This window comes from Ailuropoda melanoleuca, chromosome 12 (assembly GCF_002007445.2).
Source record: "Ailuropoda melanoleuca isolate Jingjing chromosome 12, ASM200744v2, whole genome shotgun sequence".
Taxonomy (NCBI): domain Eukaryota; kingdom Metazoa; phylum Chordata; class Mammalia; order Carnivora; family Ursidae; genus Ailuropoda; species Ailuropoda melanoleuca.
Window position 1 is genome coordinate 47,729,069 of NC_048229.1, and position 71,590 is coordinate 47,800,658.

Sequence of the window (71,590 nt, forward strand, 5' to 3'; positions counted from 1 at the left end):
ATAATTCTTCAGGCCCATGTCTGGCACAACGTTTTTCATGAGAGAGAAAGAGTGAGGAGTATCCCACCTCAAAAACTCCCAGGCCCTTCGGGAGCTTTCCAACAAGAATAAGAAAGAAATATGTTCGATAACAATAACCGTCCCGTCAATCCAGATCTCAGCTCCAAGCTCGTGGGACCCCTGCTTGTGGTCATTAAAGTCAGAATTCTGGAGACATCAACACAGAAGGGTATGCCCCCAGGTGGGCAATCTATTTTTCAGGGGAAGGCACACTTTGCCCCGCAAAGGGCTATACAAGGCCTGTAATCCTAGACTTTTAACCAACAGGTCCCTAAAGAACTTACAGCCCCAACTACTTTTAAGATGCAACTCTGGCTTAGAAGACCTGTTTTGGTTAGTTGCCTTTGATTCCAGCACCTGGTTGCTGGCTGATGGCCGAGGGTGAACATGCAGGTGGGAGGGAACCTGTCTCCCCTAGCTCGCACCCCAGCTTCAGTCTCCCTGGGATTGCCACCAGATTTATTAGCAGAACCTAGAACGAATGGAATCAGAAGTGCAGTTAACTTCTCCTGGCAACTTTTGGGGGTTGACTGACCCCCAAAATGTTCTTTTTTATGTCCTGTTGTGTTGCACAAAGTACTTCTTGCTTAGAGTAAGGAGCCAAACCTCCGGCTTCCAACACAGTCAGAGACTCCCTTGAGTCATTCTCTGCATTTTTAATTCTTCAGCCCAGCAAGGTCTTCTCTCATTCCACCTGCTTTTTCTAGACCAGCAACTCACATGGTCTCTCTATTTCGTGCAAGCGTAGTAACCGGCAGGTGCCTTCGGCACCCCCCCACACAGGAACTTTTTCATAGGCTCAAGGACTTACAGGGATGGACAGAAGCACTTGGATGCTGTCCATGGCCAACCTCACCAGATTCTCAGCTCCTGCCTCAATATTATTTTCACGAAGCCTCCCAGTAAGTGGGCCCAAATGGGAGGACGCAGGTTCATTTTAGTTGTTGACTAAACTTTAGTTTTAGTTGCTAACTCACATCACAACGCATCCCAAGGGCATTTGCGTTGTGAGTCTGGAAGGCCTACATGAGCCAAAGGAACAATCACGGAGGAATTTCAGATGCTGTGGCTGACGGGCCGGAGGACTTCGGCTCCCACTTCACACACTGTCCCCCATCATGAGGAAGAGGGGGCAGGAGCTGGGTGGGGCGGGGCAGGATGGCTGCCAATAGGCTCACCTCAGGATAGCTTCTTAATATCCATGAAAAAGAGTTTTCTTTGTCAATAGTTCCAACGAAAGTCTCAGAGTTGAATCCCATTGTCTTGGTTGGATTCATGTGTTCATCCCCAAACCAGTCACCGTGGCCAGATGGGAGGAATCTGACTGGCCACGGCTTGGTGGCATGTCCACCCCACCTGGGATAGGTGGACTGATTGTCCCAGAGGCGGACTGCGGTTGTAGTTCTCAAAACGAGGGAAATGAGTATCAGACAGACAAAGATGGTGGCTCAGGACAGACGTTTGCATGGTAAGATTGGGTCAAAAAGAAACATGTTTGAAAAGCTCTTAATATAAATGACTGAACAGTCCCCAGGAGGGTTTCATCTATGTGTCCCACATATGGTGCTGTGAGCCCTGCTTCCCTGCCCACCTACTCGGAAAACTGTCCTCTCACAGAAAAGGCAGCTCTTCCCAAGAAGGGATTTTCAGGGGACCTCAACCTCAACTCCATCTTGGAGGCTGACAAATTGGGATGGCTGGAAAATGCGTCCCTCACACCCTTTCACCTCCTTGTGGGAGGCCCCACACCCCCTTCTGCATCCTTCTCTCTTGCTCCCCTCCTCGGTTGCTGGTTGGAGGAGTAAGGCAGGACCTGACAGGGTCATCTACATTTTATTTTATTTTATTTTATTTTATTTTATTTTATTTTATTTTTAATTTTATTTTATTATATTATGTTAATCACCATACGGTTCATCCCCAGATTCCGATGTAAAGTTTGATGCTTCATTAGTTGCGTATAACACCCAGTGCACCATGCAATACGTGCCCTCCCTACTACCCATCACCAGTCTATCCCCTTCCCCCACCCCCTCCCCTCTGAAGTCTTCAGTTTGTTTCTCTACATTTTAATGACAGGGCCTGGGAGGACTGAGTGCTGGAATTTCAGGCAGCCACCCTCCGTGGAGGAAATCCTATCATTTGATACCAGCCTGACCTGAGTTTGATTCCCAGCTTTGTCACATATTAAGTACGTGGCTTTGGGCAAAATACACAACCTTGCCAAGTCTCCAGTTATTTCGACCATTCATTTAAAAGAACAACTGTATTTCAAATATCCTTCAGAAGAATCTGGTTTAAATTAGCCACCCAGTAAACATGAGGTTACTATGATCATGAATAAATAGCATTGATTTGCAGTGGAGTGCACTGGGACCAGACATCTGCTCTGCTGGTGGACCTCTGTGCCAAGTCCCTGCCCCTCTCCGGACAATGGGGGTCGGACTAGATACTCTGTCTGCTCTGAGAGCCTGAGATTTCCAAGCAGAGGGCATGATGGAAGTCCGATGCCAGAGAGCAGATGGTGTGCGTGCACACGTGTGTGTGTGTGTGTGTGTGTGTGTGTGTGTGTGTGTGTGTGTGTGTTTGGGGGGAGAGGAGCATGAGTATATCCGTGTCCCTTCACATCAGGTGGAGATGTTATTCCAGAACGCAAACACCATGCAGGCAGAGAGCCTTCAACTTCCTGCCACCAGCCCCCGGGGTAATGGCTTGGTGTTTTGGAGAACCTGAGAGGCAGGCAGAGAGACCAGTCCGCGGGAACAAAGGTTGTGTCACCGGTGAATGCCAGGCGCTTCCTCTCCCTGCCCAGCTGCTCGGAAGGCACAAGGGGGCTGGATGAGTACAGTGAGTCCGTAGCAACTCTATCTCCGTGGAAAACCGAATGGCAGGCGCAGAGCCTCCTGAGCGGTGCTGGCTGGCGGCCAGGCCTTGCTGTCAATGCTCCGCAGCGAACTCGGATCCAGCTGTTGCTGTGGAATCTGATATTAACAAATGTGTTCCTGGGGCAGCCGTGCTTCCTACCGCGGGAAGCCTCAGACCCCCATCGCGGCCCTGATGGAGCTTTCCGAGGGGCCCTGGGCTGATGGGATCCCCGATCGCTTCTTCTGGGGGGAGGTAGGGGATGCCCTCTAGCTGGGCTAGTTTACGGCCAGGTTATCATATTCATGAATTGTCCGGTCACGCTGATGGGCTGGATCTCCTGCCAAGGTGCTTGAATTGGCCTCTCCATCCTGGGAGCCGGCTCCAGACCAGCTTGATTTTTTTGTGTATTAAATGTGTTTCCTTCACAGGAGGCTCTCTCCACCAAGCCCGGGAGGGTCAGACTGCTTAGAGCCAGGGAGCGGGAAGAGTCCAGGAGCTCGGGGACAGTGCCCCGTTGCCCTCCCTCATGTCGAGCTCTACTGGACATCATAGATATCAGTCCTTCCTCTCCCCGGCTCCCTTCCTCCTTCCAAGGAGACCGCGTGCCAGACGGTACCAAGGAGACTCTCACAGTGGCCCTGCAAGGTAGGTTGTGTTATCTGCGCACAGCAGCTGTGGAACAACCGGAGGAGCTCCCAACAGCAGAGGCCAGTGGAGCCACAGTGTAAGTCAGACCTAGCTGACCGCGGTGGAGGGTTTTCCCCACGCTTCCGCGGTGCCCTCACCACGTCCTGGGTCTGGCACAGACGATAAAGAGATGGATTCGAATCCCTTCCAGAGAAGCTGGCTGCTCAGGGAGGAGGAAATAACCACAAGGAGGCTGGAAATGGTGGTGAAGATGCAAACCCCGAGCCGTCCACAGAGAGGTGATGATGACCCGAGGGTGGGCACCCTTGGAAACGGTGGCTTTCTGATGTGGAAGATATGATGACCCCACGTGGGGCGAGATTCCAGGTCGGCTCTTGGATCAAGAAAAAAAAATGCTTCGAAGGACATTAATTAGGGCAATTGATGAAATTCGAGTATGGACTGTATTTTATGTAATAGGAATGGCAGTGTATCGATGTAAAATTTCCTTAATATTTAAACTGTAGCCACGTGAGCGAGTGCTCTGCTCTTAGGAGATCCAGCTGGAATATTTCAGGACGATGGGTCATGACAGCTCCGATGTCCTGTCCAACGGTTCAGCCGCTAATCCTACTAAGTGTCTACATATAGAGATAAAGCAAAGTGGCAAATTGTTAACAATTGGTGAATTTAGTTGAAAGATACAAGGGTATTCGTTGTCCTGTTCTTGAAATTATTCTGTAGGCTTGAAATTCTTCCCAATGGAAGTTTAAAGAAGTGGGAGCAGAGGGAGGAGGTGGCAAAGGAGAAAAGGAGGGGAGAGGGCAGGGTCCTGGCAGTCGAGAGGGGATGTGAGTCCAGGAAGGCAGCAAAGACTGTGGGAAGGTGGAGGTTGGCAAGGACATAGGGGGGCCGAAGAGCAGTTTCGGAGGCACTGGGGAAGATGCTGCTCGTGTCTGAGGTCAGGGGGTGCAGGAGAGCTGAGGGGGGCAGGGGTGGAGGGTACCCTTTCTAAGTTCTCTCCAACCACAGAGTGGAGGACAGGTGGACAGGCAGGGGGAACACAGCGAGGTTGGGCAAAGACCTTCTTCGGACAGAGGCCTGAGTCATTCTCTAGGAAGAGGGGAAAAGGCTGATGGGGACAGAGAATTGCTGAAGCGTCAAAGGAGCCCATGTCTGTTTCCATCCAAGCTCTTAGCACAGTGTAGAATTCCCCTGTCTTCAGATGTTCAGTATCTGCTGGTCTTTTCCCTCCACCAGGGTGTAAGCCCCATGAAGCTTCTGTTAATCTTCATTGCTTTATCCCTAGCACAGGTCAGGGGCTCAGTATTGTTGAAAGAATGAAAAGGGGCAGGTGGCATATTCATTTGCTAGGGCTGCGGTAACAAAGGCCCAGAGACTGGGCGGCTTGCGTGACAGAAATGTATTGTCTCAAGGTTCCGGAGGCTGGAAGTCCAAGGTCAAGCTGTCGGCAGGGTTGGTTCCTTCTGAAGTCTGGGAGGCCTCTCTCCTTGGTTCACGGATGGCCATCTTCTCCCTGTGTCTTCACATCGTCTTGCCTCTGTGCATGTCTACTTCTGTGTCCAAATTTCCCCTTTTAATAAGGACACGAGCCATACGGGATGAGGACCCACCCTCCTGTGATGACCCTGTTTCCAAACGAGGTGACCTTCTGAAGTACTGGGGGTTGGGACGTCAACATATGGATTTGGGGGGACACAATTCAACCCATCACAGGTGGAACAGGAGGGGAAAGAGGGAGATGGGAGGGCAGTTGGGGGGAGGGCGGGGGAAGGGCAGGGCCCTGGGGGAAGTGGGGCTGGACATGAGCCAGAGGCTGTTGGGGTGCCGTGGGGCCACTCCGTTGAACATTAAGAGAAGTGAAGAAAGTCCTTCTGTTCTGTGTGGCCCAGAAAGTTGAACTGCAGCCAAAGGGAGAGGTTTTTGTTCCGTCGAAGGGAAACTTGTATGTTAAGAGATAGGAGAGTCTGAAAGCAGAACAGAGGGACTCCAGGAGTGGGAAGTGAGTGTCCCAGCTCCGGGAGAAAGGCGAGATTGGTGGCACCCCAGGGCCGGTACAGACGGCGTTTCAGCCCCGGGGATGGGGCTTGCTCTGGACTGACATGTTCCTCCCTTCTCTGCCCCGTGAGCCACTGCCTTAGGCCAGGCTTGGGGCTGTGCCGAGGAACCCCCGTGGACTGGAGCCCCCGGGCTGCCTTGCATCCAGCGAGGGGCCATCCAGGAAGTCCTTTCTGGCCCCTCTACTCCTGCAGAGGTCTGGGGGCAACCCCGCACCAGACGCCAACCCCATGGGGCCCCAGAGCCCGGGCAAGACTCTGCCCACACTCACCTTCCCTGTGAAATGCCACCTGGCTGGGCTGCTTGCGAAGTGCCCCTCAGGCCGCACCCCAGGGCCCCAATACCAGCCCTGCCCCCAGGCTGGCCCTGGGTAGATCAGGACACCCGGGCTTTGGTCCAAGTTCTGCAGGGTGACGACAGGCTAGGCCTCTGAGCACCGAGGTGCCTCTCCTCTGTGAGCCTCGGTTTCTTCACCTGTATGGGCAAGAGCAGGGCTGTAAATCTGGGCAGGTGGGTGGCAGGGTAATAGGGGAAGCCTGGAACGCAGTCAGGACAGGTCTGGGTTTACCTCTCTGTTTTCTCACTTCTCAGCCTTGTGACCGGGCAGGTCACGTAACCTCAGTGAAGCTGTTTGGCATCTGTGAAATGGGCATCATATCAGTCCACTCCAGGGCTCCTAACAACAGCTTGGCCCTGGAACAGCTCGTCTAGTGATTCATTTTGTTATGAATAATAGTCTTTTGTAAACTCTGAAGGGTTGCAGATACGCTAGTCATAGTTTTTAATAATCAACTTCAGACCATGAGCTGGAGTCATTTAGGAAGGAAGCCTGGGGGTGGACATTACCTTGAGGGACCGCCCCCCCACACCCCAGTCTGGCTGCATCCTCTTTCCTCATCTTTGCTGGCCTGGGAAATCAATCTCATGCCAGGAGGGCCTGTAGGGGCCAGGCCAGCCCCTCCGCCTTTCCCCCATACACAAAAGGCCACCTCTTCCAGACGGACCCAACCCTGCCTCATAACCTCCGTCTGATCATGAGGAAAACATCAGGCAAATCCCATTTGAGGGACATTGTGTAAAATATATGACCAGTTCTCAAAACTTTCAAGGTCATCAAAAACAAGGGAAGTCTGAGGAACTGACACAACCAGGAGGAGCCTTGAGGAGCCTTGAGAAGCAATGACTAACTGTAAAGTGACGCCCGGGTGGGCTCCTGGACAGGGAACAGGACATTAGGTAAAACTAAGGAAATCAGAGGGAAGTATAGGTTTCGGTTAATAATAATGCGTCAGTATTGGTGCACTAATTGTAACAAATGTATCACACAGACCTGAGATGTTAATAATAGTAGGAGAAATTGCTTGTGGGGGTGTCAGGGACTGAATGCTCCTGCCAGCCCTCAAATTCACTTGCTGATATACTCACCCCCAGTGTGATGGTGTTGGGAGGTGGGGCCTTTGGGAGGTGAGTCGGTCATGCGGGGAGGGCCCTCAGAAATGGGATGAATGCCCTGATGAGAAGAGACACAGTGTCGTCATGCTGTCCTCTCTGCTGAGTGAGGGTACAAAGAGAGGGGGGCCATTTGCAAACCAGGAAGCAGCTTGTCACTGGTCATCGGCTCTGCTGGCCCTTGATCCGGGGCTTCCCAGCCCCCAGCACCGTGAGAAGCGACGTTTTGTTGTTTAAGCTCCCCCCGTCTGTGGTATTTTCGTTTAGAGCAACCCAACTAAGACAGAGGAGCTTATGCGGGGCTGTCTGTACTCTCTGCACATTTTCTGCAAATGCAAATCTATTCTAAAGTAAAAAGTTTGGAGGCACCTGGGGGGTCAGTCAGTTAAGCGTCCGACTCTTGGTCTCGGCTCAGGTCTTGATCTCAGGGTCGTGAGTTCAAGCCCCAAATTGGGCTCCACGCTGGGTGTGGTACCTACGTTAAATAAATAAGTAAATAAATACATAAAATAAAGAGTTTACTTTAAAACATGTCTGTTTTCAAAAGAAAAAGGTTGTCCCTAAAATGGTAATTATCTCAGGGAGTGTAGGAGTTTAGATGTCTTTATTTTCTTCCTTATTCTTTTGGGTAATTTTTTGTATTTATTTTGATAAGATTTTCAAATTTGAAGAAAAAGAAAGAAAGGGTGGGAGGGAACAAGGGAGGCAGAGCAGGGAGAGAGACAGAGAGAGAGGAAGGAGAGAAGGAAGGAGAGAAGAAAGAAAGGAAAGACAGAAAGAAAGAAAAGTCCAAAGTACATCGGGCAAGCAAACACCAACCAGGGCAGCCATCAGTTGTCTAGGGGTAGGATGGGTCCCTTCTTGCTACTGAGTCCCCAGAAGTACAGGGTGCCTCAGCCTCCTGCTGCGACCTGGGTTCTTCCCAAACCCCAGTGCAGGTTTGCCCCAGGGCCTGAAGAAGGGCCTGAGCTCCCAACTGCAGCGCCACCTTGGGCCTCTGTTTCACCTGGGAAAGCTGCACCCCTACTGGCGAGGGCGGGGGTCCGGCCAGTGGCAGGTGAATGACTCAGAAGCACTGAGACGACCAAAATATCCCGTTGCCCTGGCCCGGGGCTTTTCAAGTTTCCCCCGAGCCCTCTCCCAGCCAGTGACTCACCTCCATCCCCTGTCACCCCAGAAAGGCAGCTCAAAGCTGTGTCACTTACTGTTGGGGAGGGAGCGTCTGGTCTCTGAGGTCCAGACACGGCTTGAACCGCACTCTGTTCTTAGGAGTCCGAAGTTCTTCCCAAGGTTTGGGTGGATTCCCAGAGGCCTCATTTTCTTAAGGTTGGTTTTGGCCTTGGGTCTTTCGTCTGTGTCTGCTGCCTATTCTGCCCCTTGGGGAGCCCCGAAGAAGATCCACCCCTTGGTCAGCGTCTCGTTTCTTTAAAAAAGCCATTGTCACCCACGTTCACGAGGCGGGCTTCTCTGCTGCGTCAGGAGACAAGGTCACACTGTGGACGCACACCAAATTTTTTGCCAACCCTATAAAATAACCAAGGGCCTTCCCAGGGTGTCTTCCTGCGCCACCCCTGCACTGCCTCCTTTCCCTCCTTTCCCTGCCTTGCACCCTGCTGTTTCCGAGCTCCCCATCTTCTCCCTTGCTCTGCTGGCCAGGCCGCTCTCCTGAGGTCCTGTTCTCCCATCGCCATCCAAACCTCTCGAAACGCACAGCACACAGCCCAGCCGCTGGTTCTATGGGAAGGTTCTCCTTCCTTTCTCTCTGTCTCTCTCCCTGATCCCAAGCCGCTGGTTCTATGAGCCTCCACTCCCTGCTGGAGGCTGCTGCATTTTATTCAACCATTTGTATCAAATGTGACATAAAGAGTGAACAGGGCACATATCGTTGGCACATCATTTGATGAATTTATAATTTATAATGAATGTATAATAGGATGAATTTATGTTACTGGCACAGTGACCAAGAAATAGAGCACAGCCAGTACTCAGAAGCCCTGCTCCTGACCTCCTTCCCCAAGGAGAACCCCTGTCCTAGTTCCTAAGGGCATGGATTGACTTTGCCTCCATCCGGGGTCACACCCCCGTGCTCACCTGTGTCCAGCCTCGTCACCTCCCTGCTTTTCTTGAGGTTTGTCACGTTGCATGCCGCTGCGTAGTTTTGCCCTCCTCGCCGTGTGCCATTTCATTACCCGACGATATCCCGCTTTATCCATTTTACTCCTATGGGCATTTGGATGGTTTCCAGTTTGGGGCCATTATTTACATATCTTGCACGTGTCTTTTGGTCTTTTGGTGACCACACGCATGGATTTCTCTTGGGAGTGGAATGGCTTGGGCAGGGAGCTGGAATAGGGGACCTGTTTCCAGTCTTCCCTAGTGTTGTAGCAATTACACTCCTGCCATCAGTCTATGGTGGAGAGTTCCAGTTGCTCCACACCCTCCCCAACACCGACTGTCTCTTTTTCGTCCTAGCCCTTCTGATAGATACAGCCATGGGGTGTTTGAAAACATTTTTTTTTTCTTTTTAATGCTTTTTGACCTTCACCCATGTCACCCCTTACCCCCACCCCCTGCCTTTGGCAACCACTAATCTGTCCTCCATGTCTATGAGTTTGGCTTTTCTTTTTTTTAGATTGCACATACAAGTGAGATCTTCGGTATTTGTCCTTCTCTGTGTGATGTCTTTCCCTTAGCGGAATGTCCTCAAGATCCATCCACGTGGTTGCCAATGGCAGGATTGCCTCCTTCCTCATGGCTGAGTCACATTCTGCTGTATCTATCTACCACGTTCTCTCTGTCCATTCATCCATCAGCGGGCACTAGTTTCCATGTTGTTGCTGTTATGAACATGCTGATATCTGTAGTTTCAAACAGCAAATACGATTTTTGTTAACAACACAATGGCAAGAACCACAGAGTAAGCACCAGTCACGAGCGGGCACTGAGCCGGGCACCTTCTCTGCATATGGTCTCAGATGGACAGTAGAGGCAAGATTGAACTTGCCGTGGCCCGTTGCTCTGGCCCCCGCCTCGCCTCCCCCATGCTGTCCCGGCTCTGCCACATGCTTCCTGGCCCTCTTCTACTGTTCCTTTCTGCCACTGTCCCTTCTGCCCCAGGCCTCACCTGTCCACCTCCCGGACAACCCTCTCACCGGTCAGACCGCTGGTCACTCGTAGCTTCCTTGGGATTCTTCTGCCCCCCGATGAGGTCAAGTCCCTGGACTGTCCACCCTCCTGGCGTATTTGTAATTTTTCACTTCTGCACCTGCTTTTCTCGTTATCCCTTGCCTCCACCCGACTAGAAGCTTCAGGAGGGCAGAGGCTACCTCTGGTTTGACCCTCCGTTTTATCCCCGGGGTGGAGGCCAGGGCCCAGCCCATACATGGCTCTTGTATCAACTAGGATTTGGTGCAGCGGCAATGACTTACAGAAGTACACGTTTATTTCTGCCTCATGTCAACAAGGCCCAGAGGTAAGGAGAACACTTGCTCCCCCCGTGACTCTGGGACGGGGGCCCCGTGATGAGCAAGAACCCAGGTGTCTTTTACTTTGTTGCTCTCTGCATGGTCTACCCTCGGCTCCGATGTCATGCTGCAGGACGGCTGTTCTAGCCGTCCCCGCCAAGTTCCAGCCAGCAAGGCGAGGGATGCTGGCCCTGCTTCCTCGGTGTAAGGATGCTTCCCAAGTGTTGCATGTACCACTTTCACTTACATTCCCGAGTGCCATTACCATAGATGCAAAGGAAATGGGAGGGGCGCACTCTGTTCTAGGTGTTCTCAGCTAAAAGTTGGGATTCTTTTTCCAGGAGGGGGAGGATAACCAGCAGTGTCTGCCGTGGGCCTCAATAAATATTTATTGAGTGGAGGGATGATCTCTATCTAATCCTCATGACACCCCTCTGAGGTTGGTGTTATTATCCCCATTTCATAGATGAGTATACTGAGGCTCGGAGAGGTTAAAGCCACCTCTGAAAGATAGTGGATGGGTGACCTTGGATGCCTGGGACACCCGGCCTCAGGTTCAGATACCTACCAGTCTCCTGTGGCACCCTGGACATTGCCTTACCCACTCTGGCCCTATCTTCCCATCTGTACAGTAAGCCTATGGGTCCTTGCAGCTCTGACCTTCTGGGGTTCCCATGACAAATCTGAGGTCCCACAACTGGGAAGAGTCAGAACCTTCCAGTTCCCAGCATGGGGCTCCATCCAGGGGATGGTGGAGGCCTAAGGCTAGCTCTGTGAGGGCCTGTCCTCCATCCCCTCCACTGAGGACTCTGACCAACCCGGGAGGCCCTGCTCCTGACAGCAGCCTCTGCTGCCAGGGTCCTCACCCTCACCTCCCATACAGCCCAATGAGCGTCCTTCACCCTGCTCAGCTTCCTGCAGCCTGCTCTCTGGGATCCCAACCTTCCCCACCAGCATGGAGCCCCAGACCTTGGGCTGGAGGGGCTGTTCCCCCCGCCCCCGAGGCTGTGTATGAGTCAGGAGCTACTGGGAGTGCTGACTCGTTTCTGGCTGTCTGGTCCCAACAAGCTGGTCAAGACAAGCTGGGTGTCTGGTCCTCCCCCTGGGCCTGCCTGCTGTCTTCCTGCCTACCTTTGACATGAGCTACAGGCTGCAGCGAAATGCCTCCTTTCCCTGCCGCCCCAGTGCACCCACTAAAAAACATGCCTTTGCATAATCCACAAGGAATTTGGCCTCCAGGTGCAAGACTGTCTTGCTGACGGTCTCCCCGGAAACCCAGTGAGTTCATCGTCCTGGGTCACTGCTTTCTCAGCCCTGCTGCCCCGTGCACGACGGGGCCTCCCGCCCACGCACACATCTAAATCCTCTGCTGGCTGACAGACTCGCTCATCCCTTGTCCTTTCGGCCATTCAAGCATTTATTGAGCACCTACTGCATGCCACATTGTGCTAAGTGTAGGGAATACAGTATGAAAAAATAAGTCCTCATGTCCCGGAGGGCGCTGGTAAGATGAATGCTATACACAGCATGCCCGTGTACACCTGGTTACACTGAAGGAAGAGAACACGGGCCCATGAACTCATTTCTGCAGCAAACATTTATTGAAGACCTTCTGTGTGCCAGGCTCTGTTCCCTGACAGTTTTTCGGAAAGCCCCAAACTAGACTGGGGGCCAGGTTGCCAGAGCTATTCTGGAGGATGGGTCAGCGTTAACTAGGACGGTTAGGAGGGAGCCCGGGTGAGCTGGGGGGTCCGGGAGAGCGCGCGAGACCGCGCATGCGCATGTCCTAGAACTCAGTGCTGCCTCCAACAGGAAGGCCGTGAGGCCAAAGGACAGAGTAGAGAACAGTGGGGGCGGGTCTTGCTCCCTATGCCACCTGCTTAGTCCACTTCCCCAGGCGAATGTGATCTCCCCAGGGTAAGGCTTCACTTCCTGCCTTTGGGGCTCCAGAGAGTCACCTGCACGGGCCTGTCTGTGAATGCAGGAAACTGCTGGCAGGTGGGTCCTGGAAGGTAGTAGGGGAAGGGGCTTCCTGTCTCCGGTCCAGCCCGTGAGGAGCTTACAAGTCACCACTCCATCAACGATAAGCAAACCATGGAACAAACTAAAAATCAACAACTCTTCTTACATCTGTCAGAGAAGTAAGGTCACAAGGTACATTGCTGTCCCCAAAATGGGGGAGACAGGCGGGCTGGATACAAGGACTCACTCAACAGAGCAGAAACCCAGGGCAGGAACCATGGTCAGAGCAGGAAACCCTGCTGGACTGGAGTTGCGGCTGGAGGCCCACTGAGGACAAGCCTGAAAATTCAAAACCCTAGGGGGACGCCTTCACGGGGTTCCCAAGGCTTTTGTGAATTTTACCTCCAGAAACTCTACCAGCTTCTCACAGGGACTGTCAGAGAAAAAAAAAAAAAACAAACCCTCAAGCTTCAGGCAGAGGACGGGAAAGGAACCATGCTGAAACCCGCCCTAGCGCTCTGTTCTCCACAGGCCAGGAGAAACATCTTCACCAGAGCTTGCAGATTCGGGATTTCCTCAGGACCGAGCCAACCTGGGGGAAGAGACATCCCAACCCCAGCTCGTTCCTCCCATCCCGTCCCTCCTGAGGAGGGGACAAATGGGGTTCCCAGTTCAGTGGGGGGGATGGCAGTGAGGTAAGGGTGTGCGGTAGACAGAGGGCATGGTCTGTGGGTTCAGACAGGCCTGAGTCGAATCCTGACTGTGTGTCCGTGGGTAAAACACGCCCCCCACTGAGCCCGACTGTCCTCCTTGGTGAAATGGGGATTCCGTGAGACCTACGTGGCCCTCCTCTTATTGATTGCCACATGTAAGCAAGGAGTTGTTACTTGGTCCCAAGATGGAGTCTGAGTCTGAGTCAAAGCCTTGGCACCGGCCCCCACTCCAGACCCTGGCCCCAGGCAGCTGCACGAAGGGGAGAAGGTGACTTTTGGCTGAGGGTGGAGTGGGAGCACATATAGAGAGCAGTCCACTAGAGGGGGGTGACAGAGACAGGAGGTCAAGAGAAGAGAGACACCTTGGGCTGTAAATGTAGAGGCCGCTAGAACCTCAGAGCCCATGCAGGGCCCCATGGTTGGTCCTAGCAGCGAGGCTTGGCTGGAAGGCCAGAGCAGAGCTCTAACTGGGCAACGTCACCCAGCTTTGGTGAAGCCACTTGCTGTCCTGGCTTTCCCACCAGGTCAGAGCCAGGTGACCTAAAGCACCCAGGATCTTAAAACCCACTCCCTTCATCCACACTCAGATCAGCCCTTGGCTTCTGGCCAAATTCAGGTCCTGAAGTTCTGGGATCCATCAGGCGACTTGTAGAGGCAACCGGGTGGCTGTGATGAGCAGGTCGGGTTTTGTTCCAGAAGCACGTGTGGGGAGGCAAGAAAAGGCAGCCTTTGTTGCCTCCCTGGGCGGTGTCTGTCTGCTGTTGAGGGAGTAGCTGGCGGGACTGTCTGTCAGGCCCTGCCAGGCAGGCCTGGGGAAGGGGGCTCCCTCCATGCTGACACGGTTGCTGCTGAACCTGGCTCTCTCCACCTGGCATCTCAGGGTAGCAGGGCTGGAGGGGCCCTCAGAGGCAAGTTAGGCCTTCCCTCCACTGGCCGGGGCGGGGGGGGGGGTTGGAACCTGGGCCTCACCACACGATGACCTGTGGCAATGCGGCAGAATGATTTACTCGAACATGCCCCCGGGGTCTGCTTGCCCCAGCTGTCAACCCTGCAGAATGTCGGGGTGCCCCCTGGAATGCGGAGGTCAGGCCGCTGACTCCCCTGAAGCCCAGGGCAAGAAATGAGCGGCTTGGCTGGTTTCCAGCGGATCTCAGAGAGGCTTTGCTTGTGCACGTGGGGGCCCATTGGCAGGACTGCACTGGAGCTCAGGCTCCGACTTGAAAGAGGAAGAGGGAGGGGCCCCACCCGAGAAGCTGGACTTCGGGGAGAGTGGCAGTTTTCCACGTGGAAGAGACTCAGCACCAAGAAATGGCCGGTCTCCAGGTGGCAGGGATGTTGGGATGTCGTGTCTTTGGCACACCAACCACAGTCCTGTGTCAGATCTGGGCCCAGAGACATCTGTCTTCTGGTGGGTCTCTCCGTTCCGAACCAGATCCCCAGCATGGGGCACCCCAGCCCGCTAGATCCTGAGTAGCTGAGTCCTGGAGTCCTCAGATGACCCCAGGCAGCGGAAGAAGCCACCAAACCACGGCTGGTTTTGGATCTTTGCAACCTTGGCAATCAGGGTTTCCGAATGGATTGCATTTGATTTAGAAGGACCAAGACATGCCGTTTAGAAGTGCCGAGAAACATGGCGTTTACCTTGAGGGCCTCAGGAGGATTTGTAATTTATAAGCTTCCATCAGCACGCCAGGGGCTTCTCATGGCCAGCTCTTTGCTCGCATTGGCTCATGTTCCCCTCGGAGACAGCTCTCCCTCTCTGCCTGGCACTACCTGCCAGTCCGCCCCACCTTCTCCCCCCTTGCCTTCTTCAGACCCCCAGAGGGTATCATCCTCTCTCCTCTGTTCCCAGGCACTCGGGTTCTCAGACCCATCTCTCTTCTTTCATCCACTCCTCCCCCTTCCAACCCATTCTCCAGACAGCAGTGCATTAAGGGTTTTAGAGTATCCACTCGATTAAGTCACTTGGCTTCACAGCGCCCTTCGGCTCAAAACTTAAACCCACTGGGGGCACCTGGGTGGCTCAGTCGGTTAAGTGTCTGCCTTCAGCTCAGGTCCCTGGGATTGAGCCCCGCATCAGGCTCCTTGCTCAGTGGGGAGCCTGCTTCTCCCTCTCCTTCTGCTTCTCCCCCTGCTTCTGTTCTTTCTCTCTGTCAGATAAATAAATAAAATCTTTAAAAAAAAAAAAAAAGCAAACTTAAACCCACTCTGGCTTCCAGAGTCCCATACCTTCTGGCCCTGCCTACCTTTCCAGCCTCACTTTCTGTACCTGCCCCTTGTTCTAAGAACACAGGTCTTCTCAGGGCGCCAGGATGGCTCAGTGGTTAAGCGCCTGCCTTCGGCTCAGGGCATGATCCTGGAGTCCTGGGATTGAGTCCCACATCAGGCTCCTCCGCTGGGAGCCTGCTTCTTCCTCTCCCACTTCCCCTGCTTGTGTTCCCTCTCTCGCTGGCTGTCTCTCTGTCGAATAAATAAATCTTAAAAAAAAAAAAAAAGAACACAGGTCTTCTCTTTGGTGTTCAGATGTGCAGAACACCTCAGAGTTGTTCCTTATGCTCTTCTCTCCGCCTGGAATGCTCCTTCCTGTGACCTGGCTAACTCCAGCTCATCCTTCAAGGTGTGACTAATTTTTGCTTGCTTCTGGGAGGTGGTCACTATTTTCCAAAGATGGCTGCACGGATATTGATACGCCATTCCTCCATGCTCTTACAAGACAGCATTGGTGTTCCCTTCTAAGGGGTAGAGTCTATGTTTCCTATACGTGGCCCCACTAGATCGTTATAACCGCCCTGAGCAATAGGAAATGGCCGAAGTGACTCTGTGTGACTTGCGAAGCCTAAACAAAGCCATACGCTTCCTCTGTACTCTTTCTCTTTCGGGACGCTCGTCCTTAGAACTCAGCTACCATGTTGTGAGGAAGGCCAGGCCACATAGCGAGGCCACGTGAGACTGTCCTGGATGACAGTCCCAGCTAGACCCCATGGATGTCAGTGAGCTTCCAGGTGGCGGGGGATGCTGTGGGTGGCAGCCGAGGGCAGACAACAATAGCCACTGGAGCAGGACAAACTTCAGACTCTGGTTCTCTGTCTGACACTGGTCCACTTGGCTGCTCTCCCTGCTGGCTAGGGGATCCTTCGGTTTCCTCCCATTCCATTGGACACAGCTTGCTCATTCCTGCAGGGGCCTTGGTCCCACCACCCCTGGGAGTGCTCTGTCCTGCTGCCGTCCCACCACTGCAACCTTTCAGCCCCACTCCCACATGTCTCTCTGCTAGGAAGCCTCCCAGGATGGAGTCCCCTCTATCTTGGGTCACCCTTGTCACCTGTAGTATTAGGACTTAGGCCCTTGCTGGCCCCTGGTTGGCCCTAGGGTGAAGCAGTGTGACATCCTCAAACCACCTCAAATGAATATCAGTTGATAAAAACTTGTTGGGTACGCAACAGAACAAGCACATAGCCCCTCCCCAACTTCTTCCCCTGGAGCCATTTGCGTGGTCTGCTCAATTGGACCTTCTTTCCCCATCACCGTAGCAACCTACATCTGGTGCCAAGCCCCAGAGGTGGAACTGAGATTTACATTTCGCAATTCCTGAAACAGCTTTGGTGTCCTTTGGACATTCTAGGAGTCACGGTCCCCACCCCTCCCTGTCCCCACCCACGGTCCCTGGTGGCTCTGTCCACAGATGAAGGAACACGGGAGGGCATTGCTAGGGGCTGTGCCAGGGACAGATCTGGGTGTCAGCCAAGGCAGCAAAGAACTCAGCCCTCCTTTAATCTGGGTGCCCAGTACCCTCGCCTGAGCTCTGGTTTCAAAGGACCCCTTTGCACCTCCCTGCACGGATGTGGCTAGGGGGCCCTGCTGACACTTGCTTGGATCATGAGCCATCCTGTTCGTTTACTTGAAACTATTCCCGTCCCTGCACGGTCCCTGCACGCCTCTGGCACACATAGGTGCCTGTGAATTTACGCTACCCAGAGGCCCCTTGGCGCCGGTCGTCAGTGGTGACTCAGGGCTGTGCTGTTTCCCTGGAGGCTCTTCTTAGAAAGGGCTCTGCACTTCCCTGGCAGCCTCTGCACCCACCCCACTCCTGTCCTTGCAGAGCTGCTTTCCAGCTTCCTCAGCTGGGGCTTCCGGGCAGCTGTGGGTGCATTGGGCTTGCAGTCCCAGCAGCCTGGCAAAAGCCGGTGGTGGAAGCAGTGATGACATAGGAGGCAATGGAAGGCCGCAGGGAATGGTGAAATATGGGCATGGAAGGGACTGGACCCTTGTGGGGAGCAGAGGAGGTCGAGGCAGAGAGAGCAGACCAACTTTCCATCTCTACGCCTATACAGTCAGTGTCCCTCCCGTGGCCCCACCAGGAGGTGGCGATGGCTGACTGCACAGGGGTGGAAGTGAATTAGACCTGGGATGAGCACTGACCCAGGACTGGGCACCAAAACGCTGCTCATCCACGTACAAGAGGGCTTGGGGCAAAGGACTCTGACCCATGGGGGTGGCATTAGCTAAGCCAGTCAGGTGTGGACCAGAGTAGAGAATACAGAGCAATGGGGCTGTTGGGAGCAAGAGACCAGAGGGAACAGAGATGCCACCAGAGATCCTGGAGCCGAGGCTGTGGCTGTCTCCATGCCACTTTAGGCTGCTCTGACCTTGGGTCCTAGTGGACCACAGCTATGCTCTCTCTCCGTCACTGCTCCCACCCACCCCATGGTTCCCGTCTTAGCCACTGCCAGTCCAAATATACCTGTGTTCAGGTTTTTCCCCCCCTCTTAGGTTTATGGTTTTACATTAGACCTATGATCTATTTTGAGTTAAAATCTGTGTGTGGTGTGACATATAGGTGGTGATTCATTTTTGGCTTATGGATTTTATTACTTTTCTATGTTGCATCATAAATTGCCACAAACTTAGTGGCTTAAAGCAACACACATTTTATTATCTCATATTTTCTGTCAGGAGTCTGGGCACAGCTTAGCTGGCTCTCTTTTTAGGGTTTTACTGGGCTGCAATCTGGGTGTTGGTTGGGCTGCGTTCTCATCTGGAGGCTTGACTGGGAAAGAACCTGCTTCCAAGTTCGTTCAAGTTGCTGGCAGGATTCGATTCCTTGCAGGTGTGGCACTGAGTGCCCTGGCTTCTTGCTGGCCACTTTCAGCAACTAGAGGCCACCCAAAGATCCTTGTCACATGGACTTTCCAAACACAACTGCTCATTCCATTAAGCCAGCAAGGAGAGTCTCTGGAGCAAGTGGCTAGCAGGATAGAGTCTTATACAATGTAATGTCATGGGAGCAACATCCCATCACTTTGCCATATTCTGTTGGTTAGAAGAAGTCATATGTCCCACCCACAGGCAAGGAGAGAGAGTTACATGGCCAGGAAGTGAGGGTCATGGGGGTCTGTCACACAGGCATACAATTTCTGAAAAGAATATCTTTTCTTCATTGAATTGTCTTTGCACTTTTGCAAAAAAGAAAAAAAAATCCATGGATTATATGTGACTCTACTTCTGCACATTGTCTTCCATTTCATTGATCTGTGAATCTGTCCTTTTGCCAATAATATAATGTCCTAATTCTGATCTTTCTACTGAATCTGGATATCAGGTAGTGTGAGTCTTCTTGTTCTTTTTTCAAAATTGTTTTTGGATATTCTAGGTCCTTTGCTTTTCTGTATAAATATTATAACCTGCTTGCAAAAATTTACAAAAAATCCTGCTGGAATTTTGATTGGTATTGCTTTGAATTTATAGAAATTATTTCAAAAACAGAGTCAAGATTTAAAAATTGATTTGAGTTTACATTTTAAAAACTCCAGATTTCTAGGTTTTCTGGAAAAGCAGGATGATTTGGGGGTGGCGTGTGCCTAGGTGGCTCAGTCAGTGAAGCATTCGACGCTTGATTTCAGCTCAGGTCGTGATCTCAGGGTTGTGAGATCGAGCCCCGCGTTGGGCCCTGTGCTCAGTGTGAAGTCCGCTTGAGAGTCTCTCCCTCTCCCTCTGCCTCTTCCCACCGCTCACCCTGGCCCTGGCCTGGTTGGTTTAAACCGTGTTCCCAAATATCATGGGTAGCAGAGTGCCTTGCAGAGAGTAAACCCGGTTTTATTCCTCCCCATTTAAGACATCACAGAGACCCTCGTTAGGTGGTGTAAGACAGATGAGACTTGGGGAAAGTTAGATGGTCTCCGGTGTCTGCTGCCACGCAGACTGTGCTAGGGGAGGTGAGGGACTGCCTTCCCAGCCCGCAAGGCTTCAGCCAGCACCACTGTCCCAGGGTCAGAGATCCCTCAGCAAAGACCTCCTGCAGGCCAAGCGACTCATGGCAGCAAAGAAGGAGCAGGCGTGGGCACGTGACCGTGCTGTGGGATGGTCTCTTAACAGCACAGGTGAGGGGCCAGCTTGGTGACGTCATCCTGCCAGGCCGGGGGGGGGCTGTCCCGTAAGATGGGGTATACTCCTTAAAGCAACAGCTGCTCCCCAGCTGGAGGAGACGGGTCTGGGAGCCAAGGGATGGAAGCGTTATGGTCCCGTCCCTTCTGGTGAGCCACTTGGGGATTCAGCGCTTCCTGTCCTCGCAACTTTCAGCTCTTGAATCCGGAGGTCCTGGCTCCGATGGGGGGTGGTGCTTCCATCAGGGACACAGTAAGAGCCCTACCGACCAAGCTGTGGCCTCCGTCTGGTCACGTTGGGCCCTGTGTGCCCAGAGGCCTGCAGGCACGAAAGGCATTTGCATGGCGGCAGGGAGACTGAGCGTCAAGAGCAGAGGGCACTTCCGCCACATCACGGGGGGGAGGGAGGCACACACTTAGCGCCCAGGTCCTCCGGAGCCCCCCTTTGACCTGCCATGGCCAGTTTTAACTGTGAGCGTGCAAGTACGCCAACAGAGGGCAGGAGTCCTGCGGGGATGAGGGTCTGGGCCCCGCCCCCCGGCAGACAAGCCACCTAGGCCGGCAGGGGGATGGGAGTTCAGCATGGGTCATGCAAAAGGGCGATGATGACCAGCTGCAGGAGTTCGTCCCCCTGACTTTCCTTGGAACACCCTCCCGGACATCAGGGCCACATGGGTGCTGTGAGCTGCTGGGGCTACGTTGATGGGAATGCGGTGGTGTCACACCCCGTGACTGTGCCGGCATGTCCCCCTGTGGCTGCAAGCTGGCTGACGCCTGCAGCGGGGCTGCCTGTGTGGATGGCTACACTCGGTGACTGACCGTCACAGTGCACAGCTGTGTCAAGGAGGGACTAACACTAGTGCAGCTCATGCCCCACAGCTTCCTGTGGGGTCAGGGAAAGCCACCTCCGCTGACGCTGTGTCCTTGCTTAGCTTTGTCCCTGGCCCCTCCTGCTTCCCTCCTTCTCCTCCAGACAGCCTCCGTTGGTAAATCACTTCCCCAAATACCCCTGCAAAGCTCCGCTCTTAGGCACCTCCTCGGGTTCTCTTGGCCTCACCTGGCTCTTGGGCCACCAGCTCCTTGCTCCTGGAGCACGCCAGCTGTCACCCCGCACCATCTCCTTGTCTCACCTCCCCGGGGCCTCGTCACCGCTTGTGGTGCACCTGTCTCGCTCAGAGCAGGAACAGCCGCGCTCTTGGGCGGCCCCACCCAGGCGTGGGACTTGGCAGTTCTGGACTCGGAGCAGGGGTAACCCATGGGACATCAGAGGGTTGCTCCGTCGGTTCAGTGAGAATCCCCTAGTGTGTACCGTGTCTCCCCCAGCGCTGGGCGCATACTGGGAGATCGGTAGATGCGAGCTGTGATTGCTGTCATTTTGCAGCCTGTCCCTCCACACCTGGGCCGTGGCTCGTTGGCTGCTGGGTGTGCTGCAGAGAGGCAAACCCACTGGGGGACAGAGATGGGGGGGGCGTCTGGACCACAGTGACAGAAGTCCGCGTCCTGGTTCCAGACCGGGCTTCGCATGCATCTGCTTCTGGCTTCAGCCGGGTTGAGAGGGTGTCTCTTCTTGCAACCAAATTTCTGGGCAGAAACAGACTGGAGAAGGGCAAGATCCAGCGCCTGCTTCCTGCCCATCCCCCTCACTGCAGAAGGAATGATGGGACATGCTGGCCAGGTAAGGGACCCGGGCTGCCCACGTGACCAGGGCCACAAGCTTCCCAAGGAGGGAGACCACGCTGCCTGTGCCCACACATGGAAGCTGCCGGAAAACCCCTTCTGATGAATACATAGAGCAAGCTGCTCGGAGCTGCTGAGAAGGGGGCGGGGGATCTCCGGGAGGCTTCCTGGAGGAGGGGGCTCGGAGCCGATGCCTGGACGACCACCTCTCCTGAGTGTCGGTGCCCACATGTCCCTGGGTCTCACAGCCGGCCAATTGAGCAGCAGGGCAGGCACTGACCTCAGTTTCACATACTGGGGCCCCGAACCCCAAAGAGGGGGGCACTAGAACTGGGGTGCCCTTGACCTGAGATGAGATGAGCTTAGGGGTGGCAGGGGTGAGGACTTCAGCCCTAGTCCCCAGGGATAGCCCTCCGGCAAACAGCTGCATGAATGGAGGAGAAGCCTGAGTTTCTGCTCGGACAGCTGGAGGGAATAGCTGAGCGAGCACAGGACAAGGGCACCCTCCCTCCACAGAGGGGGCGAGGGCGGCAGGGCGCTGAGAGCCACCCTGGAGCACAGGCCACCTGGACGGCGCGTCTTTACAGGTTCCAACTTTAAAAATATTAAACAGCCTCCCTTTTGCTCCCTTTCTCTGGTCCACCAGCTGGGCCTGTGATGCTGAAAACTGCACACAATTTCTAAAGAAAAGAAAATATTTCTTCTTGGGTAGCCATGCATACTGGTTTTCTGTGGATTTGTCTTCCAGCGGTGTCTCCTGGGTCCCCTTGGCAGGGGCCGGCTGGTGAAGCCCTGGGGGACATTCTGGAAACGCAGGTGGCCATGGGCCCCTGAATCAGGTGTCCCCCACAGGGGTCCTGGCACCTGGCCTCTCTGCTCTGGTCTGCCCTGCACAGAAGGAAGGTGAGTGGAGCCTTCCTGAAGCCTGTTAGACTGCAGGGCTCTGGTTCACTTGGTGGGGGTGGGGAGGGCTCTGGAGAGCCAAAATGTTTCTTCAGCTGGGAGCTGGGATGTGATACGCTTGGTTCAGCGAGCTGCCCGTTTACGATTCGTGGATTGTTCTGTATGTCAACAAGCCCACACTGATTAACACAGGGCTTAGCAGATAGAAGCTGATGACAGGCATGATCTTATAAAACCAAGTTACGATATGAAACACCGAGGCTCAGAAGAGTTGAGGAACTCTCGTGAGTGGAAGGATATACCTGAAGTTATGATTAAGGAGACATCTTTGCTCCCCAAAACCTAACCTGCCTTTTTCCCAAAGAAAAATAAATGCATTTTCTTGATACCCAGGGGAGGGCATGGAATTTTGGTCCCAAGTGACAGGACTGATTGGCCCCGTGGTGCTGGCCCGTCAAGGAAGCTAGAAATGGAGGGCCAGAGACATTGCTGCAAAGGAGATATTCCAGCTCAGGGGTCTGGGGGAGGATTTAGTCTTGACCATTTAGTCACAGGCCACCACGGGCCACTGATAGGCCGGGCCTCCCAGGACAGGCACTTGGGAGCCCAGTGGTGATCCCTCAGGCCCTGGAGGCCCCCAGTCCCCATCCTGCCCCACGGGAATGGAGCTGGGTTCGTGGGAATCTTGGGCTGCCCTCCTGTTCCAAGAGCCAGTGAGGGCTGGAGCCAGAGTTATCTGCAAGGCTCAGACACAGGCTCCAGAAGGGCTTTTCCAAAGAGCAGAGAGTTACCCCGCTGGCCCCATGGGCCCCCACCACCAGAAAAGGAGGCAGAGCCAACCCTCCTTCCTGACCTTCTCCCCAGGCCCTCCGCCTGGCCTCCCCTTCCATGTGCTGTTTCCTCTGACAGGGACACTCCTCCCATCCACAGCTCCCCTGTCCCCCCACTCCTGCTTCGGCTCTCCGGCCCTCCAGCCCTCAGCCCTCCTCCCACCAGAAAGCCAGAATCCGGCAGGTCTGACCAGAGACTGACGTGGATGGATGAGCTGGTGGACACCAGCCACGGTTCCCGAGCCATCGAGAGACGGACCGCGTGTGGAGGCTTGGCTTCGAGCCTTGGCTCTGCAGGCCACAGGAGGGCTCTGCCTCAGTTTCCACATGTGCAAGGTGGGATCTGCCCACTGGCTGCCGTGGAGCTTGATCCTGGTAAGAGGCTGGTGAGCAGCTCTGGCTGGGACCGGGGGTCACCTGGGACCTGTGAGGGACACCTGAAGAGACCAAACCTTAGGGGCCTGGTCTCCAGTCTGGAAAGGGGCTCGTGTCATAATCCCTTCTTGTTGGGGCTGGTTCTCAGACACAGGCCCCACCCCCTGGTGGCCACGGTAACAGTGACATGGGGGTGCAAAGCCCCAAGGGGAGGTTATGGTTGAGACAAGCCTCGGGGCAGCAGACAGACCCGGGCCTGGGTGGAACATCGGAGGGAGCCACTGCCTCTGCCGAGGCCATCCCTGTGGAGGAAGAGGGCCTCCCAGGGCCAGGGACCTGGGACCGAGGAACCAGGGGGCTTGGACAGTCACTGTCCAGCATCCCGGCCTCGGGGGAACCTTCCCGCTCACACGGTGCTCAGGCCGGTCCTCCACGCCCACGCTCCTGGGCTGCGGGTGCACCGGCTTCAGGGTCAGAGGAGAGACCCAGCCTTGGATTAAGACCGAGAGCTGAGTCCCGCCTCACCTAACGGCTGACGGCCGTGGGAACCCAAGCCAGCCGGCCTGTGTACACACAGTGAAACAGGGGTTCTCCTGGGCTGGGCGACTCCTGTCTTTCCCAACGGCGTGCGCTGCCCCCTCCGGACCCCCAGGCCCGGGCTGCGCTCTGCCGGGCGGTGACTGGGGTCTGGGTCTGTGCATGATGGGCCGCGGGAAGGCACGGCTTTGGTGGAGAGCGGCTTGCAGGCTTCGTGGGGGCCAGGCGCCCTCCGTTCGTTCTCCTTCAGGAACTGTCCCGCGATGTGACCGGAGCCGGCTTCCGCCGGCAAGTGCAGGCACAGCTGGGCCGAGGCTGGGGGGAAATCCAGGGCAGTCCTGCACACGGGACGGTGCTGGCGGGGGCTCCTCCCGCTCCCCGGGCTCAGCGCTCCCGGGCTGTCCTGCCTCGGCAGCGTCTTGGGTTTGAAAAACACCGAAGGTAAGATGAGCCGTCGAGGAGGAAGCCTTGCCAGGGGCGCGGGCATCACTGAGAGGGGCACTGACTGGCCTTCCAGGTGCCTTCCCACCGGCGGGGGGCAGGAAAGAGGAGCGCTCGCCTAGGGGCCAGGCCCACTTCTTAGGATTTCATCCTGGTTGCATCAACTCTCCGGGAGGGTGTTGGTTCGCAGTCTGAGGGCACCCTGGGGTCACCTGGGGAGTCACAGAAATTCAGATCTCGGTAGTCTGGGGTGTGGCCTGGCCACAAGCATTTTAGAAGCTCTCCCTCGGGGTGATTCAGATGTGCAGCCCTGGCTGCAAACCACCAGCTCCAAAGGCATCGCTTCCATCTGGATGAGGAAACAGACCGCGAGGCTGGGTGACCTTCTCAAGGTCAGAGCAGGGCCCAAGCCCTCCCGGCCATTAGAAAAGGGGCCATCTGGCTGTTCCCCGTCCCCCCAGCCCTGTGCCCTGCACCCAGCAGCCACTCGAGGACCCCGGTGGACAGGGGAGGTGGAGGAATCACAGAGGGGGGGGGAGCAGAAGCCGGCAGGGAAGGTGTGGGGGTCAGCGTGTCCCACCCCCCCTTCCTCTCCGGGCCTCAGGCTCCTTAGACACACCCTGGGAGGCAGCACGGTGCCTCGGCCACCCCGGAGGGAACCGGTGGCATGTGTGGGGCTGGCAAGGGCGGAGGGACGTGCTGCGTTGGGGACACCGGTCTGGGGAGGGCATGGGAGCGCGGCCGTGGGGGCAGCGCCCTGCTGCCGGTGGGAGGCCCTCTCCTTCCTGCGGGGCCTGTTTTGGTGGATGAAACTCTAGAAGGAAGCTGGAGCCAGACAGGCGGGCAGACGAGTGCATTCTCTTCAGGGCGGCCTCCTCCTCTCTGGGAACAGGACGGGGAAGGGCAGGGCCTGCCCAGTCTGACCCCAGACTGGGTTTCAGCCCGTGGGGCCCAGCAGGGCTCCCTGGGGCCGTGGTGGGGGTGGAAAGGAAAGCCCCCAAGCCAGAGGCCGAGGTCAGTGCCGGAGTCCAGTGGGAGGGGCTGAGTCAAGAAGTCCCTAAGCCCCTGGGCTTCCAGCTCCAGCACTGGCTGTGGGCACTTCTGCCCATTTCTGGCAGATCCCTACTGCCAATGACTGCGACCCACCCTGAACCACGGACGGCAGAGGACTGGACCTTGAGCTGTGAAAAAGTCTTCTTTCAGGTTTCAAAACCCATCAAAGTTCTTTTTACTGATCTACGTCCCCCTCGGTGAAATGGAAGGTGGGTATGATGCACACAGGGGCTCGTTCTGGACCACGCTGGTCCGCTTTTCCTGCTGTGCCCCGGCGCCCTCCCACAGGAACAGCGCTGGCCGTGGGCCCCGCTGCGCAGCAAGGTGGGAGGCGGAAGGCCGCTCCTTCCACAGCTTCTCTGCTCTGCAGCCTGACAGCCTGGACCCAGGTTGCGGGCCCTCAACTCTATTCACTGGGTGGGGGCAGGGGGTCCATCTCAGGCGCCACTCTGGCTGCCACGTCACCTCTGGGGAAGGTGATGAATCCTGGACACATCGGCTTGGAGAACTGCAAATCTCTTGGTGGCCGTGTGCTCCAACTCCTCCCAGAGACCTCAGGGGAGTGTCGCGAGGGTCACAAGACAGAATTAGGCATGGCGAGTGCTCGGCGCCAGCTGTCAGGGTCTGCCTTCTCACGCGTCCTGCAGCCAGGCAATGGCTCTGCCCGCTTCCCTCTCTCCCCTCCCTGGTGGTATTAGAGGGGCCCTCCTGGGTGCCTAGCTTTTAGGAATGGTGCCCTCTCTAGGTCACAGCTGGACTTCCGTGGCCCTGTTGAGGCTCTAAGGGAGGTCTGGTCTGCACTCCCGGTGAGTCGGTGGGGACAGAAGAGCATCCGGAATCCGAAGATGAGCTCTCCGAGCTTTTGGAGACAAGCTCTTGGACCTTTGGTTAGGAGATGTGGGGTGAACCGTGAGAGTGTAAACAGTGTGGGTGTCCTAGAGGGGTTGCTGCTGATCAGAGCCCCAGCAATGGCTCTGAATGTCACTGAGTGGGGCCCAGTGTCAGACACCGTCGTGGACGCTCCGTGGGTATGACACACCTATTCTGTATGATGCCCCTGAAGTAGGATGTGTGATTCCCTTACGCCTGGTTTACAGATGAGCACATGGAAGGACAGGGGAAGGTCTGACTCCGGACAGAGAGGCCTGGTGTCTGCCCAGCTGGGGAACTGAACGGAGAAATTCACATCAGGGAATGTTTCAGACAGCCTCGAGAGGAAGTGGGGCTGTTGAGAAGGAAAAGCAGCAGCAGGAAACAGACTGCTTGCAGGTGGGGACAGAGCTCTCCTTGAGGTGGGAGGGAAAGTTTCCAATAAATCAGAAATTGTCAGCCTCTGACCGCCATTTTCTGATGGGAGCAAACACTCCTCTAAGTTCTGTTTGTACCAGTCTTTGGGATCTTTCTAAAGATATGATGAGCCTCTCCCATTTTGTCTGCTGAATCTAGGGGCTGTGACACCCATTTTACTCAAGACTCTTGATTTCCAGGGTCGTAAGCCCAACTTGAACTGGCTTAAGCAAAAGGGAAGTGCGTTTCTCCACATCGGCAGAAGGGGGCCATTGACTACCCCAACAGCAGCCTGGCACTCCTGCCCAGGAATCTCGCGGTCCTGCTCCGCAGGAAGTGGGCACACGGGGCTTAGCTCAGCCTGTCCGGTGCCCACCCCTGGACCGCACACTGTGTTGGGAGCCTTGGAGAGAAGGGAGAGCCGGACAGACACCCCACCTGCAGTCCGCCGCAGCAGAGGGATTCCCTGGTGCAAATGCCGACGGCGTGATTTCCCGTGTTATTGGCTGCCAGATACCGCGGTCAAGAAGGCACTGTCGTCCAGGTCCATTGAGCAGACGTTTATTGAGCACCTACTAAGTGCGAAGCACTGTGCTAGGTGCCAGGGGAAATACAAAGAGTGAACACAGACGGTCCCTGCCCGCGAGGAGCTCACAGTCTAGAAAGGGAGGTGAGACACGGTACACAATCAGCAGCGGTGACACCAGCCGGCACGGCGAGTGCCGAAAGCCAGACACAAGTGCTGTGGGTCACAGAGCGCCATGGGGTTGCTTCTGGTCAGAAGCATGGACAAGGGTACAAAGGAGACGCAGGCGGGGCCTTCGAGGGGGAAGCCACTTGGGAGAAAGGGCATCTCTAGCAGAGGAAAGACGTGCACGCAGAGGCAGGAGCCCACGGGTAACTGCGGGAATGTGTGGGCTGCAGTGCGCGTCCATAGAAGGGCTACTCAAAGTGGGCAGTCACGCGTGGCCACGGGGTGGACGGCACAGATACGACACTCGGGAGGGCTGGGCTTGCTGCTCTGGTCGCGAGGCACTGAAGATCACTGAACAGAGATACGGGTGTGACCAGCAATGTGGTTCTGGAAGATAAATCTGGGAGCACTGTGGAGTCTGGGAGGGAGGGGTGGGCTGACTGGTCAGCGGCTGCTGCCCCCGGGAGGCCCTGACAGCATGACTGGTGGGCGCTGGCAGGACAAGGACAAGGGGGGGACTTTGTGGCAGGGTGGGGACGGAGAGCAAGGGACAGATGCAGGGGGTGGGCCTGGGGAGGGAGTCTGAGGACGTCACAGGGCTTCCAGCTGAGCTAGAAACACACTCCTGCACTGCCCAGTGGGGACACAGGGAGCTAGGGAAGTTACGGGGGAGGAAAGCCAGGGTTAGAGAGCCCCAAGGGAGAGTACACTATCTCACCATGTGGTCCCCTGAGAGCCTGCATGGGAAACACCCAGGGAGTTGGCTGAATGTTCCGATTTCCATGCTTTACTCCAGGGCCACTGAATAAACAGCTCTGGGGGCTGTGCCTAGTAATCGCAATTTTTAGTAAAAGCTGCCCTCCCCACCACTGAGTTCCATGGCTAGTCCAAAGTTTGAGAACCACCTGTCAAGAAAGAAAAGGGTCTCAAGGACTGGCCTTCCAGTAAAAGAAGAGAAAGGAATGAAGAACATTTGGGAGGGAAATCTCAGAAAATGGGGAAAATAAGGGCAACCATATCAAATACTCTGGTCACTGAGTGTGGACACGAAGATGGAAGATTGAGAAAAGACTTCTGAATTCAGTAACTACGTGGTCCCTGGTGACTTCTCCTAGACTATTTCCACGCGGTGGGATGAGGGCCAAGTTTGCAAAACAGAAGTAAAGAGTGAGAAGGTGAGGGAGAGCGGCAATGCATGGAGAGGATTTTTAGGAGAAACCAGGTGACGTTCGGAAAGGATCTGCGGTGTAACAACGGGGCATAATGGGGAGGTAGAGCATGAAGAAACAAAGGGCATGAGGCAGAGTGGCTGACGGAACAGAGCACGGTTAGGACAGGAGAGGGACACGGCAGTGCTGGTAGAGAGCTGCAAGTAGGAAGGCCACATCTCGGAGGTGCCTGGAGGGGGCAGGCTGGGAGCTGAGGGAGAACGGTGCCCAGGCCCAAACTCGGGGGGCCCAGTGCCTGGGGCATCTCTGGTGATGGAGGAGGGCGCTTGGGAGTGCGGCTTTCTCCGGNTGTGCGGCTTTCTCCGGGAATCATATTCCACATGTACCACCACAAACCTAAGGAAGCAAGACCCCAGCCCTCCTCTCGGACACCAAGAGCTGCAGTAGGCCTGAGTCCCTGGCAAGACTGCCAAGCCTCAGCGGAGTCCGCCAGGCACAGCTGACCTGTCATCCAGGACACCTGCCGTCTTCTAGCCCGCAGCCTACAGGGTCTCAAACACAGGCTACTGGATGGAAAGGTCAAACAAGGCTNAGTGCGGCTTTCTCCGGGGATCATATTCCACATGTACCACCACAGACCTAAGGAAGCAAGACCCCAGCCCTCCTCTCGGACACCAAGAGCTGCAGTAGGCCTGAGTCCCTGGCAAGACTGCCAAGCCTCAGTGGAGTCCGCCAGGCACAGCTGACCTGTCATCCAGGACGCCTGCCGTCTTCTAGCCCGCAGCCTACAGGGTCTCAAACACAGGCTACTGGATGGAAAGGTCAAACAAGGCTTTTTTCTCCCAGCGAAGGCAGCCGGGGCCTGGGGAAGAAGGCAGGCGGGGGACTCATCCTGTCTCCCCACCTACTTAATTCTCTAACCCCGGACCACCTCTCTCTGAGCAGCAGACACCCATCTGCTGATGGAGGGGGCATCCCCTGCCCTGCCTCCTCCTTCAAGGAAGGCCAGCAAGGACAGGAGGCAGAGCCGGGACACGATCGCCTGAGGAGTGGCAGAATGAGGAAGCATTGCTGCCGAGGCTTCCAAGGTGGCTCAGAGACCCCCCACTGGGGGCAGACCATGAAGAAACACTGGAGTGGCGTCCACATGGAGCCTGGTATTAAGAGAAGGTGGAGAACAAGGAGGGACTCTTTTTTTTAATGGTTTGAAAATGGAGTTTTTAAATTTTCAAGTTTCAGAAAGAACTGTGACTTCTGTGTTATAATTTATCAAGGGAATTAACCCACTTAGTTGCCTGCATCCTTCCTTCCCGTACCCTAGAAAGAGGAAAGGGGCAGGTAGAGCCCTCACAGAAACAATACTAAGAATACAGAGGCTTAGATAACCGGAAGGTCAAGGGTCAAGTCCCTTCTAGGGTCTAGGACACTCTGGAATCCCCGGTCTAGCCAGCCCCACATAGCGTCACTGGAGGCACCGTCCTCTTCCAGGAAGACCTGTGTGGCTAAGCCTGGGCCAGCAAGGTTTACCGCTGGGTCCTGTGCAAATAGGAGAAACACTGGATTGGCAAGGCTGTCAGACCAAACCTCAGCCCGGAAGATCAGAGTCACTGCGAGACAGCCCTAGCCCTCACACGTCTGCCACGCTTTTACAAACCACCAGATCTGAAGCTGAGGCACAGGGGCTGCGACTGAGTCACTTCCTGCCCACCTCAAGTCTCCCACCTCCACATCCACAGCTGGGCGGGTGACGCTGGCCACCTGCCCCGAAGTGGTGGCTGACGACCAGTTCCTCGTCAGGAGGCATCTGGATTCGTCCCCTGAGGGAAGCAGGGGTTGTACACACCTGGAGAGTGCCTCCCAGGGAGCCACCAGCTCTGCTCGTGGCCAAACAAAGTCCTTTCACCACGAACAACAGACCAGCCCCAAGTCCTCAGTAGCTGTTTCTGGGGGCTAGGAGGGGCATGACCCACAGGGCAGACACGAAACTGACCGTGAGCAGCCTGGGAAGAGAACAGGTAGAAAATACAAAGCCCTTTGAAAGTCCAGAGAACGGTAAAGATTTTAATTACCCAGAAAAAGAACTTCACTGACACAGAATTTGAGCAACACTGAAAACACAACACTAAGATACCAATGCTGATAGACTCACTGGAAGGACGGCTGAGAACACTAAAATGACAAACACAAGAAAAATAAATAAGGGGCTGAGCCCCCACGGCAGCTACTAATGCTATTTATTGGCTTGGGTCATTCTTGAGAATAGAAAACCACTTTTTGGCAAAGCTGCACAAACTTCGCATGGAGGCTGTGGACACAAAATTATGTAAGAACGGGGCTCTTCGTGAAACTTCCTCACATCCCGCTGTAATCTTCAGAGGCTGAGACATGACTTCTAGAGTCAGGCCAGGTATAGCGAGGCCTCAGCCTGGTAAGTGTGTCAGAGCACTGGACGAGGAGTCTGGTCCCTGCCCAGCTGCTCTGCAGCTGTGGACCTGGGTGTGTGTGGACGTGGGCACGCTGAGCCTCAGTTCCCACTTCTGCAGGGTGGGAGGGGAAGGAGGGTGGGACTTCGTGAGTTCTGGAGTTTCTTCTCGCCCTGACGTTCTGGGAGTCTAACTGTGCCCTGGTGATGAACAACGGCTAGGCACAGGTGCCATCTAGTGGCACCACCTGCCCCCTCTCACAAATGGCTCCAATAAGAGACCCACAGAAGCGAAACTCCTAGGACTCTAATTGCAGGGGTGAGGGCAGAGGAGGCTGGGGGTGGTGAGCACACTTCATGTTAGTGGACGTTACACAGTCATCTCAAGAAAATATACTTTAAGAGGTCTTGCTTTCCCTAAGAAAGCAACTCTTTTTTTATTTAGAAAGGCTAATCATATCCATTTGTCAATATTTTCAGCTTTAAGGAAAATAGTTTAAAAAACATAAAAATGTAAATACACTCAAGAGTAACTGCTATTAAACAGTTCTGAACAGGCAGAAAATGTACTTTCCTTTTACAGAAAATGTTAAATCTGTAATAGCAGCATAATTTATATATAGAAAAAGCTGGTTTTGAAAACCCAGATTTTTTTATACACAAAACATCTGTTTTCTTTTCTATACACTACAACAGCATTTCCACTGGGAAATCGGTCTCTTCACATTACGTGGCTTCCTGCTGCCGCGCGGACACCAGCTAGAGCGGTTTCAGTCCAACACCATGGCAGACAGCGCGTTCAGGTCTTTCATGTACGGATGTGCCGCCAGTATCTGGTCGATTTTCAGTCTTTGCTCGGAGTCCGGGAAGATCTTCAGAAGGGCTTCCCTCAGCTCGCTGGTTTCCGCAGGAGACCTCTGTGCCGGCATGGGCACGCTCTGCTGCATGCTGGGAAGGTTCGGCAGGACTGGAAAGCGGGGCTGCTGAGGAAGCCAGTGGCTGGGTGGGGCGCCCTGAATCCGGGCTGGAGGCTGGTGACTGGTGCTGGCTGCCTGGGTGCCAGGGACTCTGAAGCTGGGGTCAAACATGCCCACGTTTGGCAAAGCGTTGAGGAGGGGCTGCATATCTCTGTGAACAGAGTGAGTCTGGTGAGTTGGGTTAGAAGAGAAATGAGAAACCTGTCAAAAGTGGTCTGCTGCTGACCTCGAGGCTGTGCTGCTGCTCGGCTTCTGAAGGCAAGCGGCCCACAGGGCGGTCCCCGCGGCCTGGTCACGATGGGGACAGAGAGCCCCCCACGAGCTACCCCACCCTCCTAGGTCTGCAGCTACGAGAATGGAACCCAGCCAACTGTTGGCGCTAAGCCTGGGTTTGCCAGAATCACCTGAGAGCTTTCAAGGGATGCAGACAACAGGGTCTTACTCTTCCAGACTCCAATTCTGTGTGAGGCCCTGGTTGAAAGGGCTTAGAAAAAAGGACTCCTTTGGGGAGAGGCAGCCACTTCTGATGCCTGTAGTCCCTCCTCCTTCCCCCCTCCCCGTCTGGGCGAGGTGTTGGCACCCACAACCTGTATATTCGTGGGTGTGTGGGTGTATGTGTGTGGAAGGGGCATTTGTCTCGTTAAGAAGCTTCCCAGGTGACTCGGACTTGCAGCTGAGAAATGGGGCTAGCTGAACACTTTTCCCAACTTCAAAAGCTCAACTAACTTCAAAAGTTAGACCCTCTGTGAGGGGTTATTACTAACTTCTTACTCAATTAGTTAATACATTGTAAAGAGCGGTTAGGTGTGCAGGCAGGACGGACCCTGCTGCCATGCTGCTGAGGTGTGGAAGGAGCCAGAGAACTCTCTTTCCATTAAGTCTGACCCACGGGCCTTGATCCTTGCACACAGGCACCAGGTCTTAAAAGCCCAGTGGAGATGCAACGACACTAGGCAGATGTNCATGCTGCTGAGGTGTGGAAGGAGCCAGAGAACTCTCTTTCCATTAAGTCTGACCCATGGGCCTTGATCCTTGCACACAGGCACCAGGTCTTAAAAGCCCAGTGGAGATGCAACGACACTAGGCAGATGTTAAAGTGGCTGCCATTCCCTTGTGTAGGTAGAGAGGCAGAACCTTGGGAAGTAAGCCCTCCTCTACGTAATAAAACCCAAAGTCTCGAAAGAGAAATGATTCGTAAGACCCAGGAGCTGAAATCCCGCTGGTCTCCTCTGTACAAGTACCTCTGTGTGAGCTACCCCCAAATCCAAACCTAGAAAGCCAACGGGATCCAGTTATAAGTAAAAAAGACNGCTCGAAAGAGAAATGATTCGTAAGACCCAGGAGCTGAAATCCCGCTGGTCTCCTCTGTACCTCTGTGTGAGCTACCCCCAAATCCAAACCTAGAAAGCCAACGGGATCCAGTTATAAGTAAAAAAGACCAGCTGTCCGTCACTGGGTCAAATTAAGTGCCAGCTGGGTGCACACAGAATACTTTAGTGAACAATGTCCAATACCTGAGAATTCTGAAAATAGAAACAACCACCAGCAACGTATCTTTAAAAAAAACAAAATAAAAACCCAAACTACAACAAAGAAAACCTAAACTATCAAATCAGTTTCAGATGAATATGAAAAACTGGCTTCTCCACTTAGTGGAGAGAGAGTCAGTTCCCCAGGTAGTGATTCCTGAGTAGTAAGTAAATTAATTGGAGCATAACAAATTAAAAAAGCAAATGATTTTGGAAAATGAATATAAAAGGATATTCACACACACGTAACAAACCTAAGTGGCATTTGCTAGTAAGTGACCGCCAGCAAAATCGGCTTCGTCTTTTTAGACCTACAGAAAGTTTGGCTCCCATCCTCTCCTAGGATTAAAACCAAAAGGACCACAAATGAAGATCTGGTCTTTAAAGTGTGTGCTTGCTTAACTTTCATACTTATTACACCAACACTAAGTCTAAGGCTAATAAAATTTAAAGTGCCATCTTTAGTTCTTCAGAGACCTCACTTACCCTAAAGCACAAAGAACTGAAACAAGTGTGTAAATACAAAACAATGTGAAAGAGCAAATACCTGAGGAAGACCTCCTTCCGAAGAAAGTCTTCTAATCGAGGTCCGCTTCTTCCCAGAGGGTCATCAGGAACCATAAATATGTCCCCGACGAAGGTATACTGAAGCAATCTACAACAGAGTATGATCACAATGTTGGAGAAAACCTGAAGCTGTTATTGCTGCAGGAACCGAGAAGAAAGGAGCAGTGGCCACCTAATTCCAAGACAACAGTCACCTATAAAATTAGAGGGCTGCTTCACTGCCGAACGGAAAAAAAAAAAACGACATCCAACTGAAACCATCTGAGTTTCTCTCTTGTATACAAATTCAGCGAAGTAAGAGACTTTTATCGGTTAGCCCTCACATTTCTTATCGAGACTTGCAGATTTTTTATCTGGGCTTAAGAAGCAGCTGCTTCTCCTAATAAACTCTGAAAACAAGATTTAAAGACTGTCAGCTTAGGACACAACAGGTGCTCAAAAGGTTTTACTTTTGAATAGTTGTGTCTACAGGCAAACCCACTGAAGAGAACCTCTTAAAACAACAAAACAATACGATCTATCAGAAAAGAAAATCTGAGATCAGCATGATTTAGTAAGTCTGGGCTAGATGTAAAAAAGAAAAAAAGGCCACCAGCTTGTGTTTGTTGTTCAGACCTCAGTTTCTGCCTTGTTTTTTGAGTTCTGAAAGCAATGGGCTGGTGTACAAACGTGAGTCCTGACTGCATTTAGACCTTTCATACACAGAGGAGTGTCCAATACATACTGACAATGAGTCCAGGGCAAAGATCCAACAGAAACATGTCCTAGAAGAGTAATGGCTTGTTAACTGTGCCCAGAAGGTCAAAGACCGATTCTCAGTTCCACTGTTACCAACAGCTTATTAACAGCACGTGAGTCAAAATGCACAGAGTAATTAACTCACACCTGGGCCTTATAGCAAAGAATTTTTCTCTAAAATCCTCTAATGATTTAGCAAAATATGAATATCAGACAAGGCGCAACTGTGAAACCCCCACAGAGGTAAACACCCAGTTACACCTGTTACACACTACTTATGCACAGCTTGAGGTGTGCTGAGTCCTGTGTTTAGATCTGTGGCGTACGGCACCCCTCCCTGGAGCCATCACAGCCTGGCACTGTGAGGTAACTCGACCAGATGATGCTTGTTAACAGGAAGTCCTAGAAGCCAGCGTTCGCTGATCTTCAGGCAGGTGGACACATTCAGAGTATCATCACAGACCAAACACATCTGTGAATGCTCAACTCTTGACTTTATTCTGGATGATAGTCAAACACGTTTTCAATATATACGATTAAACTGTGATGGTAAATGGCCAGGAAAAGCATCACAGATTAAAAAGCACAAATACTCTTCCCACTCCCAAGAAGTGAAAACTCAATCAGCAGGTTGATTTTGGTTGGTCCCATCCTCTTACTGGAATCACAGCTGTCATTACACCCAACCTTTGTATTTCATGGCTGATTCAGGTACGGATGCCTAGTGAGTTGCCGAAGTCTCCCCTGGCATCAGGGCAAGGCCCGGGTAGGAAGTCATTTCTGCTCCACTACACTGCTAACAAGAGTTAACTATGCCATAAACATGTGTCTCTTGCCTCCTGTGAGGGAACACCGATCTCTCGAAGACAGCCTGTAGCCACCGCAGCATGCCCACACATCACCCGCTGGGTTTGCGGCTCTGTACTGGGACCCCCACTTACCCAGAGGGGCCAGCCACAGTCTTGGACAGGGATGGGAACGGGGAGCACAGTCTTATGATACTTTGGTTCCCTATACTGCTTTCTGCGGGGCCAAGGTGGACACAAAACCAAACCAAACAATAAACAACAAAAAACACTTAACCAAAGACAAAGAAGAAAATATTACCTTTTTGTAATAATTTCTCTCCAAGAGAGTGACTCAGTCACAAATTCTCTGAAGTTATCATTTGTTACAATTATGCCACCAGTTTTGTCCGCTAAGTGTAGCAGAAACCTACAGTAATATAAGAGGTTAAAATGAGCAAGCAGGCATTCTGGCTTACAGAAGCTATAAGAAAACGGAAGGATTTCCTCTTCACAGGAAAATCACCGAAGAATTTAACTATGGCTAGGAGGTAGAAAAGTTAAGCCCTTGTCAGCTGAAGATCAATCTGAACACTGAATACCTCTGAAATTATTAGTGTGATTATAAATGAAGGTTTGGTTTTCATACAATATTATTCTCTTTTTAAAAATGGTCTCAACCAGGATTTACACATTTTTCTAGAAAAGCTGTATTATCAATAGATAGTGGGCATCAGATGATGCATGAGGACTAAAGTCAAGAATAACTTTGAGTTGACAAGCCTGTGAAATCACTATTCAAGTTTTGGTTGCTAAGCTGCAGTACTCTGGTTCTAAGACGAGCTGCTTGGTACAGTCAGCCTTGCATTAAAAAAAAACAAAAACCCATAGGTTCACATCTTCTGCTCGGACGTGAGATGTCTAGAACTATCATTCTGTTTAGCCCAGTTACAGACTGACTCAAATGCCATTTATGAGAAGCTGCACTGGTGATAAGGAAGAGTAAGAATTCAACACTGAGAATTCTATTTCATTGCTGGAGATTATTCATGCGCAAACCCTCTTAATGAGAGATTTGTGAGGATAATAATGTTGAGTTTTACCTCTTAGGGTGACCGCATTTGTCTAAGGCAATGCAGACAAAGACAACAAAACAATACATTAAGAGAATCACTAGAAACGAAGGTGCGAACAACTGCTTTTACTAGTGATAGTGAATACTTCAAAGGAATTAAAAAACAAGCCTCATTAGTTTCAGAGGTCTTAGGATGCCTTTGATTTATTAGTGGATATTTTATAAACGATTCCTAGTTGGCATGAATTTTAAGTGATGTTTGCTCAGGGGCTATTAACAAAAACAGTAAGCCTTCTGAGTGCACGTACCACGAATCAAGACAGAGATCCATGTCTGCTAAAAGCCCCGAGTCATATAAATTAAGCACAAGCTTATTTAGTCTGCAGGCTTGCACAGGCTTTCCAATCCTGCAGGTGTGCAGCTACGGTGTTAGAGATCTGAAGGTTCTTCACGAGCCCCGCTGCCCACCTGTCCCTCCACCCGAGCACTGCAGGGTCTGAGGCTAGTATCATGGAGCTGGAGTGGGACGTGGTCTCCCAGTACTTCCTCACTCCTGCCCCACCCTGACGTGCTGTTCTCCTTCCACTTCCTCTCACGCTTTTCTCTCCTGTCACCTCTGATTCTCCCCATCTGATCTGGTCTCTCATTCCAGCCTGGAGAAGGGCAAGGGGCTGTCAATGAGAAGGCCCTCTGGACCTTTTGCTGAAGGAATGTCTGCTGTCATCCCAAGCCCCCGTACCCCCACCGCCAAGTCCCTCTTTTCATCTCTCACCCATCTGACTCTCACTCACTAGTTTGAGTTATAAGCCAAACACTGTCTTCAACGTGGAGGGACCATTTTGGTGGAACACTGAGGCAAAACCACCAGCACACTCTACGTGCTTCAAGCCAGAATACCATAAAGGGCATGAATGCGGCAGTGGAAAGAACAAGAGGCCATTACTTAGGTTCCCAGACAGTGGAAGGATATTGCTACTACTGACTTCACTCCAAAGGGAGGGGGGGGGTTTGAAAAACTGGTTGTCATGCCACTGGTCATATTTGGGACCTTCTCAAACTATTCAACCACAACAAAACTCCCCCCTATTATTTATTTGTGTGCCTTCTTCTTTAGATCACAAACTCCTTACAGCAGGAAATGTGTCTGAATCACATGTGTTCCCAGAGCCTAGCTCTGTTCATTGTACTTGGGTGATGCTCAGTAAAGCTTTTAGAAAAAAAATGTGAAAGATGCAGATTAAAGCCTATTGTTGCCAATGCACTAACACCTGCTTTCTGAGTGACACACCAACCTAAGAAATGCAGCTTACTCCTATCACACTTTGGGTCAGCTGAGACCATCTTTTATTAAATGGAAGAAAAATACTGAAGGCTCAGGTATGACAATGACAAACTAAGTCACTGGCCAAAATCAATCAGCAGGAGATAGATAATGTCTGAAAAGCATTCTTGAGGCTGCCACACTAAGACCAGACAAACTTTACTCGAACATTACTTTTAGTGTGCATAAAAAAGAAATAAACAAACACACAAATATTCTANGAACTCCATGTCTGCTTTTACTTACGGATTCTCAGTCATGTTTTATTAAGAAACAAACAAACAAACAAATATTCTAACAGATTTTAGGTAATGTTCCTAAATCTATACAGCAAAAAATAACCTTTACACTGAGTATNAATAAACAAACACACAAATATTCTAACAGATTTTAGGTAATGTTCCTAAATCTATACAGCAAAAAATAACCTTTACACTGAGTATATAACCTTAATGAGCATAAATATTGAAATTCTCAAACCCCTTGATCTATTAAGCCCTTCATGCATGGGAGCGCCACAAACTGTCCAGTGGGGCAGGTAGCGGCTCCTCAGCACCCCGCCCCCACCCCAGGAAGGAAAACAGTCTTTCGTACCTGTCATCATGAGACGCAATTCTCTCTCCAAAGACCATCCGGGCAGGAGTTAAAGACAGTATTCCAAGCTCCTGGAGCTGGGTTAAGAAGTGCTGTTCTGTTCATGGAATAAGTTGAATACACATTCAGAAAAAGGGTATCTTCCCAGATGTTCAAATAAATGAAAGTACCCCCAAATGTTTCACTTGGAGAGTTAGGAAAACCTTTACTGACTCAGGAAGACTCAATTTACTAACTCACTGGGAAGGGGAAAAAAAAAAAAATACTAAGCAACATACATACTTTTTAACATAAAAAGTGACCGTGGCTATTTTATAACATAAAAAAGTTCAACTCGTTTGCTCCTGAAATTAAGAGTAAACCATAAGCCTGTATTTAATGAACCCTATCATCCAGAACTTTTTCACACCCACATCACAAGCAGTAGGACGGACAGGGTGATGACACAAGTGCCAGAGAGAGGGTGGGTCACACCCACATCACAAGCAGTAGGAGGAGAGAGTGATGACACAAGTGCCAGAGAGAGGGTGGGGGCAGGACAGGAAATAGGGCTGGAAGCAGAAGGAGTGGCAGGGACATGCGGCTCTGCCCCATCCCAAGGAAGGCCTGTGTGGTTCCCATTCCAAGAGTCTGTCAAAATATCCCTCCAGCTGGCACTGTATCCAACCTCTCTCAGTTATCTGCACGAACCTTTACTGATTTTCATGGGAGTGGGTCATGANCGGACAGGGTGATGACACGAGTGCCAGAGAGAGGGTGGGGGCAGGACAGGAAATAGGGCTGGAAGCAGAAGGAGTGGCAGGGACATGCGGCTCTGCCCCATCCCAAGGAAGGCCTGTGTGGTTCCCATTCCAAGAGTCTGTCAAAATATCCCTCCAGCTGGCACTGTATCCAACCTCTCTCAGTTATCTGCACGAACCTTTACTGATTTTCATGGGAGTGGGTCATGACAGAGAAGAAAAGAGGGTCAAAGCCAAACTGCAGAAAACAGGTCAATGGGCAAAAAGCAGCTAAAAGTTCAGGGTGAGAGAGTAGCCCCTGCAACGGTACTCACCACTGGCTCAGACTGAAACACCCACCCAGTGTTTTACTGTCCTAGAGGTGAACAGCACGGAGGGCTCTCAAGACCCTCTCACAGATCCTACTGCAAAAATCAGTGGCTCTGCCTCAGGCCTCAAGCACCCTCCGTTAAGACAAATAAGCTATCCAAAATGAGGGAAGTTGGGATACTTGAGAAATGTATGGTCTTACCATTTCCACCTCAACAGTGACTAAGTTTCACTTCCTGTTTAAATGCTGGGTGAGCTCTGTACTCACCCTTCCTCCTCTCAATCTACCTTTTGTGCCTAGGCCCGCTGCTGTGTTAAGCTGCCTGCACAGACTCACCACCCCTCCTACCGTGACCTGAGAAACAACCTTAGGTTTCTCTGGACTACTGCACGATTCACTAAGTTCAAAGCTCTCGTGTGCGGCCTGCAGTCAAGCATGCAGGACCGGACCATTAACAGACATAATTTATATTAAGCTATTAGGCTGCTCAAAAAACACTCTATATGAGGGTTCCCAAATTTATCAAGTGACCGTTTTAGAAAAGACTATATAATGAGGCAGAAGCCCAGACTAATGGAAAGATGGATTTCACCTACTTTTTGGAAAGTCAGGAAAATTTTTGTGATGTATAATGAACTCTAACATAACTTTCCATATAAACAACTATGTTAACTTTCCATCCTTCCCCCAAGTACTTCTTACGCTGTAACGCACTCCAACTGATGTTCTACTGGGTGCAACAGATTTACCACTTTGCTTTTAAAGCTGTTGCCTAAGGCACAAGGCTCTGCTCTAAGTAGTATATGTTGCAATTATAAGCCAACTCACTAAACATCTAGAAAAGGAGAACTCTGGAAGGATCAGTTTGCCTCACCTGTGACATTAGGATCACGCCTTGTTCTCCACTGTGGGACAAATACAGTGATGTTTCTGTTGCCAAGCTTCCAGAAATATTCAACTGCAATTGCAATTCCACGACAAGAAAAGAACTTTTTCAGACCGTGGCTATAAGAAAACAAAATTTATTTCAGCTTAAAGTATGTTAAGTTTCACCATGAAAAAGTGAAAATGTAAACTCCATATACAACAAAAACAATTGCAACAAAACTCCTTTTAATACTTTTTTACATTCTTTAGCATCAAGTTGCATAGCTTATGACTTCGCAAAGCCAAGACAGAAGCCTTTGCATGAGATGTGATTCTTAACAGCTTTCCGATTTTTCTTATACTTTGTTCAGTTAATTTAACTGAATGAGCTACTAGGATAGAAGGCAGTTTGAGCTTCATGGTAATATTTGTTTATTGCACTTTCTATTTCTGGTTTTTTTTTTTTTTAGAAAGCCCATTCCATAGAGTCCTGCCTGGTCACCGGACTCTTAAGAATATTTTACATATTTTATTAAGAAACTTGTTGCTGAGGGCACCTGGGTGGCTCAGTCGGTTAGGCATCTGCCTTCAGCTGAGGTCACGATCCCAGGATCCTGGGATCAAGCCCCGTGTCGGGCTCCCTGCTCAGAGGGGGAGTCTGCTTCTCCCTCTCCCTCTGCTGCTCCCCCTGCTTGTGCTCTCTCCCTCCAAATAAATAAAAGCTAAAAAAAAAAAAAAGAAAGAAAGAAAGAAAGAAAGAAAGGAAGAAAGAAACTTGTTGCTGAAACAGTAGACATGACTCTTCCATAACATGGTCCGCACACCTTCCAAAGGCTGCAGATGCCTCCAGCTCCAGGGCTCCATACCCTTTCTAGGGAACTGTGAAACCTACTCTGTTTACAGCTTCCCGGAGATAAGCTGAGGACATGACTCCAATGGAACTAACGGGGCCATGGCAGATGACTTTACTGAAGGAAGCAGACAGTGTGGGGAGCAGATGCAAATAAACAAGGAACACTACAGAAAGTAAGCCAGGATACGATTTTCTGTAAAGGGCCAGACAGGCCTTGCAGGCCATACGGTCTCTGCTGCAGCACTTAAGTCTGCCAACTGGAAATGAAGGAGGGTGGCTGTGTTCCTTATTTGCAAAAACAGGTGGTGGCCAGATTTGGCCCACAGTTCGCAACCCCTGGTATAGATTAAAAACTGACCCCGCCCAAAAATGTGGTAACAAATTTCAAAAGAAACAAAAAAAAATTAAATTGTACTCTCCCATAGTTAAGTAAAAGTAGAGATTTTTAAAAAGGGGTTTTCAAAGTTTGAAATTTTGTAGGTGGTAATCCATTTGTCTAGCCATGAGTATTAGAAAGAAAAAAAAAATCAAACCCCCAAATTATGAAGTTACAGTTTATGAAATGAGCATAATCGATCTTCACTATTTCAACAGTCACTGAGATTCCAGTAACAGGAAATCCCGCACTTCAGTCCTGTCTTCTCTTCACGTCTCGTGTCTCCATGTCAAAACCACTTGGTGGAGTATTCCTTCACTTAAAAGTCCTGCCACCTCAGGCACAATGCATCCCAAGTCAGCCCCAGGCTCTCCCACTCCCATCGGTCCTCGAACTCCAGTCAGACCCTGAAATGCAGCCATGAGGCCTCCGATCCTACTCAGGGTCTCCAGTGGCAGTGCTCCTCTCGACAAACTCAGGGCATGGCTTCAAGGTCCCCCCACACCTGACTAGTCAGAAGGGATCTAGCCCCCACCATGCGTCACCACACTCGTTTCTGGCCGGGTGGGCTTACCATCTCCCTCTTCCTGGGCAGTGAGCTTTCTTTTCGCTGCTATCTTTGTAGACCTTCTCTTATACCTGGCTCCACTGCCCATGGAACTCAATTCCAGACCCTCTTCTATGAAGCCATTTCTAGAAAGAGGCCCTCAATCATCTCTCCTCTTTCCTGTCTTGCTATCCTGTACTGTCCACCAGAATGACAGAATTTAGGAGATGGAACAGAGTTAGACTCCTGTTAGATAAAAAGAACGAAAGCCCNTATCTTTGTAGACCTTCTCTTATACCTGCTCCACTGCCCATGGAACTCAATTCCAGACCGTCTTCTATGAAGCCATTTCTAGAAAGAGGCCCTCAATCATCTCTCCTCTTTCCTGTCTTGCTATCCTGTACCGTCCACCAGAATGACAGAATTTAGGAGATGGAACAGAGTTAGACTCCTGTTAGATAAAAAGAACGAAAGCCCTGAAAGGCTGAGCAACTCTCCCAGGCTGCACTGCCACAGGGTGGTGGCACTGGGATTACTTAGGCTTCCTTACTCCTTACTTTGGGCCAGTGTCCTTGCTACCACCCCACAGTGGGACTGTCCCCACTATATTCTCACAGAGCAGGAATGGGCTGGACATTTAATAAACTTCCACCACCCAGAAGAGCAGCTCAGGAACTGCTCCCTTAGGAGGCTCAAGCCTACTCTTCTCAGTGAGCCACAAATAAGAGACGGCATGGACATCAGCTTTGCCCCAGAAAACATTTGCAAGTAAACCCATTCTCGATGAAGTAACTCCGCAGTCGTCTGTTTATCTGAAAGCATTCAAAATATGGCAAGAATGTAGCAACAGGACATCTGTTACTGGAGAAAGGCTGGAGGTAGTTCTTGTAGGCGTCTTTTAAAAAAATCTTTAAAAATCATTCTAATTGCTTAACAGCAAAAACACACCCAGAGTTAATGTCAACCACAGCCTGAACAAAATCCAAAATACAACAGCCTACTGGTTCTTAGAAAAACCAAGGGATACGTGTGTTGGTTAAGTCCCGAAAAGAACAATCCTCGAGAGAAATGCACTAGAAAAGCTTGTAAAGTCTGGCTNGTGCACAAGAAAAGCTTGTAAAGTCTGGCTTATTCATCAGCTACAAATGTGTACTAACTTTTTCTCTCCCTGTAAAGCTTCTTTTGACTGCAACAGTAGAAAGCGGGTGGAACCCAGCTCCGTCCCACTGGGTCATGGAGGAAAACGAAGGGAAACGCAAGTAGATGAAATCCCACTGCCCTGTACCACGCTCAAACTTAGAGGGGAAGAAATGGCATTTCTAGAAACATTAGCTCTATTCTAATTTCCACTGTTATCCTCAGTGATAAGATCAAATCACTTTGGATACCCTGAAAAATCTTGAGAGCTGTTTTAGGAATAAAAACAGCAGCTCAGGGGCGCCTGGGTGGCACAGCGGTTAAGCGTCTGCCTTCGGCTCAGGGCGTGATCCTGGCGTTATGGGATCGAGCCCCACATCAGGCTCCTCCGCTATGAGCCTGCTTCTTCCTCTCCCACTCCCCCTGCTTGTGTTCCCTCTCTCGCTGGCTGTCTCTATCTCTGTTGAATAAATAAATAAAATCTTTAAAAAAAAAAAAAAAACAGCAGCTCAAAATTCTGGTGGAATACACACAGATTTAGCCAGAAAATAGAACTACACGAGAAAACCAAGTGGAGCCAAATTAGTGTCCTCCAAGTAATACGGAGGGCTCCCGCGGCTTCCCGTCCCTGCAAGTCAAGCCAGAGGGGCTTGCTGACAGGTAGACCAGGACCAACTGTCTGGTTAGACTCGAGACAAAGGGTTTACGTACCGTGGCTCCGCCTCTACTTCTGAGAAGGCCAACGCTCTGGGGCTTCCAGCTCCAAATGCAGAATGAACAGCTATTAGGCCCAAGAGGCCAGGTATGTGGGCTCTCAAGGGAGACTTAAACTCCTGTTTCGTGTAGGTGGAAACAAGTTACATCATCTGGTTGTGTTCCATATTATAGCAGGCAGTAAAATGGAAGGAAGAATGTCCCAGGCAGAGAGGAGAGGGCAACAGATACTTGATAAAAACTCACAGCAGTGACAGAACTAGCCCGGCAGTGTGGGGGAAATGGTGAAAAAACTCTTTCGGAGTTACCCCGGGGAAGAGTCATTTCCTTCTATAGTTTCCACTTAATAAAAATAGCCATGGGACCCCGATATAGAAGACTATCATGAAAAAAATGGTTAAAATACATAGCGCTGACAAGTGAAGGGGCAAACCTCATCTACACGGAAAATTATCTACCCAGATAAGTCAGGTGTCCTAACGCTGAAGTTTCACACTGACCGAGTCTGAGTGTTATCTAGCCACCACCGCCATGTCTAGCTGTGCACTGCAAACAATTTCCATTTACTCATCATTTGACTCATTCATGGTGACAAGGGGAAAAACCAAGCAGAGATACGCATAATTAGCAGGAGTGAAGTGGGTATTCTGGAATTTCTCACAGTGTGTATGAACTGCAGACAGCACGCCGCGCAGTCTAGTATAATAACAGACTGGCAGAGACTCAGGGATGGCTAGGTCTGAGCTACCAGCACCAGAGTAGGGTCACACCAACAAATCCTATTGTTAAGGGGTCAGATTTCCTTTTTAGCTACTTCCCCAACTAGGTGGGTCAAATAAGTGAGGTCTCCTCGGCAACGCTTAAGCAGCTCAAGACTTGAGTGCTCTACACCGCCACGGCCTGAAGACCCCACCCTCACCTTCTTTGGGAGGAGACGGGATGTATGGTGGCTCTGGAAGCCTGTGGGCCCGCATCTCCTGTCTGTGTAATCCTGGACAAGATCTTTAAGCCATTTCATGTTATACGAAAGTAGAGACCATTTTTACCTCACAAAATTGGTGTGAAGATTACATTTTAAAAAAGAAAAGTACCTGACACATAATAGGTTTTTCAGCTTTAAGATTCCAAGTATTTGTTGAAAATGTGTCCGTTAAAATTTAATCTAAACTGATCAATGGAATAGGAAGTTATAAAAGGGTGGTGAAAAGCCATTTTAAAAATTCTAATATTTCTTAAGTCTTTAGTTCATTCATTCATTCATTCATTCACTAAACAAAATGTTACTGAGGGGCACATGGGTGGCACAGCGGTTAAGCGTCTGCCTTTGGCTCAGGGCGTGATCCCGGCGTTATGGGATCGAGCCCCACATCAGGCTCCTCCGCTATGAGCCTGCTTCCCTCTCCCCCTCCCCCTGCTTGTGTTCCCTCTCTCGCTGGCTGTCTCTATCTCTGTTGAATAAATAAATACAATCTTTAAAAAAAAAAAAATGTTACTGAGTACCCACCATGTGCCAGCACCATGGCCCTGGGCATATTACAGTGAACAGGACACACACAAATCACTTCCTTCATGGAATGTACAACCTATAACTCACATTTACTGTCAAAGCAATTTCAAATAAGGGTTAATTTTTTCCCAAACTTAAAAAAACGTGAGTTGAAATTCACATAACATAACAATCATTTTAAAGTGAACAATTCAGTGGCATTTAGGACATTCACAGTATTGTACAATCACCACTTAGATCTTGTTCTAAAACATTTCCATCACTCCAAAATAAAACCCTGTACACCTGTTAAGCAGTTTCCCCCCACAATAAGAGTTCATTTTAGTTACTGATATCTTCAGATCAGTCTTTATCAAATTAAGTATAAGTCTGTCTTTTTTGGATAACACATCCTTATAAATAAATGTTGCTTTTAAACTGAGACATCTGTGAATTCAAAGAAAATTGGAATCCTCCCCAAATAATCAGCTTTTAAAAGAAAAAGTAATGAAAGTCTGCTCGTGGTTTCCCTTAGTGCACTAATTCAGTGGTTTTCAAAAGAGATGGCACTGCACCAAGGGTGTTAGGAAATATGTGGGAGTGTTTTGGGGTGTCGAAATGACAGGGGGGAGGGGGTACTATGCGCAAAATAGGAGGAGCTAGATATGCAAAACAGCTTGTCAGGCACAGGCATTACCACTCTAAATTCCCTTAGTGACCCCTGAGAAACACATTAGTTACTACTCCCAAAGGTTTTTAAATAGTGCCATCATCACTGTTCACTCTACGTTAATTTGCATTTCTTAGTACTTGAACACCAATTTGGGAAATCTTTCCACTTATAAAAATTGAAAAAGGATTACTATTACTCACAATCATGACCTAAATTTTATATCACCACTTGGCTCAAGAAATCGTAACAATGAGGAACTGGTGCTGGGCTTGGACTGTGGGTGACTGAAACTGCACTTTACATTTTTACTTAGATAATGCTATGCAGCTGTGGGCCATTTGCTGGGTTTCCCCGAAAAGAACTGCCAAAAGAGCAGAGTGAAATGACAACAAACAGTATTATTTAGAAATGAAGACAAGTATATTACATATTTTTCCAGCCTATCTTCAAACTTTAACATGGGGACTGCTGGGATTTTTCTTTCTTTTCTTTAACAGCAAAATACAGCATCAGCAATTCAGTCAAAAAATAAAAAAGAATCCTTATTTTAAAGAACAGACATTAAAGTATTTATGGATAAAATGACATATCTGAGCTTTCCTTCAAAAGAACTCGGGTGAATGGCAGTAGTAGGTGGGGGTATAGGCTCAGTAAGACTGGCCATGAGCTGAGAACTACTTAAGGAGGGGGATGGGCACGTGGAAATCCCAAATTCAAAAAGGGATTAATTCTATTACCTTTTTAGGTATTTGTTTGAAAATGCTAGTAAAAAATTAACAAAACAAAAAATAAATATATAACACTTATAGAATTCTTAGCAGAGAGGCCACACGCACATTCACTAAAATTCAAGTGTTTCACTGTCTTCATCCCATGTCCAGGTGCCCCTTTTCTTAAATGACAGCCACTTAAAATGCCAGACCTTTTAGACTTCTTCAAAATCAATGGAGCGACTGATTTTGAAAACTGGAGAGAGACTTTATCTACCTGTTGTAGAAATGGCATGACAAAGATGCCCATTAGGACAGGGAAAAAGGCAACAGATTACAGCAAACGAAACTCAGCAGGCAGAAGCCTACACAAGGTCAAACAGCTGGTCCACAGGGGGCAGACTCTAACTTGACCCCCTCTCCTCTTCTTAGTCACTGTATTAAACCGTGCCTTAAAGAAACTCAATCCCCTACCAGATGTATAAAATCTGACTTTCCAGAGGGTTCTAAGACAGGTTAAATAGAAACGATCATTTAACTCTTTTCACTAAAAGCAAATATAGAAGCTTTCAGTAGCAGCAGAGGACCATAAAGAAGCTCAAACTGATGAATTCCCTTAGGAAATTGGTATCATTCTATCTACAAAGTACAACAGAAGTACAGCACATCCATTATCACTGCACTCTTGCCTAGAGCCCTAACATACTGCAGCATAAAGAGACAGAAAAATCTTTTCGGCTTTAAGCTCCATCCTTGTATTCAGAACTTAATGGTATTCGTGGTATTAAGAACCTAATGATTTAAAAAAAAAAGCAGCAGCTAATGATTTATAAAAATCTCTATACTGTTTAATGCTGCCTAGGCAATGCAAAGTGAAGACAAATTTTCTATCATCTCTCGCCCTCAGAAATACAGGTTCAGCAGGGTGAAAAGCAAAGTTTACAACTCCAGAAGATGGAGTAACACAACTTTCCAAATAGCTGTTTCATGGCTTTTTTTTTTTTTTCCCAGGTGAGAAAACAGATCAACTAGACAGATGCACTGTGCTAAGCTCCTACAACTGCATATAATTCTGAGACACTGCTTAGGGCCCTGTTTACAACTATAATATAACTTGCAAAGAGTGTACTTACGTAATTGCGACATTGCTCCCATCTATAACAATGTGCTTCAAATCCGTTCTCCCTGGCTCATTTTTTAACTCCAGCTTGTAGGGTACTTTCAGAGTATCTCGGAACCTTTGAACGCCCGTGACTGAGGAATCAATATGATCAGAGGGTCCGGCCAACCTGGCATCAGTAACCGAAGGTAACAGCTGGGGCAGTGGCATCGGCGGAGAAAGGGGTGGACAATTTGGCTTAGACTGGGGAGAGCTACAACACCCTGAACGGTTTTCACAGGCAGACTTCATGTTACTTGGAAGTAAGGGCTCTGCTTGCTGTTGCAAACCATTTTCAGGAAAAACTGGAATTCTGGGCTGGTGACTTGAAGCTCCTCTTGAAACAAAACTGACAACGTCTTTGGGACTTGAAGGGACAACAGAGGGTGAAAGGCCATCAGTTTCAAGGTCCATGTTACAAACGTAATTCTGGTTTGAACTCCAGATTTCTTGTTTCTGTTCTATTGGCACTGTTCTGAAACTATTAATTTTGCAATTTGAGGTACATGGTTTTGATTCTTTGAATGGTAACTGAGAAAATTTTTCTACCATATTTTGCTGTGAGTGAGTCTGTGTTTTCTTTGGAGTGGAATCCGTTGTAAGCTCATTTATGCTGCTACAAACACCTTTGTTTTTGGTTCTGTTGGTCTCTGGATACATAGTACCAGGTAAAAATTCTCTGTCTTCTTGGAATCTTTTATTTTCTTTTTCAATTTCTTCTAAGAGCAATAATGGTTCAGTAGATGGCCCATACTCCCTAATGACCTTTTCAACAATTTCTTGGGAATAGCCCATGGTCTTAAAAAAATTTACGAGGATGTTGTATTCCATTTCCTCAGTAGTGTCCTTTACATCTGGACTTAAATTTTCAGGATCAGCAGAAGAATCAGATAAGTCAATGATTACACTTCCAGCTAACGTCTTACTGTCAGGTAAAAGCTCCCCCTCTTGCACATTTTCCAAAGAAAACTGTTTCTTGGTATGCCTTTCTTCGGAATCAGAAAATCTCCTTTTGTGACAAATTCTGTCTTTGGAAAGTGCCTCTTCATCTGGGGTTAGACCATTTATTGGAACAAAAAGTACATCTTGTGAACTAGAAAAGATTGTGTCCATTTGTTTTGTAAGCTCAGAAACAGGAGTGCTAGCTTTATTTCTTGCATCTTCCTGCAGAACAATTTCATCTCTGGAAATATTCAGCCCTGTGGCAGCATTCTGTGGAAACTCTGCTTGTTTAGAATCTCTAATTTCAATAACATCATCATCTCCTGTTTCAAATAAATTCTCCTCACCTTGTGTGAGTGTCAAAAGCTCTTTTTTCAAGGAAGTGGGCAAAATCAACAAGTCCATTGTATAGTTGTCTGCACGAGCTTCAACAAATTGTTTAAATTCCCTTTTCACCTCAGATTCTTTCTGACTGTTGGGTAGGTTCTCATTATTCTCAAAGAGCTTTACAAACTGCTGAATGTGACTCCTAGCCATGACCACAGCTTCGGCACTTCCTCTGATGCCAAGAAGACCGATGTCCAGAATGCAGAGATCGGCACAGGTGTCCTGAATCAAGCTCTTCAGAAACAGGCTCTGCGCCCCAACAAAAATGCAGTGCATGGCCTTGGGGTAACATTCTCTTTCTTCTAGTTCAGGTTCACAGATTCCTTTAATATATTCCTGTAAAGAGGAGATAAGAAATTTGATCAATTTACAAAAGCTCTTTATAGCACCTATTATGTCACACATGTAATTACAAATGTCAAGCCGTACAAAAATCAAAAGCATGCTAATAACCTGGGAACAAATGCCATGTTCTAAACAAAAGATTCAAGATAACAGATACAAGCTGCTTAATCGTTTTTGTTGGACTTGAAAACTTTGCCTTTAAGTCTAACAAGCAGGTGTTTGTAACATTTTCAATAATATATCCCGCAATGTGATCTTTGGGGTCTGCCCAACTGCACAGTGGATAAGGACAAGATTGGTCTTATTTACATCTATAAAGAACAAACATTTTTGCTTGCTACCAGGCATTTATTGATACAATGACATAATTAAGAGATAAGATAATCAAATCAAACAATGTACCCCAGAACAAATCTTGACTTTTGCTTTGCCACTATTGCCCTTAGTTTCCAGATAAAACAAACGGAGATTCTGAAGGCCTTAGAAGAAAAATAACAATTTTTTCCCCAGCTGGCTGGAACAACGCATACTCTATGTCATTTTTGTCTTTTTTTTTTTTTAATTGAAAGGCCAGACTGTTTAAATGTAAACCTAATATAAAGAACCAGAGAGGGCTGGACAGTACTGCCCCTCTCAGAAAGAAAACTAGAGTTTCTAGTAAATTTGGTTATTAAACAAGGAAGGCCTCAGCGCTGTAAGGAAAGGGACTGGGTTCTCCAGCCATTAGGTTGCTCCCAGAGGCCTAAGTGTGAAAGACGTGAACACTGAACACGCTCGCACACACACACAGGGATGGTGGGATACACTCAGTAACGTGGGCGCTGGAGTCGTTCCTGGGCTCAAACCCCAGCCGTGGGGGTCTGGGGGCCTTGTGCTGCACTTCCGCAGCCCCTCTAACCCCATGTCCTCAACTGTAAGAACGAGAGGAAGATGGTGCAATCCGAGGTGTTTTGAGGAAATTCAACGAGATAATAAAGTTCTGATGACATTGTTGCATCTAGTAAGTGCCTTCTAAATAATAACACTCCTAAATTATTAGTGGAAATTTTCTGGAAGGACATTTATAAGAATTGAGCCTGGCAACACATGACCCACACTTGACAAGAAAATCAGAATGGTGCTCCCCCAAAAGGTGCTACTGACGAGCTCAGTGTGTGCGGCGCCGGGCCAGCGAGGCTCTGCGGCCCTGCTCCTGCTGCCTGCTTGCTGTCACAGTGGTCACAGGGTTTCAGGGAGAATTCATACACCAATGGGTACATATCCCTTGTTCACAGATGTAGACCATCCCTGTGAGTAAATGAAACTCCAGAAACAAGAGGAAAATGTCTGATCTAAGCTATATAATGTTCAGTCACAAGATCTTTGCTTCCTTATTTATGTCCTCTGGATAAACCTGGAATGTTGGTGGGTTTGGTGGTGAAGACCAGAGATGACTGGTGTGGGACAGAGGGGCGCTGGTTGCTTATTAGAGCAGTCTGCTATTTTTGTGACACGCTAATTGCGTTAAACACAAAGTACAGTAACCAAACATCCTTTTTTCCTGGATGTGCAAGCAGAGTGCTAAATACTGACGTCAGCCTCCCCGAACACCTCCAAATGGACATTCTGCTACCCCTTGTTTGAACTTATGCTGCATTTAGGATGTGTTTTGAAGCTTTCTCTTGAAAAACATTTTTATTTTGAAATGATCATAGGTTTCCAGGACGCTGCAAAGACAGGACATAAAGGTTCTGTGTACCCTTCACCCAGTCCTCTCCAATCACTTCTTTTATCTTACCTAATTACAGCACAGTATCAAAACCAGGGCACTCACTCTGATACAGTGTGTACACAGTTCTGTGCCATTTTATCACATTCAAGCAAATACCACTGCAATCAAGATACAGAATTATTCCATCACCACAAAGATTACCCTCATGACACCCCTTTTTAGTCCCCTTTACCCCTACTTACACCCACACCATCCCTAACCCCTGAAGTCATATTGTGACTTCAAGAATGTTATATAAATAGAACTATACAGTTTCTGCCTTTTGAGATTGGTCTTTTCTTTCTTTTTTTTTTTTTTAAGGATTTATTTCTTTATTTGACAGGGAGCGGGAAAGAACACGAGAGAAGGCACAAGCAAGGGGAGCAGCAGAGGGAGAAGGAGAAGCTGGCTCCCCACTGTGAGCAGGGAGCCCGATGTGGGCCTGGATCCCAGGACCCTGGGATCATGACCTGAGCCGAAGGCAGACACTTTAACAGACTAAGACACCCAGGTGTCCCAAGATTGGCCTTTTTCACTCAACATGATGCTCTTGAAACCTACCTGAGCTTTTGCATGTATCAAGCTCATTCCTTTTTATCGCTGAGTACTATTCCATGATACAGACGAGCGGCAGGTTTTTAACCACTCTCTACTGAGTGACATTTTGGTTGTTCTGTTTGGAGCTACTACAAATGAAGCTACCACGAACGATTATGTACAGGTTTTCATGTGGACTTAACTTTTCGTTTCTCTGGGATAAATGCCCAGCAGTGCAACTGGTGGGTCACATGGTAAACGCGTGTTTAGATTTCAAGGAACTGCCAAACTGTGCTCCAGAATAGCTGTACCATTTTATAATCCCACCAGCAATGTATGAGATGGAGAGATCCAGTTCTCCTCATCCCCACCAGCACTTGATATCACTACTATTTTGTATTTCAGCTGTTCTATTAAGAGTGTCATGTATCCCATCGTGGTCTCAGTTTATATTTCCCTAATGGCAAGTGTATGTTGAACACCTTTGCATGTGTTATTTGCCAGCTATAGTCCCTCTTCGGTGAACTCTCTGCTCAATTTTTTGGTCCGTTTTCTAACCGGATTATTCGGGTTTTACTGCTAGGTTTTGGGATTTCTTGATACATTCTAGATAGTCCTTTCTCAGATCTGCGACTTACAAATATTTGATTCTATAGTTTGTTTTTTTATCCTCTTAACAGGGTCTCTTGTGACAGGAGAAGCTTTTAATTTTAAGGAAGTCTAGTTTATTGGCTTTTTTCTTCACCAAGTCCCAGGTCCCAGAGATTTCTCCTATGTTAATCTTCCAAAAGTTTTACATTTAAATCTACAACCCGTTTTGAGTTGGTTTTTGTATAAGATGTGAGATTGGGCTGAGGTTCATATTTTTGCTTATGGATATCTAATTGTTCCAGCACTGTTTTTTGAAAAGACTATCTTTTCTCTATTTAATTACTTTTACAGGTGTCAAAAATCAGTTGGTCACACTTGTGTGGGGCTATTTCTGGGTTCTCTATTCTGTTCCACTGACTTAGGTATCTATCCCTTCACCAATGCCACACAATCTTCGATTACTTTAATTATATAATGTCTTGAAATTGGATAGTAATAGTAATTGCTATTTTATTCATTTAATTTGTTCTTAGCAATTCTAGTTCCTTTGCCTTTCCATATAAACTTTAGAATAATCTAGTTTTTTATTTTTTAAAAGATTTTATTTATTTATTTGACAGAGAGAGAGAAGAGCCAGCGAGAGAGGGAACACAAGCAGGGGGAGTGCAAGAGGAAGAAGCAGGCTCCCAGTGGAGGAGCCTGATGTGGGGCTCGATCCCAGGACCCCGGGATCACGCCCTGAGACAAAGGCAGACGCTTAACGACTGAGCCACCCAGGCGCCCCAATAATCTAGTTTAGTTACCATACAGCAGTTGTGTTAAACTGGCTTGAGGATAACAGATATTTGCTGAGTCTCCTGCTGTAAGAACAAAGTCTATTTCTCTAGATCTTTGCTTTCTTCCATCAGCGTTTTATAGTTTCGAGCATACAAACCCTGTACACACAAATATTTCATTTTTTGGAGTGACTGAACGTTGCACTCTATTTTAATTTTGATTTCTATGTATTCACTGCTAATAAATAGGTAGAAATAAACAGATTTTGATCATGTATCCTGTAATCTTGCTAAACCTATTTCTAGTTCTAAGATTTTTTTCTTATGGACTGACCTTCCTTCCTTCCTCCCTTTCTCCCTCCCTCCCATCCTTCTTTTCAAGATTTTACTTATTTGAGAGAGAGCACATGCACAAGTCGGGGGAGGACCCTGAGATCACAACCCAAGCTGAGGGCAGACACTCAGCCGACTGAGCCACCCAGGTGCCCCTATGATGTTAGATTTTTATATACTTATAAAAAACCATGTTGAGGAAGTCATCCTGTATTCCTACTTATCTAGGAACAGGAATGTGAATAGGTATTGAAACTTGTTAAATGCTTTATTTACTGTATCAACTGGTATCATCTGACTTTACTTCTTCAGCCTGTTAATATGGTAGGTTGCACTGACTGATTTTCTGAATACTGAACCAGCCTTGTATCCCTGGAATAATTGCCACTTGGTCCTGATATGTAAATATATTGATCAATTCTACTTGCTAATATTTTGTTAAGAATTTCTGCATCTTTTGCAACTATATTCATAAGGAACTTTAGTCTGTAGTTTTCCACTTTTGTACCATCTTTGTCTGGTTTTAGCATCAGGATAATAATGAATGAGTAAAGAAGGAAGTATTCTCTCCTCTTGTATTTTCTAGAAAAGATTGTGTAGAACTGATGCTAATTCTTTCCAAAACATTTTGCAGACTTCTCCAGTGAAACAATCTGGGCCTGGAGAGTTAGAAGAATTTTCAAATTATTAATTCAATTTCCTTAATAGCTGTAAGTCTATTCAAATTATCGATTTCGTGCTGGGTAAGTTACGGTTGTCTGGACGTTTTGCGGAACGGGCTGACTTCACTAAGCTGTGCACTTCCTGTGTGCAGCTCTCTGCAGCGCCTCCTTACCTTTGTGATGTCTGCAGGGCCTACTCTACAGTTGGTACCTTGTTTCATTCTGATGCTAGTAATTTTTGCCTGCTTTCTTAAGCGTTGCTAAGAGGTTAATTTTATTGATTTTTTCCCCAAAGAAAAAGTTTGTTATTTCATTGATTTTTCCTTATTGTTTCTGTTGTCAAATTCAGTGACTTTTGCTACTTCCCTCCTGTTGCTTGCTTTGCAATCTCTTCTTTTTCTAGTTCCTAGAAGCGGGAGCTTCGATTATTGACTTGAGACTTTCTTCTTTCCTAAAGTAGTTATAAATTTCTCTTTCACCACTACTTTAAGCTATATCCCACACATTTTGATTTACTGTATTTTCATTTTTATTTAATTCAATTTATTTTTAAAATTTCTCTAGAAATTATTCAATATTCAGAAGAGCATTGTTTAGTTTCCAAATATTTGGAGACTTTCTGGTTATCTTTGTTATTGATTTTTAGTTTGATTCCTTGGTAATCAGAGAACACACTCTAAATGACTTCTTTTTAAATTTGTTGAGATTTGTTTTATAGCCCGGGATATGGTCTATCTTGACGGATGTTCTATGGGTACTTGGAAAGAACATGCGTTCTCTGCTGCTGTTGGGCATGGTTAAAAAAACATCTATTTGGACCTGGCTGGCTAATGATGTTGAGTTCTTCCGTATTCTTGCTGATCTTCTGATGGTTCTGGCATTTGTTGAGAGGATGCTGAAGTTTCCAACTATAATTGTATCTGTTTCCCCTGTCAGTTCTCCTGGGTCTTGCTTCATATATTTTGCAGCTGTGCTGTTAGGAATATACACATTTAAGCACCGTTTTGTCTTCTTGGCGAATGGACCCTCTTATCGTTAAAGAAATATTCCTCTTTGCTCTGAAGGCTTTGTCTAATATTGCCATTCCAGCTCTGTTCTGATTAATGGCTGTACAGTATGTTTCACCCTCATTTTAACTTACCTGTATCATTATTCCTGAAATAACTTTCATGAAGATGCCATATAGCTTGGATATGTTTTTTAAATACACTCTGACAATTTCTTGTAATTGGTGTGTTTATACTATTTATTTTTAATGAAATTATTGTTTGGATTTAAGTCCACCATTTATTTATTTTCTGCTTGTTCCCTACTTTTAATTCTTGCTTTCCCTATCTGGCCTTTTTTTGCATTATACAAACATTCTTTAGTATTATAATTTGTTTATTGCATTTTTTACTATATCTCTTTGTAGTGTTTTTAAAGTGGTCATGGTACCAGTTATAACATAACTGATCCACTTCAAAGTCAACGTTTTATCGTTTCAAGAAGAATGTATAGGGGCGCCTGGGTGGCACAGCGGTTAAGCGTCTGCCTTCAGCTCAGGGCGTGATCCCGGAGTTATGGGATCGAGCCCCACGTCAGGCTCCTCTGCTATGGGCCTGCTTCTTCCTCTCCCTCTGCCCCTGCTTGTGCTCCCTCTCTCGCTGGCTGTCTCTATCTCTGTCGAATAAATAAATAAAATCTAAAAAAAAAAAAAAAAAAAAGAAGAATGTATAAACCTTATCATCTACATGAGTCATGCTTTTATTTTCTGTATCTTATGATGTTCTAACATCGTAGGGGGTCTTTCAGACCCGAGGAGAGACTTACCCCTAATTTCTAGAAGGGGCGGACATGTGTGCAGATTGACTATCTAGTGCTGTGCCCTCACACCCACCGCCTTAACTAACTCACACACTAAGCCAGTATTTCCCCTACCCTGTATCAAGCCTGGGCCAGGAACCACACAACTAAGAGCAGTCTCTATGCCCCAAAGCCCAACTAGCCAATTTTAAACGGTTTATCCTATCCTGCCTTGCCTTCCCCCTTGCTCCTGCCTCTGCCTCCTGACCAAAACCTGATGCTTCATCTGTAGCCCAGCACAGTGAAGTATGCACCCTTCTCCTAGCAGAAATAAATAATCAAAATCTTCCTTCAGTGGCATTGACTTCTCTGGGCCATCATTCAGTCACTTCCCTAATTTACAATCCCCCGGGTATAAATTTTAGAACACCACTGTCATCCTTAACCTTGGTCTCTCTTCTCTCTGCCATCCCTTGTATGTTACAGCTACCACATAAATTATATATCTGAAATCCCATCAGACTATGTTATAAATTTTGTTTTCAACCATTAACTCATTTTAAAGAACTCAAAAAGAGAAAGTAGTCCATTATGTTTATCTAGATATTTATCATTTTCTCTGAAGAACATCCTTTACCAATTCTTTTGGAGCAGGCTACTGGCAATGACTTCATTTTAGTTTTTCTTCAAATGAGAATTTTTTTATCATACTTTATTTCACTTTCATTCTTGAAGGATAACTTCACGGGATAGGGCATTTTTTGGTTATCTTCTTGTTTGTTTGTTTGCTTGTTTTGCTTTTTACCACTTCAGAAATACCGCGTTACTTCTCTGGCCTCTGTGGTTTCTGATGAGAAACCTGTACTCATTCTAATTGCTGTTATTCTACATGTGTTTTTCTCTAGATGCTTTCATAATTTTTCATTTGTCTTCAGTTTTCAGCCCTGTGGTTATGACATCTGGGTGTGGAAGTCTTGGAGCTTATTCTGTCTGTGTTCAGTGAGCTTCTTAAATTATATGTTTACATCTTCTGCCAGGTTTTGGAAGTCTTCAGCCATTGTTTCTCTCTCTTTTTTTTTTTTTTTAAAGATTTTATTTATTTGACACAGAGAGACAGCCAGTGAGAGAGGGAACACAAGCAGGGGGAGTGGGAGAGGAAGAAGCAGGCTCCCAGTGGAGGAGCCTGATGCGGGGCTCGATCCCAGGACTCTGGGATCATGCCCTGAGCCGAAGGCAGACGCTTAATGACTGGGCCACCTGGGCGACCCTGAGCCTTTGTTTCTCCAATTTTTTTTTTGGTGCCACGCTCATCTCCTCTCGTTCAGATTAGATAACATCTACTTTCTATCTTCTATCCATCTCCATTTTAAAATCAAGTCTATCCAGTGAGTTTTTAATTTAGGTTATAGTATTTTTCACTGCTAATCTTTCCATTTGGTTCTTTGTATCTTCTATTTCTCCGCTGAAACTTTCTATTTTTTTTTATTAATTTTAAGAGTATTCGTGATTGTCTGTTGGAGCATTTTTATAATAGATGTTTTTAAAGTCTTTGTTAGATGAGGCACCTGGATGGCTCAATCGGTTAAGTGTCAGAGTCCTAATCTCAGCTCAGGTCTCTTGATCTCAGGGTCGTTAAGTTCAAGCCCCACATCAGACTCCACAATGGGTGTGAAGATAGATAGATAGATAAGGGACGCCTGGGTGGCTCAGTCACTTGACTGTCCGACTGCTGATTTTGGCTCAGGTCATGATCTCAGGGTCGTGAGATCCAGCCCCGAGCTGGGCTCTGAGCTTTGCAGGGAGTCTGCTTGAGATTCTCTCATGCCTCCCGCCCCTGGCGCATGGGCATGCTCTCAAATAAATAAATGTTTAAAAAATAAAATAAAAGTCTTTGTTAGATGATTCTAACATCTGTGTCATCTTGGCATTGGTATCTGCCGTCTTTTCTCACGAGAGTTAATATTTTCCTTGTTCTTCACATGCCAAGTAATTTTGTATTGTATTCATTCCGAATATTATAAGACTCTGAATCTTATTTAAATCCTAGGATGAATGTTGATACTTCTGTTCGAGCAGGTAATTGACCTAGTTAGATTCAGGCTGCAAGCTGCAACCTGTCTTCAGTAAGCTGTGATTCTAGTGTCAATTCAGTTTTTAAAGTCTCTGCAATGTTATCTGTATCTGTTCCACATGTGTGTTACCACAGGCCAGTATGGGACCTAGATGGTAGTTCTTCTGTTAGTTCAGTTTTCAAAAGTCTTTGCTGTGCTGATGAAAGTAGATCCACATATGTGTAGTTTAGGGATAAACTCAGGAGATCATGAACAAATTTTATGGAGGCACTTTTCTGAGCCCCACCCTCTCTGCCATATTTTTAGTGCTTTCTAGTTCCCTGGGGCTCTTTTTCTCAGTCCTCCAGTTAAAGGTGGGGCTTTGGTTACCCTGCTTTACCTTGCACTTCTGCAGCTGTGCCTGGGTCATTCCAGAGGACACAGAGAAAGTAATGAGGGTGGCCCCATCCTCTTGTGACCACAACTCCACCAACTGGAGAGGAAGGTTCTCCTTACTCAGAACTTTGGTTCCTGCAACCTCCCCCTGCCACCGTCACAGGATCATCTGGATGCTGGTATGCACTGGAATTAAGGAACGGCCTTTGCCCTCTCTTAGATGCTCCCTTTTCCACCCCCGGAGCCCAAACTAGAGGGCTTCTTCTACTGCTCTGCTTATGCCCTGGTGCTCATTTCCACTTCCGAGTTGAGCTGCGCTGCATTCAGGCTGGGGGACAAAAGGGGGGAAAAAATGGCAAACTCACCACGGTTTGATGGTGCTCTGAATTCTGGTTTTCTAACTCAGTCTGCCTACTATTTACTTTTCAGAGCCCTCATATTAGCTGCTCCATGCATTCTATCCAGGTTTTCTAACTATATTCCATAGGAGTGACAGGGTAGAGTATGCTTGCTCTGTCTTACTCAGAACTGGAATCTCCTTGCTAGCAATTAATATTTAAGTAATGCTGCCTGTTTAGCATAAGTAAGTGCATGGCTGAATTCACGTGAGTCGAACACTGTTGAGACTACTGTGCAGCCACTGGATGAGAAAAAGTTGATCACACCACTCAGTGGAATACCAGCAATTATTAGCCAGTCTGGAGAGAAGAGGTTTCTTCTCCGGATAAAAGGCTTCTAAAAACAAGTATCCTCTCAAACAAGGCCTAACTCTCAAATTGATTCAAGTTGTAAAACGCACCTATCAACAAATCCTGCCCAGACACAAGGCTTCCAAGTAGTTTTTCAGATTCCATGTGAAACACAAAAAAGGACCCATGTCAGAATAAGATCTCAAATATGAAAGACAGAAACCAACAGAGTAGAACACAAAATAGAGGGAAAGTAGGTAATGAATGCAGGGTAGGAAAGAAAACTTCAACAAAAGTTTAATTAGTGCTTTAAAAAAGATATAAGATGATAATAAATTCATATAACAGATAATGAATTCAAGATACTAAAGGAAGACAAATAACCAAAATAAGAGTACTAGAAAATTAAGGAGATGATGGCCAAAATAAAAGTCAAGAGAAGAATTTCAAAGACAAAGTGGAAGAAATCTCTCCAAAAGTACCACAAAAACAAAGCAAAAAACAGGAGGAAAAAGAAACTTTAAGGGTCCGTCAAGGATATCCAAAATCCAAATAACTGACATTCCAAAACAAAAACAAAAACAGAATGGCGATTAATAAAGAAGTAACACAAATAATTTCCTGGAACTAAAATACACAAGACCCCATGTATGATTAGTGAAAAAAATTACATCAAATCCTGTTTGGGAACTAAACCACACAGATTCTATCCTGAAAGGGTCCATAGAATATCCAAGTGTGATTACTTTTTAAAGGCCCACAAGAAAAAAATCCTGGGAGCAGGATGGGAACAGGGCACATATAAAAGAATATCAGAAATTCTCAACAGCAGATCTGGACAACTGGGGAAAAAAGGATAGCAATGCATTCAAAATCCTAAGGGAAAGTGATTTTCAATCTATAATTCTATACCATCCACATTAAAGACATTTCTAGACATGCTAAAAGCCAACAAAATTACTCCCATGGACTGTTTCCTTGAGAAACTACTTGAAGATGAAGGCCACCAAAAATAAGGGGGATGAAATAATTAGTAAATTCAATCGAAGACTGGCAAATACTAGTACAAAGACTATAACTGTGCAGCAAACAAGCTAAGCAACTAGCTGAGTGGAGGAGGGAAGGAGCCTCAAGGGGTGTCTCCCAGAAAAGGAAGCTCAGTGAATAGCTGATATAAAGGAGTATTTGTACAATATTAAGGATGTGTTTAAATCATATTTCACAAGTAGATGAAAACAGGGCAGATAAATTACAGTAAAAATTAAAAGCTGTATCAGAAGGAAAACATAGGGTAATACAGAACTGGGCTCTGCAGTAATATTTACAGAAGTCTTATTACTATATAAACCTTGCTTCTTGCTTTAGCTAAAAACAAAATAACTATATTGGTGTCTTAGTCCATTCAGGCTGCTATAACAAAATACCAGACTGGGTGGCTTAGAAACAACAGAAATTTATTTCTCACAGTTCTGGTGGCTGGAAGCCTAAGATCAGAATGCTAGGGTGCTCAGGTGAGGGCTCTCTTTCAGGGTACAGACCTCTTGTATTTCCACGTGGTGGAAGAAGCAAAGGAGTTCTCCCAGGTCTCTTAAAAGGGTATTAACTTCATTCAAGCCCCTCCTGACCTAATCACCCCCAAAGGCCCCACCTCCTAATACCATCATATCAGGCATTGGGATTTTACCATATGAACTGTGACAAAACACAAACATTCAGACCACAGCAAATGGGAAAACGAGGAGTAGTTTTTCATTGATCTTTCTTTTTTCGAAGATTTTATTTACTCATTTGAAATAGAGACAGTGAGAGAGTGAACGGGAGGGTGAGGGAGAGGGAATCTGAAGCGGACTCCACACTGAGTGCAGAGCCCGAAGAGGGGCTCAATCCAGGACCACAAGATCATGACCTGAGCCGAAACCAAGAGTTGGACGCTTAACCGATGAGCCACCCAGGTGCCCTACCTCATCTATCTTAAACAAAGTGGATAATGCCTAAAATTTATAAGAAATAGCAGTATATTATTTATAATTCTTTAGGTAACCACCAAAACACCTAAAACCAGTAAAAAGTAGTTGCTTCTAGGAAGAAGAAGCGACTGTTTTGTTTTTTTGTTTTCACCACGTGCATATATTACTTTGGTTATACTCCTTATTCCTTAATTTTGATAAAAAAGTTTTATATTGTGAGTGATTCATCTCTGAAACAAACATTTTCCATTATCTCCGTTACTCTTCTGGAGTGGTACAATCTTCAAGAAGATCTATAACTAATTAACTGTAATTGTATTGACTGATTAAGGATGTTCTCAATCCTATGCAACCAAAAAAAAAAGTAAAATTAAACTGGATGCTGAGACAAGACAAGTAACTGCAAAGATTAGTGATAATCCTGATTCTGATTTTTTTTAAATAGACTTTATTTTTTCAAGCAGTTACAGGTTCAGAGCAAAATTGAGAAGGTACAGAGATTTCCCATATATATTTAATGATAATCCTAAAAGTCTGTATGTTTTTATCAACTTAATCAGTTTTATACATTTGAACCTACAGAAAATGCATACTCTAAAATTGTAAACCTGATATGTTATTTACAAACAAATCAATTTACTTTTCACTGCTTATGCAATCATTTCACAGCAAGGGATATTCTTGGGATGTATCCAGATAGTATTTAGAGTACTATCTTTCAGAGAAAAAGAAATTAAATAAAAGTTAGCTCCTCTGAAAAGATCATAGAGGACCTCAGGAGAGCTCCGGTGGCTCTCGGTATGTAAGCACCAGGAGGACTGGCAGAGAAATGTCCAATGTAAGCAGAGTCATCTGACACTATTTCCCAAGAATCTAAAACTATTACTGCAAGATTAAATGCATAGTTTCAAGGGAGAGTTGTGCTAAGAACTTGTTATAGCTTCACATGCACAAAACTCTGTGTGTATACTCCCAAAAGGAGTAATAACCCCTTGAGATTCAGACTTCCACTTTTTCATTAATAACTTACTCTTGTGAATTACCAAGTAGCAACAATTGATTTTATATTCAAATTCAGAAGTGAACAATACAGTATACAAGTATACAGTATTACTACATTCTAGATGTGCGGCCATCAGCTGCACTGATAAGCAGCTGTGGACCCAAATATCCAACATTTGCATTTGGCTGTATTTGGTTATCTGAGCATTTGAATGTTAGTCAAAAACTGTCTCCCCCATCCTGCAATATTCATATTCTGTTTACTCAGGCTTTTAAGGAAGAAAAGGGAGGGAGGGGGCATCTGATATATATAGTAACTTCCCTTTCATATAGCAAAGCGACTTTCTATTATTCTACCTCCTACAAACTCAGTTCTTCTCAACTCTATCGTAACATTTCACAAATTCAGAGAGAAGTTTCTGGCAACCTGTGCCATTTGGAACATATCTAAAACCAGGAAAGACCAACCAAAGTGGCTACTCAAGAGTGTACAGGTTTGACCCGGGGACACACCACTGTTCACCATCTACCATCTCTTAATATAGGCGCACACATGAGGGGCTTTGTCAGCTTGTCTCCCAGGTCACACATGGTTTGAAGCAGCTGGTTCCACGTACAGAAGGAACAATATAGGGCACTACCTGCAGAGCACGTAACAGCAAATGACAACTGACAGCACAGGTACAGAAACAAATTTAAGGAAGACATGATGGTTAAAAGCCATAGCAACTCAAGATCAACTAGCAGGAGAGCAGATCTAACACATTTTGGCAGCTGCCAGGAGCATAGCGGTGCCCTAGCACGACAAAACAGAAGACGCTCAAGTGGACCACAAATCATCGAGCAAAAAGAAACTACTCAAGGCAAGGAAGCTCTTAATACATTATAGAGAGATTCCTAAAATGTTTCAGAACAGCGGTTCTCATCTCTGGCTGCACACTTCGGATTCTAAAGATTTCTTATACTTAGGAGACTCTGCATAAATGCTGTTGTATATTATCTCTAAGAGGAAAGGAAGTAGGAGTAATATGATTTTTAGAAACTGACACGAGTCCTACAGAATATGTGTAAGTACGAAGCACCATACAAGCCTCAGAAGAAAAAAAAGCTTTTTAACATCATTAACCTACAAATCTGTAACAGGCCCACTTTAGGTCTCTATCTGGCTATCTATGTTAATAATATTGCTATAAAATGAATAACCATATTAGCTATTTTTCCAATGCACTTCCAACATTTGCTTTCTGTTCCATCTTTCTCTTCAATCTCATTTCTAAAATGTCTACCATGTTCTTTCCCAGGAGGGGGGTGCCTTAAGAGCTCCACAGGGAAGGACTTCCTTTATGCTCACTCTGAGTGTACTTCTTGAAACAGGACCAGGGGCCACACTCAGCATTTACCCCGGACTTCATCCCTATTCCTTTAAATCTCTGAAATTCTACAGCTTCCAAAACTTTCAGCTCTCCTGATCAAATTTATTCTTCACTCTTACCCAAATAATGTCTTCAGGTCCCAAACTTCATGTTACCATTCTCACTCTTAGTAAAATAAATTATTTTATCAAAGCCCAAAGGCCAACATTTGTGAACCTGTTCAATTGCCTCTCCTTTTTCATCTAAAAAATCTGCCTTTCATGAATTTGTTCTCTCCTTCCTCCTGTTTCAAAGCCGTGCCGCTTTCCAGGTCTTGATTCATCACTCCCTTTTTCCTCACCCCTGCCCACCTACAAACCTGTGTGGGTTTCCCTGATCCTACGGAACACTTCCTTCAGCCTTACTGCCTGCACATGGGACTGTTCACCTGTCTTCATTTCCACACTTTCTGAAAAAGTAGCCTAAGCTCCATTTCACTGCCAAACCCTTGAAATCTGGCTTCTGCCCCCATTCAAACTGAAACCACTTTCTTGAATGCCAACTATTGTCAAATGCAAAGGCCCTTTCTCTGTACTCTCCTACTCAGGCTCTCGGTAGCATGATACGGTTGCCCAACTTCTCCTTGACAAGTTATTTCCTCTCCATACTTCGGAAATACCGCTAGCTGTCTACTTCCTATCTTTCTGACGACTTCCCAAAATCCTCTGCTGCCACTTCCTACTGCACCTTAAATGCACGCCTTCCCCAAGGTTCCTTCCTGATCTTCTCCCTCAATTACACGCTCACAGACTCTTCAGGTTCCAACCATAACCTTTACTCCTATGATGCCAACTCCAAATCTCTATCTCTAGCCCTTAGTACTGTTAGGCTGCCAACTACCCATCCCCTGGGCACTTCTACTGGACTGTCCCCCAAGTGCCTCAAATCTAATGAGCTGCATCAGAGCTCACAGCTCTCCACTTGTCTTTGGTCCAAGTTCCCTTGAATATGAAACACAGTTGCCTGGATTCAATGCTTTCTTTCCTTCTCAACACAAGCAATTTTTCATAAATCTTGTCTCACATGAGTATTACTGCAATCAATTCTAAACCCTTCTTTCTCTTGCAAGTCTTGTCACACTCGACGCCCTAGTAACAGTATCGGTGACATGTGAAAGCACACCTGTTTCACTTCCTTACTCAAAAACTCTCTAAAGGTCCTCACTACATAGCACTAATGTTCAAGATCCTCAGAACCATATTCAAAGTCCTCTGTGGTTTGGATTTTAGTCCATTTTTTATTTCTGCAGCCGAATTTAACCTTTCCTTCCTTATATTCATCCAAAAACACCTTCCAGGAACAGGGTGAGGGAGACGTTAATATTTTCTACACAGAACAGTTATCTCATTATTTGAACTACAGCATTTACACACTACAGACTACACAGTGTGGGGCCTAGCCTTTGTTACTTAACACAGTGGTTCTCAACCAGGGATGATTTTGCTCTTCCTTGGGGGCACTGGCAATGTCAGGAGAGGTCACACTGATGGGGTGCTCCTGGCATCTCGGGGGTAAAGGTCAGGGATGCTGCTAAACATCCTACTAGATACAATACACCCCCCACGACGAACTATTCTCTGACCAAAATGTTAATAGTGCCACTGCTGAGAAACCCTGAACTAATCAATAAATGATGAACAAATATGCATTCAGATAGAAATTAGAAAGTCTGAGAATACAGGTTGACATGCAGCCTAGTATCAACGATGTGGGTTAACACTGTAAAAGAGAAAGTGGCCAAGATGACCAAAATGAGGTGGGGGGTCCCATTTTGATAGTTTGTATCATGTTAAGAAAAGTTTTAAATACTCCTAAATAAGGCAAAAGGATGACCTTTCAATCATAATGGAGCACTCTCTTTGGCCCACCCACCAGAGTGTTTAATTCTCTGGGGAATTTACCTTTGTCCGACACACCATTCATCACTCATTTGGGCCTAAACCAGGATGCTACATATTAAACTGCAGATTTTTTCTGTCCAGCAGAGATGCCAGTATCTCCATTTGATAGAAAAAATATTACAATGCTCTGAAAGATATAAACCAATCTATATCTAATCAGACAATTTTACTCTACCAACCTTTCACTGTAGATAAATACTCAGATCCTCAAATGCTCTCTGAACCAGTTTTACATTCCTGCTGGTTCCCTCATTCATGAGTTATATGTCTGAAAGCCACGTTTACGCCTTTTTTTTTTTTTTTTTTTACACTTTGGCAGTTTATAGGACTCATGAAGATGTCCAAGTGGACGCACCTGCTCGGAGCTATTAAACTGAGTGGCCCACAAAGAGGACTGCATGGGTTGTGTAAGCCCAACCACATCTCATTTTGGGTCCCAGCATGAATCCAGAGCAGGAAGAGAATCTTACTAGTGCTAGTTCCTTGTTTTTTATTCTTCTGATTTTGTTTTTGCTTTATAGTTCTTGGCCACATGTCTCTTTCTACACCTGCACCATTGGTTACATACTACCAGGTCAGCCTCAACTATACCCCTGGTATACACAAACCTAGACTACAGGAATCTGATTTTACAGTCTGACCAAGGGATCTGTCAGTGGATAATGGATCTATTTTTGTTAGATGAGAGACTACAAGAAAATCTGGTTTTCATCTTTTCTGTTTGTGTAAGAACATGTCCCAGCACCACTGAAAGAACAGCTTTTTTGAAATCTGGACCAGTTCTGTGCTGCTGGATTACTTCTGACATATGGCTAAGACTGTGGAACCAGAACTGAAAGCTCTCTGCATGCTTATACCTATAAAATGAGGAAAGCCTTTATTTCTCATGGTGTGAGTATGAAATATATTCCTACCTCCAGGGTATTAATAAATTAGATTAAAAAGCTTCTTAAAGAACCACTGTTCTAATTGGTTTATAGAGAATAACAAGCTTTTACATAAATCTGCATACCTAGAATTCCTAGAAAATAAAGAAACGAAACATCTAATACTTATGTTAGCCTTTTAAAGACCAAAAGAAAAAAAATCTCACAAACTCATAGACACCGATACTTCAAAAGAATTTTATTTAAGAATCCTAATTCATCTAATGAAAATAATCCTTAGGTCAGTCTGATTTGATAATTTTAATGCTAATTTTATTTTTATTTATTTATTTTTTAAACACTTTTTTTTTTAAAGATTTTATTTATTTATTCGACAGAGATAGAGACAGCCAGCGAGAGAGGGAACACAAGCAGGGGGAGTGAGAGAGGAAAGCAGGCCCATAGCAGAGGAGCCTGATGTGGGGCTCGATCCCATAACGCCAGGATCACGCCCTGAGCCAAAGGCAGACACCCAACCGCTATGCCACCCAGGCGCCCCTTAATGCTAATTTTAAAAACAGATGTCCTTTCCCTGATTTCATCAGTGTAGAATACAATGCACACATATATTTTTTTAAAAATAAGATTTTTTTCTATGAAGACACACATCTGAACTTTCTAAACTTTGTTGGCTTGCTGTTCAGATAAACTAATATTACTTGATTACTCACATTTATAATTATGAAAAATACAAGCTTATATATTCAACTAAATTGAACACTGACAACTTTTGTCTTATCAGAAGTTATATGCTGTTCAGCTGTCAGCATAAGCATAATTTCCAATATCCTTAGTTAACTTTAAAACCTTGATTGGACTAATAGTAAATGGTTAACTAAGGTCCTCTTTAGATATATAATTAAATTCCAAATGAGTTAGACACCAAGTGCAGTTTAAACACAGACACATACAGGCTTTCTAATGTAACCACAATGTCATTATAGCACCCAACAAAGTGAACAGTGATTCCCTAGTACTGCTAATACTCAGCCTATGTTTAATGTCCTTTTCCAGTTGTTCTGTTCTAATTATTCTGATTTTTTCACCAAATTACACATATATAGTATGCCCTATCTAGTATTTCACATACATAGAATCATACAGTATATACATATGTAAGTCTTCTTCACTCGGCGTATCTTTGAGATTCACCCACACTAGTGCTGTGTAGTATACCACTCTGAAAGCATTAACCCCTAAACTATCTTTGGGGTTTCCCAAAGGTCCCCAGCAATCAGTCACAAAGATTTGTCTTTTACCTTCTAACAAGAAGGATGCTAAAACTAGTTCACTTTTTTGCAGTACTCCGTATTTCTTAAGTAGTGTAACACCATTAAGTTGTGTCAGGTCAAAAGGGGTCTGGCTTCTTTTACTTTTTCAGGGCAATATAGTTATTTGCGTAGGGATCAGTGACAATCTCCTCACTTTTACTAGGATAAAATTAGACAAATTCAACGTGCAACCCAGGCCACAATTCACATGTCGTATTTATGAATCCCACTGAATCAGGTGTGGCAACATCACTATTACGAAACAAGGACTGTGGTTCATGCACGGAACCAATGCTCAGGAAACTGCTCTGATAACCTGTCCTGTGGCATGCAGGGTCCCAGTCTCACATATAGTGTGAAGAAAGTCACTTCCTGACAGGCCAGAAATTTTAGCATATTTTGGGAACCTTGAGAAGAGAAGAATTCATGCAAATGTATAGATACTAGAGGTGAAATATGGGGAGATGCCTTTCTTGACTTTTTTGGAGTGACTTTAGAATAAAAGAGCCATAAAAGGCAATTAAGAACAAAAACCACCTGGCTATTAAAAATGCAACAGAAAATTCCTTATGAAATTTCCAAAGAGGATAATTCTCCAGGTTTACTAATTGCTAATAACTCCTGCCATATTCCAAATACAATGAAGCTAGTCTGTATGCGTGTGTCTGTATGACGAAGAGTCATCTTTGGAAGTTGTTTATGACTACAGGGACACAATTGACACAAATTACAGAAACTCGGGAAATAAGGTAGAAGAAGAGCCGCATGTCCTTTCCAGGGCAGACTCGAGAACTGTCCAGGAGGCCCAAACAGGGATCATCTCCTATCTAGGGCTGCACTGCCTGAAGGAGCTTCTGGACGCAATCGCACGAATGTTCTGTAACTGCACCGCCCACACTGGTAGACACTAGTTACATGTGGCCATGGAGCACCTGAAACACAACTGAGGAAGTAAATATTTCATTTCACTGAACTCTGACTAATTTAAATAGCCACATGTGGTAGTGGCTGCAGACCGGACAGTGCAAATCCAGCCTCTGGACTATTTTTGTACAGTCCCCAGGGTAAAAATTGCTTTTACCTCAAAAAGGGTGTAAAAAAGCAAAAACAAAAACCAAAAAAAGTATGAGACAGACACCCTGTATAGTCCACAAAGTCTAAAATATTTATTATGTGGCTCTTTATTCACCAACTAATGTAAATTATTAATTCTCTCAGCACTAAGACTGGACAAAAAACTGTTTCCAACTCGAAAGGAACCTCTTAAAATAACAAATAATAATTCAGTTTCTTTAAACAAAGAAGTTTCCTATGCTGTTTCCATTTCACATAACTTATTTTCTTTTAAAAAACAGTTGTTTAATAATTACTCTAAGTATTCCCCTCCCCCATAATTTTCGTTTTGAAATGCAGGACTTGAAATTTAATACAGTTACATTAATTTAGTAAAAAGCCAACACAGAACAAGATGTTATCCTTAATCTAATTAAAACCCTACAATACTAGCTGGTAAACAGGGAAGAGGAAACTATGGTCATGAGCAATCATTTTGACCCCAGTATAACCAGTGTGAGTATCCCTTATTTCAACATTCTGGTATAACCCCAAAATATTAACCATAAAAAGAAACTGAACAAACCACCACTTCTTAAGAAGATGATTTTCACAACCATAGTGAGTTAAAAAAAAAAATCATTCTAGGAAATGCAAAGAGGCCACCAACCTCCCTTCTGGTAAAATCAAAACAAAAACTCCATGTCACTACCCAGTATTACATCTACAAATCATTTCCTCCCTGAACAAATCTACTGTTCAAGAATTCATTCATGAAACCAGGTACCAAGCTCTCCTAACAGAAAAGGAAAAAGTGTCCATTTTAACCCCCTGAAGTCAATGCAGTAATGGGCCACTTCTACTTGAATTCCATTTTTTAAAAATCCTTATCTTTCTCCTTTATTACTCTACAAATATGTAAGTAAAAACCCCAAGGACAATTGCCAACTCTTCATAGGACCCTTTTCCTCTTCCTCACAAATTAAAATGGATCAGATGTTTAGCCTACCCTAGCATTAGTTTCTTGGGTGTACTATAATTTCAATGTTTAAGATTTATCAGTTCTCCAAATCCTTTTTAAAGATTTTATTTATTTACTTGTCAGAGAGAGAATGAGAGAGCGCACAAGCAGGGGGAGCAGCATGCAGAGGGAGAAGCAGACTCCCCGCGGAGCAAGGAGCCCAATGCGGGACTCCATCCCAGGACCCCAGGATCATGACGCAAGCCAACGGCAGACGCTTAACCAACTGAGCCACCAAGGTGTTCTCCAAATTATACTTATAAATCGTCCAGACTGGTGTTCTGGCTATGGCTCGTGGTGGCTACTCACTGTTATGAGGTAATGCCTGAAACACCAACTGTTAGACAATGGTGGTTAGCAAATTTAGCACCCTAAAGGTTCACGGAAAAACTGTACAAGTCGCCACGCCGTTGGTTTCCCTTTACTCCCTCGTTTGTTAACCTCCAGGACAGGCTCCAGGATCAACCAATTAAACTACCATCGGCACCCAAATCACTGCTATGGACCTTGTTGACCTCAGCAGTGTGTTATCTCCAGATGCCTCATGCTTCCATCACCTCTATCTTCTCAATTCTCTAAGTTGAAGGGAATCATGCTCTCATACCCAGAACACTGAGGCCTTATTTCTTCCCTTGTTCTCACAGTTCATTATGCCCCTTTCTGCCTTCTCCTCTCCAGTCTAAACCTGTCAGTTCACTAAAAGTAAAAGGTAAGTCTTATATATTTTTGGATTGTTCTAACTCAAATAATGCTGACCACTCAGAAGCATTTCCTGGGCCCCATTCTGCCTTGTTCAATTATACCTTAGATTCCTTTAGTCCTTGGTGTGTTGGCTTCACCAATACCCAGAGTGGGGGAAATCATCACCTACTGGAGAATTTCTGAATCAAGTGATAGAATTATAAATCTAGGCCATCTAACTTTCCCTGGTCCTTATTTAGTTCCAATCTCTTTTTGTTCCTCCAAAGCACTTCCAAAAGTTCCACTGCATCCACCCTAACATATTCTACTGTCTTCAAACTCTCAACCCTCCCTCTCTAGGCAGGAACCGGTATCCTACTTCATTGAGACAGTACTATAAGCCATTAAGGTGTTCGACTGCCCTCTTCACCAAATGGGAGAGGAGGGAGCGTATCTTCACTCATCCTGTCTCCTATACCTAAAGAAGAGGTCCTAAAAAGCTGAACCTGGTCCTCTGACATGTTTGGTTGCTTTTTGTTTTTAGAATACACACTTTTAAAAGAATATATTAATGCAAATTTTATTAAGATATCATTCACAGCATGCATGGTTTTTAAAACATAAATTAGTTGCCTCTTAAAAAACAAAACAGATTTCACATTATGAAATCCAAACCCTTGGCTTTTCTCAGATAATGAGATCAGACATCACTGGGCCCCTACTATGTAACCGGCTAATACTAAGCATTGGCAGTTATCTTCGCCCATAAAGCATGAGCACCTTATTCTCCAGGTCCTCCCTACCAGCAGCTGCTTCCATATGCAGTCTCCTTACGTGGACCCAGGGAGCATGGAATTTGCGGCTCCCAGAGCTAAAGGAAGAGTCCTAACTTCTCACTTCCAGGGCTGAGATCTTTTCAGCCTCACCCCTCCCCACTACTGTTTGACTCCAAGGATCCCTCCCAGGC

General features: G+C 47.3%; 1 protein-coding gene across 1 annotated transcript; it reads right to left on the reverse strand.

Annotated features, from left to right (window-relative positions):
• Positions 1-31,379: 31,379 nt before the first annotated feature.
• Positions 31,380-49,894, reverse strand: N4BP1 (NEDD4 binding protein 1). Its single transcript, XM_019809234.2, has 6 exons — positions 48,120-49,894; positions 40,498-40,628; positions 38,574-38,670; positions 35,906-36,013; positions 34,041-34,148; positions 31,380-32,115 (listed from the first exon to the last, which is right to left on the reverse strand). The coding sequence occupies exons 1-6, from the start codon at positions 49,877-49,879 to the stop codon at positions 31,758-31,760; spliced, it is 2,562 nt and encodes an 853-aa protein (XP_019664793.2). The 5' UTR covers positions 49,880-49,894; the 3' UTR covers positions 31,380-31,757.
• Positions 49,895-71,590: the final 21,696 nt, after the last annotated feature.

Excerpts from the sequence above, each read along its gene's own strand:
- N4BP1 (XM_019809234.2), bottom strand. The coding sequence starts at position 49,879 with ATGTGTGACATAATAGGTGCTATAAAGAGCTTTTGTAAATTGATCAAA. Across the intron at positions 40,629-48,119 it reads GGGAGCAATGTCGCAATTAC|CCACGGTCTGAAAAAGTTCT; the intron begins GTAAGTACACTC and ends GTTTTCTTATAG. Across the intron at positions 38,671-40,497 it reads GCGTGATCCTAATGTCACAG|AACAGCACTTCTTAACCCAG; the intron begins GTGAGGCAAACT and ends TTCCATGAACAG.